The sequence below is a fragment of the Carassius auratus genome, chromosome 4 (assembly GCF_003368295.1).
Source record: "Carassius auratus strain Wakin chromosome 4, ASM336829v1, whole genome shotgun sequence".
NCBI lineage: Eukaryota > Metazoa > Chordata > Actinopteri > Cypriniformes > Cyprinidae > Carassius > Carassius auratus.
This window is the reverse complement of record NC_039246.1, coordinates 6,379,243-6,451,331: the sequence shown is the minus strand read 5'-3', so window position 1 is coordinate 6,451,331 and position 72,089 is coordinate 6,379,243. Positions and strand designations below refer to the sequence as shown.

At 37.8% G+C, this 72,089-nt stretch overlaps 3 protein-coding genes across 11 annotated transcripts in view; 2 read left to right on the top strand and 1 right to left on the bottom strand.

Moving 5' to 3' along the window:
* Window positions 1-25,302, top strand: part of LOC113057216 (rab-3A-interacting protein-like) — a 29,741-nt gene extending 4,439 nt beyond the window's left edge. The window contains exons 2-13 of one of the 6 annotated variants that reach the window (XM_026224466.1): window positions 2,148-2,251; window positions 3,726-3,996; window positions 5,678-5,849; window positions 8,620-8,715; window positions 12,426-12,503; window positions 13,773-13,958; window positions 15,418-15,546; window positions 18,609-18,721; window positions 18,962-18,979; window positions 19,220-19,319; window positions 21,985-22,054; window positions 24,801-25,302. In XM_026224466.1, coding sequence (XP_026080251.1) covers window positions 2,179-2,251; window positions 3,726-3,996; window positions 5,678-5,849; window positions 8,620-8,715; window positions 12,426-12,503; window positions 13,773-13,958; window positions 15,418-15,546; window positions 18,609-18,721; window positions 18,962-18,979; window positions 19,220-19,319; window positions 21,985-22,054; window positions 24,801-24,883 — 1,389 coding nt within the window. In that variant the 5' untranslated portion in view covers window positions 2,148-2,178 and the 3' untranslated portion in view covers window positions 24,884-25,302. Of the gene's footprint in view, window positions 1-2,147; window positions 2,252-3,725; window positions 3,997-5,677; window positions 5,850-8,619; window positions 8,716-12,425; window positions 12,504-13,772; window positions 13,977-15,417; window positions 15,547-18,608; window positions 18,722-18,961; window positions 18,980-19,219; window positions 19,320-21,984; window positions 22,055-24,800 lie in introns of all 6 variants that reach the window. The other 5 variants (XM_026224449.1, XM_026224441.1, XM_026224483.1 and 2 more) reach the window with 5 other exon arrangements.
* A 2,420-nt stretch (window positions 25,303-27,722) lies between these two features.
* myrfl (myelin regulatory factor like) lies at window positions 27,723-53,303 on the top strand. 2 transcript variants are annotated; one of them, XM_026224371.1, is made up of 26 exons: window positions 27,723-28,006; window positions 28,657-28,770; window positions 29,825-29,912; window positions 30,030-30,091; window positions 30,177-30,546; window positions 30,628-30,731; window positions 37,629-37,776; window positions 38,114-38,309; window positions 38,394-38,470; window positions 38,556-38,666; window positions 39,453-39,543; window positions 39,703-39,903; window positions 40,099-40,207; window positions 40,284-40,393; window positions 40,487-40,647; window positions 42,430-42,496; window positions 42,573-42,661; window positions 43,566-43,628; window positions 43,802-43,857; window positions 43,961-44,146; window positions 44,242-44,289; window positions 44,592-44,676; window positions 48,928-49,002; window positions 49,680-49,788; window positions 51,565-51,639; window positions 52,765-53,303. In XM_026224371.1, the coding sequence occupies exons 2-26, from the start codon at window positions 28,725-28,727 to the stop codon at window positions 52,849-52,851; spliced, it is 2,814 nt and encodes a 937-aa protein (XP_026080156.1). In that variant the 5' UTR covers window positions 27,723-28,006; window positions 28,657-28,724; the 3' UTR covers window positions 52,852-53,303. The 2 variants fall into 2 exon arrangements, with proteins under 2 accessions (XP_026080156.1, XP_026080167.1); XM_026224382.1 differs by lacking the exons at window positions 29,825-29,912; window positions 30,030-30,091 and having other exon boundaries at window positions 27,724-28,006.
* A 9,630-nt stretch (window positions 53,304-62,933) lies between these two features.
* Window positions 62,934-71,883, bottom strand: LOC113057199 (gastrula zinc finger protein XlCGF57.1-like). 3 transcript variants are annotated; one of them, XM_026224395.1, is made up of 3 exons: window positions 71,779-71,883; window positions 71,101-71,239; window positions 62,934-65,065 (listed from the first exon to the last, which is right to left on the bottom strand). In XM_026224395.1, the coding sequence occupies exons 2-3, from the start codon at window positions 71,183-71,185 to the stop codon at window positions 63,468-63,470; spliced, it is 1,683 nt and encodes a 560-aa protein (XP_026080180.1). In that variant the 5' UTR covers window positions 71,186-71,239; window positions 71,779-71,883; the 3' UTR covers window positions 62,934-63,467. The 3 variants fall into 3 exon arrangements, with proteins under 3 accessions (XP_026080180.1, XP_026080187.1, XP_026080196.1); XM_026224402.1 differs by having other exon boundaries at window positions 71,101-71,235; window positions 71,779-71,834; XM_026224411.1 differs by lacking the exons at window positions 71,101-71,239; window positions 71,779-71,883 and adding an exon at window positions 70,486-70,569.
* Between the last annotated feature and the right edge of the window lie 206 nt (window positions 71,884-72,089).

The window sequence follows — 72,089 nt, the reverse complement described above, 5'->3', positions numbered from 1 at the left end:
CTTTACTTTTGTGGCTCACATGGCAGTAAACAATATGATGATGTGATAATGCAGTCAACACCGATATTTCATAAAAACATTAAAAAAAACAAGCAGGGCTATAACATAACCCATTAATAAACTCACACTAGATGTAACTTTTGATAATTTGCGGTAAAAGTGGCTCTCTGATTGACTTCCCCAATCAATGTGGCTCCCATGAAGAAAAAAATATAGTGAAGACCTCTGACAGACTTACAAACATTTTACGATGTAACATTTAAGATAACAATGTTGTTAGATTTTATGTTATGTAATGTTTTCACTGTTTACAATGGCAGGGCCTGCCATCTTGTCTTTTTGGCTTGTTGTTTCTGATTGCACTTTAACCCCAAGGGGGAAATGCACATCAAATCCTAGAAGGTACAATCAAAACAAAATAAAGTTTTGAACAATTTCTTTGTCATCTGAATATTGATTTTAAGTAGGGGGAAAAATAGATTTAAAATTAAAAAAAAAAAAAACACTAATGGGAAGTGTGTCCAAACTTTTGACTATACTGTATTACAATATAGCCTACACTAAAGAATATAGGCTGATATATCATGTCATCTCGCTATTTTTACTCCCTAATATCGTTATCGGCCCCCAAAAACCCATATCGGTCGAGCTCTAATTTTTACGAATTTTTCCAAAATAATGGAATGGCATTTTTGATTGGTGTGAAGCGTTTTAAATTTGTAAAAAGAATCTTTTCACGTAATGAGTCAATGAATTTGATTAAGGATCAAAGGTACGCACTACGCATGTCCATCTCTGTGTCTTACAAAAGCCTGTGATGAAGGCTGTCATTGTCCGTGGAGCAACGCATGATCCATTCGAGAGGTCGTTAACACTTGTGCTACAGATAACTAGTGATTTTCCACTGGTGAAAGTAAGAGCTTGTGTAGATAAGCTGGACTACTTCCAGCAGCAGCAGGACTCAATATTTGATGAGTGAACAGATCCAACCTATCAGATATCGGTTCAGTTTATTAGTGTTCATGAGTACAACACACTCCCAGAGTTTGAACGCTAATACCTAGATATATGCTTATGCACATAGTGTTGCCTAAATACTGAGTTTATTCATTTATGTCATACATGATTAATGAAACATTTTGACACACTGAACTGAATTGATGTTTTTCAGGAACTTACAACATTATAATTTTATTGACCTTACATGGAGAAGCATCAAGAAATATCTATCCCCACATTACACAATAGTATTTAAATGCATCATCGGAAGAAGATGAATGATGAATGTCTAGAATCAGCAGAGCTGGACTCTAGATATAGAACAAGCTCATAAAAGCGTTTTCATTAGTATCACATAAGTTTGTCACTGCATTCCTATACTTCCTTCTGTGCCATAGTTGTGTAATTACTATAATCATTTACTCCTCTTCATGTCATTCCAAACCAGAAAGACTTTCACGCATCTTTGAAACACAAATGAAGGTATTTTAAATTGAAATACATGACATGAAATTTCTGTCCTTCTGTTGAAAGTCCATTCCTCCAAAAATTGGACACTTCAAAAAGGCATTGTAAAAGAAATCCATATGAATTTAGCCGTTTAATCTAAGTCTTCTGAGACATAATCCCTTTGTATGATGATTAGAATAAATTTAGTTTTCGCATACTTTATGAACATTTATTAGTACACATACGTGGAGCTCATCAAATGTGGTAAATGGAATCTCTGCTTCTAAATGAGTGTTAAAATTTCTTCTGACACAGCTTAAAAGGCCCTTTCACAAACTTTTGGTTAAACAAACTATCAATATAGGGACAGAGTTTATTTGGGTTTTGAAGTCTTATTGGTTTAAAAACGACATGAAGATAAGTAACCTAATTGGTGACAGAATTTACATTTTTGGGTGAACCATCCATTTAAATGTGAGTGGTCGTTGCAATTTATCCTCCGATTTCTTTTATTTTGCTCATAATTCTGCCATTATTTCTTGGGCTTTACTCACTTTTTATTTATCTGTGGTGGGAGGAGTAAATGTACAGCACTCCCTCCACCCTCAATGGGAAATATGGGAATACTCGGAATTCACCATACTTGGCTGTATGTCACGTTACATCATGTCACGTTTTTATCCTTGTTTTGTCTGTAGGTGAAGACAAATCAGGAACCAGACGCGGTTTATGAGGAGAAATTTTGTTCTGCTCTTCCTGCTGACTTGTGTTCTAAAGCTTTACACATCACTTCATCACAATGGTATGGTCACATTTCTCTCCTGTTATAATAATGTTTCCACAGGTTATGATCTGAAGGAACACTCCACTATTTTGAAAATAGGTTAATTTTTCAACTCCCCTGGATTTAAACAGTTGTGTTTTACCGTGTTTTACCGTTTTTGAATCTATTCAGCCAATCTCCAGGTCTGGGAGTAGCACTTTCAGCTTAGCTTAGCATAGATCATTGAATCTGATTAGGCCGTTAGCATCTCACTCCAAAATTACCAAAGAGTTTGATATTTTTCCTATTTAAAACTTCTCTTCTGTAGTTACATCATGTACTAATGAATATCGTTGACCCTGCTCCGCCCATAATACAGCAGCAAAGTTCCTTGATTATTACACCGGAATGAGAGTATAGTTGCTAGCCATAGCAGCCAGTACATTAGTACACAATATAACTACAGAAGAGTCAAGTTTTAAATAGGAAAATACATTTTTGAGTGAGATGTTAACAGTCTAATCAGATTCAATTATCTATGCTAAGTTAAGCTAAGCTAAAAGCGCTACCGCCAGCCCGGAAATCAGCTGAATGGATTCAACAATGTTAAAACACAACTGTTTAAACTTTATTTGAGTTGGAAAATGAGCCTATTTTCAAAAATAATGGAGTGTTCCTTTAATATATAATAATATACTGGGGTCATTCTGTGCAGTGCTTTGTCCAGCGATATTAAACACAATTATGTAGATAACACTTTACTATAAGGTCACATTTGTTAAACATTAGTTAATACATTATCTAACATGACCTATCATGGAGCAATATATTTTACTGCATTTTTAACCTTTGTAAATATTAGTTAAAGGCCACATATTATGGCCCTTTTCACAAGATTAAATATTTTTCTTTTTATTAGAAGAAAGGGCATCGCATATACGTCTCTCTGCATTGCTAATCTACAGCTATAAACAGCGGCAGAAGCAACATAACTGACTGAGAGTGAGAGAACCAGTGTTCAGTCGTATATAATGGAAGTCAAATGCACTGAAAGCAGAACAAACACCACAATGTTTCAGAGCTCACGCCGCATGGATCAATGGACCGAGCTGTGTAATATTACGTCCTATGTTATATTTTTACAGTCGCGGAAATGATGATAAATTCCTTTGGTGCCATCTTATGGTATAATATAATTTAATATCATAAGGACTTTATTTTATATAAAAAATAACTATATTTTGATCTATATCGTTACTGTGACAAACTGAAAAAGATCTTGGTCACTCACCACTAATGTTAACAAATAAAACCAAGCCTTATTGTACAAATTTTTAGTATTATATTAAACTGACATAATCATTCAGGGCAAGTTAGCTATTAGCACTGACAAATCTTTTTTCAAAATATGTAATTGTGTGTGTCCTAATGAGATGGTTTTGGTCATAGTCACTGGATTTTGTTTTTATTTAATCTTGTAATTGAACTACCTATTCTCCTGATGTTTGCACAGATCACTGTCTGAAGATATTTGTGGCTATGGCCAGTGAACCACTCGAAGGTTTCCATGAGGTGAACCTGGCGTCACCCACCACCCCAGATCTTCATGGCATTGTAGACCCGAGCCCACCAAAGCACAATGCTCCCCCCAGCTCACTGTACCGCACACACTCTTTGACTTCTAGCCAGAATGCACCCAATGCTTTCAGAGCTGACCAGCTGCCCACCCAGCCCGTGTACTCGACCCCCCGTCAACTGGGCACAGAGGACTTCCTTAATGGCGGGTAAGACTCCACAAACAGCAGGTGAACACTTCAGGTTCAGGTTGCCAGGTCTGGGAAACAAAATCCATATTAAAAACAAGCCTAAATAAAACATTTTCCATGGTTTTCCACTCAGTCAGGGGTCTCTTTCATCAAAATTGTGTTCTAGGGAGATTGCGTGTGTGTGTGTATAATACACCTCATGTCACTCCAAAGCTCTTACTTTTTTCTTCCTTTATAGAACATAAAAGAAGATATTTTAAGAAATGTGTATCCAGTATCGTTAAAAATATCTGCTTTTATGCTGCAGAGTAGAAAGTTATGTCATACAGCAGGGGTCATCAACTATATTTGTCAAAGGGCCAGAATTTTTTTCTGCAGACACTGTAAGGGCCAGATACTCGTAATATAAAATACAATTCGAATTGTATCCTAATATGTTATTATTTGATATACTACTATTTCTAATTCCAAATTTATGTTATTTTTTTACATATTACCTGTACTGCAGCGAACCACCAGGGGGCGATAGCGATATTTTAGGATTCATATTTGTGAGGCTGTCAAGCTGTCCATCACTGTCACATGCAGGTCGTAGTTTGTAGAGAACACTAGAAGAAAGGCCTTCTCAATATATTTAAATGAAAAAATGGCACTCTCAAAGAGCCTTAAGCGAAAAGTTGATTCAGAGAACCGTAGTTTTAATGAAGAATGGACTGATAATAAGTACGTATTCATAGTGCCTACTGTTAGAAATGCTGTACCTGTGTGCCTCATTAGCTCTTTTTCTCGTTAGATTTAAAAATAAATATATATGGAACGGACCCGAATATTCGTTCGGTGGGTTGGTATTCAATTTGAAAATTTGACATTCGAATATTATTATTATTTTATTTTATTTTTTTGCACATCTGGGATCCCCCGCGAAACGGTTCTCATTCTCCCTTAAATAAGGCCGGTGACACACTGGCTGTGTGAGCGTCTCAGCTGCGTGGCGTGTCCGTTTTTTATTCCGGCTCCTATTTAACAGGTTGGAGTTTGCACACTGAGACACGAGTCTCAGGCGCGCTCGAGCCACGCGGAAAACGCGTGCATGCTAGAAATAGAACCGACGCGTGTTCCAGCAAAGGGGGTGTTCTCTGGCTAGAGCGCAGAACAGCGGAGTTTGTATGGACCAGTTGACGTTGCATGTTATACAGGGTTAAAAATGACAAGTGATCAAGTGAATGACTCAAAATCATTTCCAACCAGAAATTAATGTTTTTATTCAGCAGATAAGCTTTTGAGCGTTTTACTCAGCAGCTAATCCTGAAAAAACAAATCCACAAAATATTAAGCAGCTGAAACTGTTTTTTTTAACATTGATCGTAATAAAAAACATTCTTAATAACTGAGCACCAATATAAGTGAGCAGCAAATATGTTTTTTTTAATTAGTATATCTTCTGAAAGATCATGTCACACTAAAGATTGGAGTAATGCTGAAAATTCAGCTTTGTGTCACAATAATAGATTACGTTTTATAATATATTCAAATAACTTTTTATCTGTGATGGTCTGATGTAGTTTAAGTCCTCATGAATTCAAAATGGACAATTCTTACTTTCATGGAAAGTTATCCATAAAATATCCCTCACCTTAGTTTCAATAAAAACTCTTTTTAGAGAAAGTTCCTAAATCAAATTGATGTTTTTCCTCCACAGTGGAAATGATCCTGCAGTGGATGCAGTGGATGGCAATGTCCCATCAGCTGATGCAGAAGATGTTCTGGGCCTGAGCGCAGACAGTCTGTCCCGTCTCAGAAGTCCATCAGTTATGGAGGTCAGAGAGAAAGGCAACGAGAAGCTAAAGGAGGAGCTCACCAAAGCACAACGGGTGAGACACTAACCCAACAACATTCGCAGATCTAAAATCTACCATTTATTCATTTAGCAAATCCATTAAACGAATGAGAAATTACAAACATCACAAACAAATTTCCAGACTCTGAAAATACAATTTTTATCACACCCCTCTGGTTAGGACAGAATAGATATCTAGTGCTGGGTTAAAACTGGTGAATTCTCCTTTTCGACCCATAACCCATAAGAACTTCGTTCATCTTTGGAACACAAATTGAGATATTTTTGACCCTCCATAGACAGCAGGAATATTACCACAATCAGTGCACAGAAACGTAGCAATGACATCGGTAAAACAGTCCATGTGACATCAGGGGTTCAACCATAATTTTACGAAGCTACGAGAATATTTTTTGTGTGCAAAGAAAACAATAATAACTTAATTTATTCAGTAATTCTTCTCCCCGAGTTACCGTCTTCCACCTTTTTGGAGAGTACCCAAGAACATAATCAGTGGAATGAGCATTGTTTATGTTCTGCATGCGTGCTTTGTCTACTGAACGCAAACAACACTGATTACATTCAGCGAATGCACGTGCATGCTAACAGTAAACTACATAATAACTTTTTTTATTTTTTATTTCAATTTTATATTATGTTATCGTCAATAAGACAGTCCTGCCCCTAAATGGCATGTCAAACAAAGGTTTGTCTGGTTATGTCATTATTTTCTTATCCAAGTGGATGTTTCTGGGCCAAAATAAGCAGCAGAGTAGACCAGGTTTCATGCTGATAGTCAAAAGTAGACATGATCAGTATTTATGAAATATTGTGACATAATCTAAACAAAGCAGCTCAGCACATCCACAAAAGAGCCGTTTTGCGAAGAGAGAAATGTGTTCATCAAATACCGGACAACAACCATTTCTTAAATATAAACCAAAAATTGTGAATTGGTGCATTGGTGCAGTTTTTCTGTTCCACTCAGTCACAGTTCTAGATTTTCGACCAGGGTGGAAATTCAGATTTATTGTTGCGCATTGTCCAATGGATGAAGTTTATTAGTTTATAAGTGCAAAGAGTAAAGTTTATCAGTTAAAGTTTGTAAAACTGGACTGGAAAGGTTTCTGTCAGACTAATTGTTTCCTTGACATTTTAAAGTTGCAACATAACTGAGATAGCAACAGATCTTTTCTCACATGATGCGATTTACATTTAATCGAAGCTGATAATCAAACATAAAAATGGGAGACTTGATTTTGTTAATTGGTTATTGATTGGATGCAGGTACATCTAAATTAGAGCTTACAGTTGATTATAAGAAAAGTGTGGATATGTGCAAACTAAATGATAGAAGTCTGCTACACATCACCAGAGAGAAGTCTGTAATTTCATCTGAAAATACAGTGATTAAACATTTAGTTTTGTCTCCTAAATAATATATATAAAACTGAATGTAACTTTTTCAGAAACTTTCAAAAATATGCCATTACAAAAGAAGAAAAACACAATGAAAATGAAAAACATTAACTCAAATTTAACAGGCTCTTCGAATATCCTCGTAATCGTAAGTGAAATCTGTGGCAATGCATTCAGAATCCACGATTAGCGAAAACTAATCTTTGAAAACATTAACAAAGAATGAAACATAATTGAAGAGCCAGTTAAATTTGTGCGACTGAGTTTATTTAGATATATATATTTTTTCATTTTCATTTTGTTTTTCTTCTTTTGTAATGGCATATTTTTGGTAGTTTCTGAAAAAGTTACATTCGGTTTTATAAAGTTACGTTCATTTTTATTGAGCCAAATGTAATTCCATACACAATGAGTATACATGTCATGGATTTGCAATTAATTTTAAATAGCTGTCTGAGTGTAACTGAATTTTAAAGTATTTGATATTGCATTAATCATTCATTATTAGCCTAATCTAATGCTATCAGTAAAATATTTTCTATATATGTTTTCTATTTTTATGTTCCAATTCTACTTTTAAAATATAATTTATTCCTTTAATGGAAATTTAAGAATAATTAATCTAGTATTCAGTGTCAATTGACCCTTCAGAAATCATTCCAATATGTTGATTTGGTTTTTCGATTATTATTGGTTCTTAATTATTAATAATGGTTCTTATTATGGTTATCTTATTATGAATGTGTTGAACAGTTTTTGCTTTTTAAATCGTTTTTTTGTTGTTTTTACTTTTATAAGTTAAACCTACTTTAAATCTTCTGTGTTTTGCATTATTGCAGAATAAATACATTTTGCTGTTTGCATCTGCTGTTATCATTAAAATGTTGCCCAAAAGAAACCATACATTTATTGTTTTTCCAATAGTACTTTTGGTAACACTTTAGAATAATGTTTCATTAGTTAATTTAGTTAACTACTTTAGTTAACATGAACTAAGCAACTATAGCTCTTATTAATCTTAATTGATGTTAATTTCATAATTTCCTAATGCATTATTCAAATCAAAAGTTGTGCTTGTTAACATTAGTTAATGCACTGTGCATAATCATTAACTAACAATGAATACCTGTATTTTCATTAACTTACATTAACAAAGATTAATTAATACAATAATAAATGTATTGTTCATGTTAATTAATAAATTAACTAACATTAACTAATGGACCATCATTCTAAAGTGTTACGGTACTTTTTAGTTTTTTGTTAAGACAATACTGTAGTGTTATATCATCCACCCTTTTAAGTCATGCGCTAAATACATTCCCTGTTTTTCTGTTCTGTTTTTCATTTGTATGTTCTGTTCATGTCATTGCATGTGTCTGAAGGAGCTTAAGTTAAAAGACGAGGAGTGTGAGAGGCTTTCTAAAGTGAGAGACCAGCTGGGGCAGGAGCTGGAGGAACTCACTGCTAGCCTTTTTGAGGTTTGTTTGGTTTCTTCTGCCAAATGACAGAGCAGATCTGTGTGTGTCTGGAAGCACTTGATCGTCTGGAGTTATTCTAAACACTCAGCACTGTGATGGGTCAACTCAAATAGACAATACTTGGCAATTAAAAAGTATTTTTTCAACCTCTATATATACTACCATTTGAAAGTTTGAGATTTTTGAAAGTCTTCTCAGGGCTGCATTTATTTAATCAAGATTACAGTAGAACAGTAATATTGTGAAATACTATTGCGATTTAAAAAAATAAATATTTAAATATATTATAGAATGTAATCTATGTGATGGCAAAGCTGAATTTTCAGCAGTCATTACTCCATTCTTCAGTGTCACACAAGCCTTTAGAAATAGCCTTCCTGTGGCTCAGTGGTAGAGCATTGCAATAGCAGCACAAAAGGATCTGGGTTCGATTCCCAGGGTCCACACATACTGGTAAAATAAAAATGTGTAGCCTGACTGCACTGTAAGTCGCTTTGGAAAAAAGCATCATCTATATGTAATGTAAATAATTATTGGGCCAGTTTTACTAAACAAGGCAAATTAGCGCGAAAGTGCAATTCCAAAACCGTGCAGATGTGCGTGGAAATTTCTGCAGGTGATTTACTAACAATGCGCAAATTAAAGAACACAGACGCAAAATCTAATTTACATATCAACTAATGCAATATACAAAGTGCAGCGTCAATTTGCGTATTTGCAAATAAAAAATATAGAAACAAAGAAGCCACAGCATATTGAAAAGAACCGAAGGCCAAAAATGAAGGTTTGCTAGAAGTTTTGATAGACCTGGTATTGCGTGCCTCCTAGTTGAGGGTTCCATGTCAACTTTTATTTCCTGAAGCAAATTAAACATAACATGTCTTGGCAAACGATATGTTAGGATAATGTGTTAATAATAATCATCAATTAATTAATTAATTATAGTCTTCTGTTATTTTAAATAAATTCATATTTGTGGAAAAAAACCTTTCTGTTCTATCACACGCTACCTGTTCACTGAAGTGCCTCCTCTTAGCAACAACAAATGCAGCCATTTCAAGCGCAAAGTAGTTTAAGACATGCTTTTTTGGGGTGTTAAATAATGGCAAAAATAATAGTAATTTGACGAGCACAAACCTTAGTAAAACGCGTTGCGTGATTCGTTTGAATACTCTCCTCCTATAACTTTTGTGTCTGAAAGGGAAAGGAAAGTAAAAATAACCTTTCAGCCCTGATTCGCCACTGCATGTTTTTAGTAAAACCTGACCTGTACAATTTCAACGCCAAAAGACCGTTTGCGCTGACACAAGTTGTTAGTAAAACTGGCCCTTAATGTGCTAATTTTCTGCTCAAGAAGCATTTCATATTATTATTATTATCAATATTGAAAACGGCTGTATTAAAATATTTTATAGTATATACTTTTATTAAATTATAAATTTCTTTCAAACTTGCCACAAATTTTGATTGTTAGTGTATATTTATTAAAACTGTGTGTATTTATTTATATTTTTGGACAAATCTGATATTCACAATGAATTGAACATCTCAAATTTGTTTTATAAAAGTGCAAACAGACAAAGGAACATTCATAAACATATATAGTATAGCAGGTGCCCCATAAATGATAGTCCATAAAATCACACCCATTGAATATGCCCCGGTGATGTGTGTGTGCTATCAGGGTTGTAAATCAGTTCACATCAAAACCTCCCATCTATTCTGACCTTTTAACAAACTTTTGTAACATTCCCAGAAATTGATATTCAGATAGTTATCTAGCTGAAACTATTTCGCAATGATTTACTGCATGATTTGGTTTTAGGGTGCCATGAAAGCTAAGGTAAAGCATATGTTAATCCACTTCACATCGCTTTAGCTGTTTTGATAATAAAACTGAAGTTCAACTGAACAAACTGTTGATAAACGCCGTAGCAGAACAGATAAAACCTAAAAACTTTATTTAAATAAATAAAAAACCTGTGGTATTCCTGAAGTATTTTATTTTGTAGAATAAAATGTCACCCTGGACCACAAAACCAATCATAAAGGTACATTTTTGGAAATTATGTATGGTTTTTTCAGATATGAGTATATTCGGCCAAGATAGAACTATTTGAAAATCTGGATTCTGAGGGTGCAAAAAAGATTCCAGATATTGAGAAAATTGCACTTTAAAGTTGTCCAAATTAAGTTCTTAGCAATTCATATTACTCATCAAAAAGTAAGTTTTTTATATAATTACAGTAGGAAAGTTACAAAATATTTCATGAAACATGAACTTTATGCCCTAAAGATTTTTGGTATTAAAGAAAATGTGATAATTTTGACCCAAACAAAGTATTGTGGGCTATTGCTACAAATAAACCCATACTACTTATGACTGGTTTTATATTCCAGGGTCACAAATGTGAAAATAGACTGGGCTTGTGTTAACCACTGACCTTATTTCAGGCATATGAACAAACATAAAATAAAATAAAATAATAAAAATAAAGAAGAAAAAAAAACACTTGACTTAAGGACGATGGTACTGGAAGTGCTAAAATGCTACAGTGTTTCAGGATTATTCACCTTCCAAAATATGTCATCCCTGCAGCCCATTTCCAGAAAAGTTGGGACATGTTATTAAATGCCGAAAAAATCTACATGTGTCTGGCAGCATATGTCTTTGTACAATCCATGTACAATATATGCCTTGGCCTCAATAGTAACTTCACACATATGAAAGTCAGGCTTGCCTTAGCCACTGATCTACTTTCATACAGTGACAGATTTTGGGTTTTGCACCTGTCGCTAAAAAAACTCTAGATGGTCCCTGTGTCTTTGGTGTGGAGAGCTCGATGTCTGTTCCTCTCAAAAACGAGCAGAAATGTGGACTTTCCTGACCACAGCACACATTTCCAATTTCTTTCACACCAGAGAACCTGACAGCATATCTGCATAGAAACGATGGGTGGCTAAATTATTTGCAATCTTTCATTGAGAAATGTTATTTTTGAAAAGATTTACAAGCAAAGATGGGTCGTGGATTACCACTTTGTGACAAAGACTGACATTGGTAGTTTTACCCAATAACGGCACCATGAATTATTACCAACTTTTCACTTTTACATTGCCTCTGTCCCAACTTTTTTGAGTGTGTTGCATCCATCGATATCACAATGTGTTTATATTTACAGAATACAGTAAAGATGGTTAATAAAGCTAAATAAAGTTTAAAGATTCTTCACAGATTTCTATTGCATTTTACACATCTTGGAAATAAGGTGTTATGTTTATTTTACTTTATGTGCGTAACAAACTGGCAAGTGTCCACTTCCAAATACTTCAACTGAAGCTTCTATAATCATGTGGACAGGGTCAATGTACAATATGACATACATTCTGTTGATCTTCACATAATATGAAACCAGATGTGCTGAGTGTTTGGGTGACTTGCTCTGAAGTTTAATTTCTCCTTCTCTGTTATGGATTTCATACTATCCTCATATTTTATTACATTTTTTTCATGTCATTTTTTTATTACATTTTTCACTCATCTTTTATTTTTATTTCAAGTCCTTGAGTGTCCTCATCCTACTATACTACCTGGCAGCTCTGCCAGGCTCCTCTAGTCTGGTCTGGTGTGGTAGAGGTGTCTCTTGGTGTGGGTTATTCGCAGACGAGTCTGTGTTTAATGTGGATCTGATCTGTGACGTTGTCAACAGGAGGCTCATAAGATGGTGCACGAAGCAAACCTGAAGCAAGCCACTGCTGAAAAACAACTGAAGGAGGCACTGGGAAAGGTGAGTTATGCTGACATGAGAGAGTACTTTGTACATGATAACAAATAAACTAGCTAAACGAGAGAATACAGTGAAGTTCAGAGAAGAAAAATCTAATCAACCACAAACTAAACCATTAATATCTGTCAGTGTCAGCAAAACAGAAGACTGAACTTAAACTGAGGTTATTTATAACATCTTATAGGCCAGATTTACCAACAACTTGCACTAGAACAAACCATCTTTTGACACAAAAAAAGAAAAACACTAATGTCAGGATTTACTAAAGACACACAGTGAAAAGGTATGGATTTTTATGCAAAATGTCAATATTCTCACATATTAGGCCCATATTTTAATTTATATTTGAAAATTCCTTCAATAAAACAGAAAGCATTTTTGTCACGCACTACTTTGTTATTCATTACCTGTCCTTAATTTTGACATATAACTTCTTGGGAAATACATATCTGTCTGTACACTGATTAAGAAAGGTTGGTCTCTTTCATTCTGGAGAAATCCAAATGTTTCCATATTCGTGATGTTGCCCATTTGAAAATAGGCTTTGTAGTCCACTCGTGTTTTAGTATTCGACTCAAAAAAATCATAATGAACAAAAATATGCCAAAGTGGACCGCTGCTCGCACCACATGGCATGGTGAATGGCTGCACTGTTTCCAACGAATATGTGTGCGTGAGGCACCAGCGCGATCAAACAGCTGAAACAGAAAATACTAAATTTTTGGTCACACACAAGGCATAATTCGAAAATGCAAACTGTTAGCAGTTACAAAAATCAAGAATAATAACAGAGTTAATAAGAATTATTTCTAAATGTTGGACCGTTCTCATTTCACTCTGCAAATGGAGACTTTTTTTTTTTAAAACAAGAAAAATGTTTTTTTTTTAAACCAAGAATGGACCGAAATGAGCCTAAGACTATCCCACGTTTTGAAATTAACTCACTGTAAATTTTATAATGGTTTTTAAGGATGTTATATTAAAATGTTATTGTTGTTTTACTTCCTCATTTCATCTCCATTAACAGACCAACATTTTACAATTACATTCAGTTCACAATCCGTCCCTTGGCGCCACCTGGCAGTAGTTTCGCAATTGATTTTAACACGCGACTGACTTGCAGTTAAAGCGGTGGTACATGTGGCGGTATTACCCATTATTATTATTATTATTATTATTATTTGTATATATTTTTTTGAGAATGTTATGTTTTGTAAAAACCTGATTTTAAACCCCTGAAATCTCACCGGTCTTTCCTTTTGGACTCAGATTGATGTTCTTCAGGCCGAAGTAGCTGCATTGAAGACTCTGGTCCTGTCAACCTCTCCCACATCCCCCTGCAAAGAAATGCCCCCCGGACCCAAAGCCCCTTTTAAGAAAGGCCACACTCGAAACAAGAGCACGAGCAGTGCCATGTTGGGCAGCCAGCAGGAGGTTGCAGTGACGCAACCCATTGTACGTGAGTGTAAAGAGGTTTGTATCTAGTGGTGAACATATATTTGTGTAGAATCACTCTCACACCCACAGAAATTTCCCATATATCCATGGTTTTGTTTTGTGTCAGCCATTGATGTCTTATTAATCACAAGCAAATGTATTTTATCTAAAGAGTTCATATGTAGGCGATTCTCCCTAGCATACATAACTGAATATATTGTCCAAACAGCACATTTAAAAACAAATAGGACCTAGTGGTAACATATATAGGAAAACAGGATGGGACGTAGAATGGAGCCTTGAGGTACCCCACAAACACTAGAAGAAGAAGATGAGTCATTTCACAGTTCCACAGAATTTTTTTTGTCCTTTAAATAGGAAGAAAACAGTATAATGACATTGCCTCAAATCCCTACCTAATGAATTAAATGTTCTAAAATAATTATATAATCTATAGTGTCAAATCCTGGTAAGAAAATGGAGAACTACACAGTTCCCTTTATTGACAGAGAGCAAAAGGTCATTAGATATTTTGAGGTGGACAGATCTGAAATCTGATTAAAATAGACAGCTTTCTCCAGAATTTTAGATATAGTATATAATTCAGAACTTGGACAAAAAATATTTAAGAACGAAGGGTCAAAAAATCTAAAACAATGGAAAAACTGTTACATGTAGAAAGAGAAAAAAAATATCTTAAAGGGATAGTTCACCCAAAAATGTACTTACCCCCAGGGCATCTAAGATGTAGGTGATTTGTGTCACAGTGTCTTACATCGTTTGCACCTGTCTTTAAATACCCGGGTTGTTTCTGTCTTTGTTACGGAGTCCTTGTTTGATGTCTGAGCGTTACATGTCCGTCAACTCTTGCCTTGCCTTGCCCTGTGTTCGTGTCCTGTTTGTGTTTTGTTTTGGATATTCTGGTTTTGACCCTGCTTGGCTTGTTTACCCGTTTGGATTACCCTTATTAAAGAAACATACCTGCACTTGGTTCTCTCGCCTCGTTCCTGTAACGCCGAACGTGACAATTTGTTTCTTCAGTAGAACACAAACAGAGATATTTAAAACAAACCATTGCATTCTACATCATGCAGAATAACATAAGTGGACTTTGGACGATTATGTAATTGTGGCATCCATACTTGTAATCACGATTAGAAATTTGATTAATTGTGCAGCCCCAACTGTAATGACAGAACTTGCTATCATCGTTGGCTTACAATGCTTGGGGGAAACACACCCCTGTTCGACTTTTTTCTGTATAACACAAAAGAAGATTTTAAAATATTACATACTGAGCTTTGTTTTCCATATAATGAAAGTGAACTTTGACTGAAGCCACCCAGTTTATGATCATTTATAAAAGTTTCCTGACCAATTTCCTTTCATCCAGCATTGTGGACTTTAAAATATGTGTTATAATTAGGGATATTAAATTGTGTGTGTGCATTTTTGACAATATGTGTTTGTTTCTTAGGTGGATTCACTGCTCTTCAACGAGTTCAAAGTGTGGAAAGAGGAGCCAACCCTAGAGAGAAGCTGCTCCTTCCTCGAGCGCATTTACAGAGAAGACATCTACCCATGTCTGACGTTTTCTAAGAGTGAGGTATGCTTCTGCTGTCATCCCTCGGTAGAACTTAGAAGCACCTCCTTCTACTTTATTTTATAGACATTAGTTTCTGTAAATGATTTGCTTCATTGAGCATGATACAAGTGTGACAGCTCAGCTAATCGTTGAGAATCTGAGCTAATAACTCAGATCTCCAGCTGCTCTCTGCTGGTTGAATCTACTCATGAATTGCTAAAAACATGAATGTCAACTGTATGAAACTAGGTTACAAAGCTAAATGCTGTTCATAATGTTAAGTAATTAACCAAAGTAATGCTTTCTAATTACAGTATTTTCCGCACTATAAGGCACACCGGATTATTAGGCGCACCTTCAATGAATGGCCTATTTTAAAACCGTTTTCATATATAGGGCGCACCGGATTATAAGGCGCATAGAATAGACCAGTGGTTCTCAAACCCGCGGAGCGCATGTGGCCCACCATATGCTGAAAAAAAAAAAAAACTTTTAGTTTTACAATTATTTTTATTTTGTACATTTATGTAAAAAATTAGGCTACTAAAGAAATATAAGCTATAACCTAATTTTTTTCATAAATTATTTTCAGGCATGAGCAGACTTACATCACATTACGAACACATACAATCGCGCACTTTGGCAGAATTCAATTCAAATAGTCATCAACAGCTATTAGTTCGGTAAAATTGAGCATCAGAAATGACAAATTTGTTTTTAAGGGAGAAAAAAAGAAATGTGTTGAATGCCAGCGAATGAACACATACAAAAAAAAGAATAGTCGCAGTATGTAGTGAAGGAGGATTTTCGGTTTGCCCTGCAACTCACTTAAAGAAGTTCAAGCAAATAGAAACACCATATACTACGCAGCAATCATCCTTAATTGAAGTAATGTGGCAAAACATCTCTGGAGAGAACCTCATATTATTAAATTCGAAAGTGCTTTCCATATTTGGATCGACAGCAGAAATTGTGTGTTCACAAATGTAGCCTATGTCGCGCGTCAGGTCATGCTCCCGTGCGCGTCTCACAGACTGCGTCTTAAAGCCTCTGTTAAACTTTCCGCATCCGCGAGTCTGCTATGGACCGCTAGGTAGGCATGACGTAAAAATCGCCATCGGAGAGTGTGTGCCGAGGCTCTGAGCAGACGACCGCATGGACAGGTGCGCACGGTCAGTAGGCTTCAAAAGCACAATTGCCAATCAAACGGTGCAATCTCTCAATAAAGAATATAAAGACAGCGATGTGCAATAATTCTGGGAAATTGTTTGTTCACATGTTTGTTGCAGAGCGGACCATCAGCGTACTCTTTCGGAAGTATAAATAGAAGAAGTCCGCGTGCGCACTGGTCGCGTCCGCGTCTGGATTGCTCATGCGGAAAGTATAACACAAATCGCAACTTCATTGTGCTGTTACTACATTGAGCTGAATTTCCCAAATTGTTCAGCTCCCGACAGCATTAGGTGTTTTATTTATGGGGAGTAGAATTATTTATATTTTTCAATGAATCCAATCGATTCGATATCATAATATTTGGGCTATAATATTATAAATCAGGTTGGTTTGTATTGGTGACATAATATGTAAATTATATGCGTGCGGCCCGCGAGACTTGCACTTGGACCATAATGCGGCCCGGTGGAAAAAAAGGTTGAGAACCACTGGAATAGAAGATACTGCAGTCAAACGTTTGACTGGGTTTGTGTAATGCATCCACTAGATTGAGCTCTGCTAAAGGGAATGTCAACATTTTAACAGAGCGCCTTGATCCATATTTAAGGCACTCTGGATTATAAGGCGCAGTGTCGTTTTTTGGGAAAATTAAAGGCTTTTAAGTGTGCCTTATAGTGCGGAAAATACGTTAAAAAAGTAGTGCACTACACTGCATGTGACTAATGGAAAAGTTGATTAATGTAAAGTTCAGTCATGAAACTATAGATGGCACAGGCTGACAGGTTGTTAATGTAACTGTTAATGTTAATGTATATGATGATATTCAGAGAGCTAAACAACTTGGCACAAGCTGATTGGTTAATGCTGCATATGCAGCCAATGAGCTTGCTGCCTTGCATTTATATGGATGGCTAGCATTCACTTGAGGTTCCACATTCAGAGTTTCTCTGAAACCCTCCACCTTCCCCAGCTCCACCTGTATAGATCTGCTATGGTTATTTTATCGTTTACAGTGAAATTGAGGGAAAATTTCCTACTTTTACCACGTGGTTTTAATTTTTTCAGTCAGTGTTCTTGACGTCTTAAAATTAATTTATAATTGTAAGCGTTCTAAAATTTGGGGATAGAGAAGACAGGAATTGCAATATGACTTAATGTGATTATTAAACTTCACTAAAGTGTGATTTTAATAAACATCAGTGGTGCACGTTGAAAGTAAAAATATGGGACTGTTGTTGTGTCCTGGTTCATTGTTTAAGAGCATTGTGCTATCAGTGAATACGTGCATTTATGCCAAGCGATTGCTTACGATCTGCTGTTAATGAATTATAACATATACTTTATGGTTTATTTATATTGTAATATGCTGTAGATGATCATAAGAGTGCATGTTTTATCTCTCTCATCTTTTTAAATGAGCAGTGGTAAAGCATAAACATTTCAAAACAAGTCTTCTGGTGTATGTTAGGCTTGACTATAATTTTAAAACAAATTTATGCCAATGGTCTTGAATGTATGTAGATTTTACAGCACAGTCATTTTTAAAAGACATTATTATAGTATGAGAAAAAAAGTATTTTGTGTGCCTTTTTTTTTTAATAGAACGAAAAAAATCTATAGTAAAAAAAGCAAGTTTTTTTCAGTTAAATACAACAAAATGGGTATGAAATAAACTGTACACACATGTAACAGAACACTTTTTTTAAGAGATGTTTTTTGGAATACTGTTCAAAACCTTTGGGTGAGGTAAGGGTTTAACTTTTGGGTAATGATTAATTATTAAATCAGTTCATTTAAATGACTCATTCAGACAAAATTTAATCTGGCTTCCAAGTGCTACATGAAAGAGAGAGGGCATTTTAGGACACTTTTTTTGTGCATGGCTTATGTGTAGTTTGTGTGATCCACAGCTTGGGTCTGCGATCCTGGAGGCGGTGGAACAGAACACACTGAGTGTGGAGCCGGTGGGATTCCAGCCTTTGCCAGTCGTCAAAGCGTCTGCTGTTGAGTGTGGAGGACCCAAGTGAGTATCATTGACACAAAGCCTGTGTCAAGGCCCATTATTTGTAAAGAAAGTACTTTCATGAATCTCTATTTCTCTAATACCGCTGTTTATTTTTATTTCATTGTGCTTAAAAGTGTTGTGTGGATCACGTGTACTAAACAGCTTGTCAGCATGACTTTCTTTCGTCATTCTTTCCTTCTGTATTTGTGTCCTTTTGTTGATTTGGTTCTCGTTCCGATGGGCTTCCTGTGGCAGCAGGATGGCACAGACTCTCGTGTAAGTGAATCGTGATCAGACCCTTAAGTCCCCCTGATCTGACCCGTGCCACCCTGCCTCCCAATCCTTGTCTTGATTTCCCTAGTGTCTGTTTCAGGGAGTTCATATCTCTGTGCCTCATATATATTTTTGTTATTCACCCAAGTGTTAGTTTACAGTCCTAAATCTCTCCTCGGATGTCCATCAGGTTTATAGTATAATATATTTCTAAAAGCATTCAATCTCTTTCACACTGTGCAGGAAATGTGCCCTATGTGGTCAAACCAAAACCTGCAAGCACAGAATCAAGTTTGGCGACTCCAGCAACTATTATTATGTATCTCCGTTTTGCCGTTATCGGGTGAGTATTGCATTATTTCATTGTTATAGATTTCACAGCTTCTCCTCTGAAATTATTTGGAAACCATCCATTTGGTGTTTAGTAAAGAAATCGATGCTTGGGCAGATCGTCATCAGAAAATATTCATATATTTCAAATTTTGTTTTGTTGCATATTCAAAAGAAAGCATATTTATGTGTTTCGGTGGTTGTAGAATTAATGTTTTAAAAATCAAAGCGAATATATAAAGTTTACCATTACTTAGGGGTAGCCATATGAATCGTTCATATGGGACAAACAACCAAAGAAGTCTGACCAATAAGATGCAGGTATTGGACATAATCGACCAATCGTGGGGCTGCATATGAGAAGGTGAGATCTATAGGGAACGATCAAAGCAATGCAAATTTGTGTACGTTTGTTTGTTCGGTTGACTTGAAGCGGCACTGCGCACCAATCAAAAAAGATACAAAAGTAGGTGCGAGAGCGATTCATAAGCATAAGGAGCCATCTGCTCTGCTCTCTATAGCTCTCATGAATGTTACACAACGCTCAACCTGCAATGTGCAAACAGCCAAAACCTGGATATTTTACGCAATATTAAAATGACCCATATGAACGGTGCATATAGCCACCTTACCATTAATGTCAAGAAATATTTGGCAATGTGCTGATGCTTCGAACATCAGACCATCCTACCAAATCAAGCAAGTGGATAAAAAGAGCAAAATTGGGTAACACTTTATAATAACTGCACACTAATCATTAATTAAGCATTAGTAAACAGATAATACATAATTTATAAAGCATTAATAGACAGTAATAATCAGTTTATAAATACAGATATAAACGCTTTATTCTTGCTTTAAAAGCATATCTATAATGTGTAATTTCATACTTTATTCGTGATCAATTTATCATTTCTCAATGAAGTATAGCATTATTTACAAACCAGTTATTTAGGAGTTGCCGGTGATTCATAAGATCACAAGAAATGTAGTAAATTCTGGTAGTTATAAAGCATTTAGTAGTGGTCAGTTAACTCTTTATGTGAGCTCACCTAAAGTGAGTCTAGTTATGCATTGTAAAGCATTTATAAAGGATATTTAAAGGCTCAGTTATTTTCTAAACAAAAAACAGAAACAAACACAACACAGTGATACAGAACATAGAAATATTAACAGCCTTTAAATCTCATTTGTAAAAGCTTTACAAGGCATAAATAGTCCTCACTTTAGATGAGCTCACAAAAATAGTTAACTAACAACTACATATGTTTTATAACTACCTGAATTAACCCTGAATTACAGTAGAAATACATGTTAATAAACCATTTATTAACACTATAAGTAACTATTACTATTTGTCTGAATAAAAAGATGAATGCACATTTAAATAGTTTATTAATCATTTACTTACAATTTCTAAGTGATCTTATGAACCAACTTCTTAATAACTGGTGTGTAAATAATGCTATACTTAATTTGGAAATTATAAATTGATCATTAATTTTCATTAAGCATGAAAAAACTATTATTAAATACATTATAAATATGCTTTTAAAACAGGTATAAAGCATTTATATCTGTATTTATAAACTGCTTATAAATGTCTATTAATGCTTTATAAATGATGAATTAACTGTTTCCTAATGCTTAACTAATGATTAATAGCATGCAGTTATTATAAAATGTTACCCAAAATGGGTATCTTTGATAAGGTGACTAAATTAAAAACTCATGAAAGTATAGGAAAATTATCTGATTCGGATTAAAGACCAGTGGAAAAAACTGCTTAATGAGACCATAATAATGACTTGGGCCTGACCATGATGGAGGTGTGTCAAAGACTATAGAATTCCCAAGACGTGTCACTCGTATAGTTTTGAATGGAGAAAAATGCAACGCTTAATATGGCTGCTCAATCACAGGAAGCCCCGCCTTCTAATTGAGAGAGCCAATCGCTAATTGTTAAAGTCAGATGTTAGATGTCCTAGTTGCGATAGAAACAGTCAGCAATCTGAAACATGGTAATCTAGCCTGAAAAATAAGCTTTTTATAACGCTATTTGAGCAAAAGAAACGTCATTCATGACACTGTTGTTTGTCAGTTTGTCAGTTTTGGAGAATTTGATGTTTCCCCATTCAAAGAGATAGGAGTTGCACTTGCATGCCCGAGAGGCATTTCAAAGATGGCCGCAGAGTGCCTTAAATTTTATTTCACCACAAGCCTATACTGGACAAGCGGTTCATAAATGTAATGAAATTTGTGAAAAACTATTTCATTTTAGAAGTTTAATCAACAAGGGCATTTTATATACAAATACATAGCAAAATCTGCAACATTACAAAATCTACATTACTTTGTCTGCCCATAACTTCGTAACTGTGAGACAAAGCTGCCTACAAGAAATGTCAGAGAAACTAATTACCTAAATTTATAAGTTAATTGTAGGATTTATAAGTTATAAGTTAAATTTATAAGTTAATTATGTAGGATTGACACTCTGTGTCAATCCTACATACAGCACCTTTACTTTTATCTTTAGATCTTTTAAATATGTGTCTTTAGATTCACCCCATCAGCATTTTAGTATTTGGTTTTTATGCTTTGCATATTATCATCATTCTCATTAGTAGTATATGGAGGTCTGTATAAATGTAACTTTTCTTCTATGCTTAAAACAGATCACGTCTGTCTGCAACTTCTTCACCTACGTTCGTTACATTCTCCAAGGACTAGTCAAACAACAAGATGGTAAGCTAATAATTAATCTCTTATATAGTCACATCATTCAAAACATTATATAACTTTATTTAAATTTCAATTACAGTAAGTAATTTGTTGTTACAGCATGAAGTCATTGTGTATTCAACTGAATATGTTCCCTTTCAGTTGGTCACTCGACACCACATCAGTGACCAACGAATTAGGATCTTGATTTGAGAGACCTATCTACTTCGAGCGTAAAATAAACAAGCCAATTGACAAGCCGATGAACATAAAAAGGCAGCGTGTTGGCCGACAGCGATTGAGCAATGGTTGTTCCTGTGTCGAGTGGGTTGAACACTTCAGGTTGCACTACCTCCTGTCATGCTGCAAGCGGCCAATAGCCTTGTGTGTCTCAAGACGTAAAACAGCATTTCCCTGAAAGAGCCAGTTTCTCTCGAAGCTGGATGATTGGTGTCTCAGATATATATATATATATCTATATATATATATATATATATATATATATATATATAATATATATATATATATATATATATATATATATATATATATATATATATATATATATATAAAATTATAATAATAGTAGTGCTGCAAACACATAAAAGGTTACACTGGTCAGTTTAAATAGACCGTAGTATACCGGTCCACTCTGCTGTTATGCCAAGGACGTTTTTGCTCATGTGAAGAAGCGTCTAGTTTACATAAAAAATAAAAAATAAACTTTTTTTAGTTCAACAGTAAGATACATTGTGAATATGGAAACATTTGGATATGTGCAGAATGAGACGTGAGCAACAATCTCCAAATACATCTAGTCAAACCCGCGCTCGCTCGTCCTCGTATGCAAGCACTCATGCACTGTCACGATCTAATGCACTGTAAATGCCGGATTTTTAAAAACAAATAGGCCTAGCGGAACGCAAAAAAATCTAATATTTAGCAGAATAGGATCAAACAATAAAGTATTGGTAATAATACTTTCATAAAATGTTTGATGTGAAAAAAGCGGTTCACTGACTGCGCAGCACAGCCACAAGCGCCACAGTTATGTTTGGGATAATTTTATTTTTAATACTATAGTCTCATTTGAAAACATTGCAATTGCATTTTAAAATACAACAATGAGCACCACGAAACCATTTAAAGAGGCGCATTCAGCGGTCTCCTTGACGGGAAACAGTCAACAAATCAAAATGATCTCAAACGAATGGCGCGCTCTCTTCATTTTATCAAATGATCATAATCACATCTGTTCATTTTTATAGTCCTGCCACTAGCATTTTATTCAGACTAAAACCCCTTTAATTCGGGGGAGAAAACTTTTTTTCCAAGTGGCTTTTGCACAAAATAATAATACTGCTACAAACGCATTTTGCAGCATTAAGGTTATTAATTGATCGTTAATTGAAACGACGATCAATCATGGAATTTATTGAATATTGACATGCCTAAATGCAAATGAGTTGGATGGAGACGACATCTAATCCAGATGTTTTGAAAGCGCTCCAAACTGCTACTGACCTCGCGCTCCGAGCTCTCTGGGTTATGCGATGTCTACACTTGTGGTCCAGGAGCGCCATTTCTAGCTGTGTCTGGCCGAAATGAGGGATGCCGTCAAAATTCGGTTCCTCAGTGCCCCGTGTCCCAGACTGGCCTCTTCGGCAACGCGGCCGAAAGCAAACTCTCCCCAACGCAGGGGAACTCTTTTCTCAGCATGGAGTTAGATTCGGTCACAAAGACAGCAGGCCTCATAGAGGAACATGTGCGGTCGGTGCTGAACTGCTTGAATTCAGCCCCAGTTGAATTCAAACAATTTCAGAGGCTCCTGGAGTATATGGCAGCTGCATTCCCATCGAAACTTGCCCCCCACCTTTTTCTCCAGTGAGCCTTCTCACACAGATGCTGGGCAACGTCAGGGAAGAAGAGGAGTAGGTACTCCTTGTGGCACCGAATTGGCCCACTCACACATGGTTCACCGTACTAATGCTCCTCGGGACAGCCCCTCCCTGGCAGAGTCCTCTGAGAAAGGATTTACTGACCTCTGGAAACTTCATGTCTGGAGGCTCGCACAGGACACATGAAGGGGCAGCATCCATGGCGCTTTGGTAGAGATCCCAATTTGTCGGTCACCGGCGTGCGGTCGAGAATGACCAACTGAAAGGAACGTCTCGGTTAAGTATGTAACCCTCATTGCCTGAAGAAGAGAACGGAGATGTCACGTCCCGTCTCCACAGCTGCTGTATCACTGCTGAGCAACTGTGCTCCTCAGTGAAAACTTGGTATGTGTTGCACCAGCTGGCTATTTATGCTCATGCTGTGATCAACGGCAATCATTGCATGCAAAGTGACATCTCCGTTCCCTCCTTTAAGGAATAAGTGATACATACATAACTGAGTTGATTAATTATAGATTATTAATAACTTTAAGGTTTTTACCGATAAATTTGTTATTTAAAATTCTAATACTTCTTTCTGCTTCTGCTAAAAAGTGAATCATTCATTGCGATTTGTGAACTTATCCAACAGGTTCATTGAAGACCATGAATATTTAGTTGACCATAAAAATACAATATAATACTTTGGAAAATGTTGTGAAAGTAAAAGTTTCCCAAAATAAAAATACAATTCCAAAAATTACCTTAAGTTAATTAAACTAATTATAATTTAAAACATTACTGTTCACCACTGTATAAAACACAGGATTTGTTAATGTGTGTTCTAATGAAAGTTTCCCTACTCACACATCATGGCGCTGTGTTTTACCAAGCAGAGCAGATGTTCTGGGAGGTCATGCAGCTACGGAAGGAGATGTCCAACGCCAAGCTGGGGTACTACAAAGATGAACTGTGAATAGAGCCATCACTGTCATGGGAATGCCGTCATCTTAACCCAATGAAGTTTACCAGTTCTGTCAGAGTGGCTTCCCAGGGACCACCACACCTCATTATCTTTATTGAAACAGAGGGAGAAGATGACACCTAAGCATGAACTGTAGCTGGAGGTTGTGTTCTCTCTGAAGAATCTGTACAATGAAGGATGAATCACACTCAAATAAATGCGTCTCAACCTCTCTTGGTTGGTAGATGGATATGTTCAGTGCTGTAGCTAGCTGTGTGCTGTTGTGCTGTTGTGTTTCTATATCTGGAATGTTCTCTGTATCCTCTTGGACCACTGTGTGTATTTGCTTATGAGCCTCATCTAGCCTTCCTCGTTTTGATTTTAGTGCCTTTTTGGAAGCCTGAATAAAGTTGTGCACCTCCAGAAGAGAATTATTGTTAGTGTTTGTCCTCATGAAGCGGTGACCTCTCAGAGCCACAGCATGTGAAGATACATGAAGACTTTCTCTGCTGTAAAGGACCATTCTCACCAAGGATGATTAATATAATAATAACTGTAACTATAAAAATGTGATAATCAATCTGTTAGTGTTTTTATTGTTCATTTGCTGGAAAAAAGGACCGTTTAAAGGGTTAGTTAACCCAAAACTGAAAATAATTTCTATATAATACTTTTCACCCTCATGTCATTCCAAACCCATATTACTTTAGTAAAACTTTGAAACACAAATGAAGATAGTTTTAATGAAACCTTGACTTGACCAGCTTTGAAAGTATAAGTAACCAAAACGTATATCCAAAAAAGGATTTAAAAGCTTTGTAAAACAAATCCATATGGATCTGTTTCATTTAAATGTATTTATTTATTTAATTTCAGCTGATGAATGATAAAAATACTGAAAGGCAATCTCAATTTACCCAACTTCTCAAGCATTTAAAGATGCAGGTGACAAAAAGTGCTTATAATACATAGAACATGGCTGTTTGTTGGTTTGGGTTAATAAGTGAATAACTGAATTTTACAGTGATCAGTCTTGGTGTGAACGGGCCTTAAATGTTGCTGGCAGGAACATCATCATTTAAATTTAAATACATTTTATAAAACCTCATTCTGTATTCTGAAAAAACTACACACTGTTCTTGTTAGTAGCATGGAAATCATTTTTTTTTTAAATTGTGGTTATATTATATACATAAAGCGAGCAAAGAGTGCATTGTTCAGCACTGCAACTTTTTATACAATGGGATTAGATCAAGATATCATGCTATAATCAACACTTTTCATGATTAGTTAATCTTGGCAGCTGTAGTAAAAACATAAAATTTCAATAGAATTCCACATTCTAAACTTAATTAATGTGCAAAGATGTCAATCAATCTTAGAAAATCAAAATGCCAGGCCCGTAGTTTTGCGGTTTATAGCATTATTAGTATCAATGTTATCGGCATGATCAAAGGAATCTATCAAGTCTCTATTCAGATCTATCAAGTCATTTTTTTTTTTTTTTTTTATCAGAATTTTTGTCAAGGTGGCGCTGCCCCAAAACTTTTTGAACACCTTTAGAACATATTGAGTTTTACAATTATGTGATGAGTTCATTAAATATAGGATTTTTTTTGTCAACATGTAAAATAGCTCATGCACAAAATGGCTGACATGGAAAATTTTTAATTCGTATGATGCACTCAGTCTTGTAATTTTTGTCCAAACCAATGAGAAGGTATAAGCAAAATTAGCCATTTTTCATAATTTCTGTGCAGGTAATGCATTAGACTCAAGAGAAGATGAATAACGATTAAAATATTTACATACACACCTTTCGTGCTGGCCCTCTAATAATGATTAAGATGTATTGTAATATATATTAAAAGGTGTAAGAAAAAGCTCTTGTGTGACATTGCTTAATTGACACACGTTACATGTACTTACTATTATAATAACAATTAATTATGCAAAATTATGTACAAGTAACCCTAAAACAAACCATAATCCTAACCCTAACCATATAGTAAGTACATGTAGTTAATTAATATTACGCAGTACTTAAATGTTTAATTACACTGTAACAACAAGGACACCTTAAAATAAAGTGTGGCCGAAAGCCTAATTTAGTTCACTCAGCAGCCATACTTTTAATGTGCCCAAGTGGATATTACAAGTAAGTACAGATCTCAAATGTCTGTAAATGTCAAAAACAACAACAAAACATACAAAAAAAAAAAAAAGGAAAGAAAAAAGTATTAAATTAAATCATCAATTTCGTTTCATTTTTCGGTTGCACTTTATTTTACAGTACGTGTACTAACATGTACTTATAGTGTACTAACAGTGTATTTATCTAAGAAAGTTCTGATAACACAAGGTAACTACATGGGGTAGGGTTAGGTTTAGGGGTAGGTTCAGGGTTAGTACCTAGTTATTACCTAGTTATTGTAATTACTATAATAAGTACATAGTATGTACATGAGGAACAGGACTGTAAAATAAAGTGCCACCCATTTTTCTTTTTGAATTCTAGTTAATCCTACTCCTGTTTTTTCATTTACCAAACAACTAAATGCATAATAAACTACAATGAAATGCCTTCTGGTTATGAAACATCATAACAACCACTATGAAAACTATACGGCTAAACTACATGAATATGTGGGTTCTGTCTTAATTTGGTGCAACCACTATATTTAATTTGTGATCTAATTTTAACATTAATCAATGCTGTTGAAGTAAATTTTTTGCTTCGTTATTTGTTCCCGTCAAATTGCACAGGTGTCCAGGATATCAATGATCTATTTGCACAGAAACACACCCATCAATCCCTTCAGCTCTTGTAGCATGTCTGTGTGTGATGACCTCATAAAGCAAAGCTTCCTTTATGGCCTCCTACAGGTGTTTGCTCGGCAGTGGGTGGATTTTGCCTCTAGGGTCAGTGAACAAAGTACATGCGAGACTGCACGACGACTGCCATTTTCATAGAATAACCTATTTTTTTTTCATTTCTTTATACATTACTTATTATTTTAATGTAAGAATACATCTATTTACGGTGTATGTGGAGTTAGTGATGGATTACACTTGAGCTGTTAACTTCAATGGGTCGAATCGAACAGAACCGAAGTCTACATTTGGGGACGAAAGGTAGAACCTTTTTTTGCTTGTTTCTGTATAAACAAAATCTAGATTTGTTGCTATTGTGATCAATTCAAGGGGATGGGCAGTTTAACTATATTGATATAACTATAAGCATTGTACAACTTTAGTTTATTATAACAGCATGTTGTAGTAAGGATTTTAGTAGACTGATTTGAACGTAGTCTAATCTACATTATATTAAGATGATAATATAACATTTGATGTGTATGTGAAGTTTGCGGACAGTCAGATCAGCTAAAATGGCTGCCGCCATTCTACGCCATGATCAATTTGGCCTTGTGTTAGGAGGGCATACATTTTCAGTTTTGTTCTTCGTTGACTTGAAATGTTCAGGTTTAGAAGCATTACAAATTTGTTAAAGGAAGTGCAACCAAATTAGTATAACAATAGCATTGGATATATTAATATTATAATATTGTTAGGTGAATCAGTTTAACCTGAATAAACTGTGTTTGAGATCATGAAATTGTGTTCGATATATTACATTAGGAGCGCATTAAAAGGAAGGTTGTGTGCTTGACACCAACAAACTGCCAATCTTTCTAAGTGGGGAAAGGTAAATTGATTAGAATTTGGGTCACTTCATACTATCTCTCCATGTCAAAGACGGAGCCTGTCCCATTTTGTTCACACAGTGCTTTTACTGTAGAGGGTTTGACATAACTGCCATTAAACGAAATTCAGAAAATCTGCAGCTGATCCAATGGATGTTCTTGGAGAAAATGAGGCACTGCAGCAGTTTTTTAATGGTAAGAAACCTAAACAACACTCACTCAACTAACCTTACAGTGTTCTTAGTTAAACAACTGCTTTTACTGGCCAGGAGCATTGTCATCATGGGATCAGATGTATTTTCAAACTTCTTTTCATGCTTCATATATGTCACTATCAGCTATTATTTATTTGGAAATAACATCACATTGAAATCTGGTTACTACCCAGGAACTTGTTATTATGAAATTATTATGCTATACGTACAACATAGATAAAAGAACTGCAAATGTAACGACTGTATGGAGGTTGTGTTTTACATGGTCAAAGCACATCTAATGTAGGTGGCTGTAATCTATACAGTATGAAGGTACAGTTTACCATAAATAGTTCAAGGCCACAGATCTATAAAAGCAGTCAGAAGAGCAAACAGATCAAGGCCATACATTCATACTGTACATATGTTCATTGTCTCATTGTTTTTCTATCTAGTATATCACTTCAGTAATTCTAGAATTTTAGATTTGTATTTTATTATTGCACAGTGTTTTGATTTTATTATATATGCTGGTGACTGTACATTCAGCTGGTTTTGTTTTGCTGAGGCACCTCAAGTTCATTATCCTCATTCTCTAGAGTGGCTTTTGTCTGAGATATGTTTTAAGGTCCATCTGGGCTGAGGGTTGGGAGGTTAGGACGATTCTAAGGGTTAGGGTTAGGGTTAGGAGGGATGAAACATGACTTTTATCGAGGGGAATACGATCGCGATTTCTACTGAACTCGCAACTTGAAAATAAGTGAAATCTGCACGAGGAACATTTTCACCCTCAAGCGAAATCTTGCCAAGTACAGTAAATGTGACCGCATATTTATGTCACTTGATGTTGCCAATTTGGTAACTTTAAATTTGATTGAATATAAAAAATAAAAAATAAAAAAACAGAGATCAAACTCCTAGTCTGAAGCAAGAGAACCAATGAGTAAAATAAAGTGGCTTAAAGCCTCGTTTCATCAAAACTCCTTCACAAGATTCATCACATGAGGAGAAATTTAAACAAGAGACAGTAATTAACATACTTTTTATTCCATCAGGACAGGATGTGAGTGGTGTGTTAGAGAGTGCAGTGGTAGACACCAGTATCCTGGAGCAGTATTTGAGCAATGAGACAGATCCCACTTTGTGAGTTCTTTCAAATATTCCAAGTAAAATAACTTCAAGGAAAGTCCACTTAACCTCCTCTAAATGAGAGGTTGCCACAGAAAAAGCATGTTTTAGCATGTTTTTCTGATTTCTTAGCATGTTACCCGAGTCACCACCAGATTCAGGATCAGAGCGTAGTTCTCCACCACAAATACCAGGTGAAGTCTTCTCAGGTCCGAAATCCCAACCTCAAAGTTCTTTTATTGTTGCTTGTAGTCATTATACAATCTGTCCTTTCACCAGGTTCAAGATGGTCAACGGGACAAAGCAACAAGGATGTGTATAGCCTATCAGAAGACTCCTTCCCTCTATCTTGTCCCTTTAAAGACAGGAAACATGATGTTGGCAGACCCATTGGAAACCAAATTAAACCCATTTCACCTGCTTCGCTCCCTCAGTGCAGTCTCAACACAGTCGAGAGTTACACACAGGCAACCATGTCCCATAATGCACCCATCCATGGTGTCCCACTATATACTCAGGGCCCACCGATGGGTCTTCTGGCAGGACAAATCCCAGCTAATGCAGCTGCGGCCTCTTCATGTTTGCCCCATGCAATGTGCTCAGAGACAATGTACCCTTACATGCCCCCAAAACATGATCAACATGTAGGGTAAGCATGTGTGTTACATGTGCTGTTCTGCTTCTTTTTGCAGTTCATTCAGTATCTTTACAGTCTGTATTTCTTTAACAGAAATATCTTACACGAAAATAAGAAAAGAAGAAGGTCAAACTCTTTTGAGGGACACACAGAACAGAACAGGTGTGCTGACCCAGTTTGGACTAAACCATCATTCTGTAAGTCTTTTATCATCCAGAATGTTTTCATCCTATTTGAGGTGACCATGTTCTTCCCATCTAGAAATGTTGCTTTGTTGCATTATATCTTGGATTTTGGTCAGATCTAAATGCTCTAAAATGCACCTGACTGTACTTTCATTTAGTACTTTTGGTGCACACCTGGGCTCCTCACAACTTTTAAGCTCAGGTGCCCATACCCAAATCTGCTTAAAAAGTTTTCCTGGTTCATGTGTTTCAATTGTTAAATTCACTATTCTTTTTTTTTCACTATTCTTTTTCACCTATTCTTTTTATTTTATCAGTCCATTTTGTAAACAGAATAGAAATAAAATGTAAGTTTTGTGCTGAGCAAAATGTCTCCAAATGTACCGTACAGCACACACATCTGCCAGAACTTCTAACAGGCATGTAAAACTATTAAAACTATGTGCTTACAAGTATGTTTGAAGCACATAATATAAAGTATTGTCGTGTTTTGGCAGTTTTATCAATACGTTGTTGCAGCCCTACTCCCTGCCACCACTAGAAACATAATGTCACAGGTTGCTTGGCAAGAGACAAAATGCAAGAAGAAGATGAAGGGACACAGGCTTTAATATTCAAAAGTATAAATCCAAAAGTAAATCAAATGCAACGTACAGTGGGGAAAATATATCAACTGATTTTATAACTTTGTCCATTTACAAAGAAATTAAGGTCTGTAATTTTTATGGTAGATTTATTTTAACGTATAGAGACAGAATACCAACCAAAAAAATCCAGAAAAAAACATTATATGAAGGTTAAACATTTATATGCATTTCAGTGAGTGAAATAAGTATTTGATCCCCAAGCAAAACATGACTTAGTACTTGGTGCAGAAACCCTTGTTGGCAAGCACAGAGGTAAGAAGTTTTTTGCAGTTGGTCACCAGGTTTTCACACATCTCAGGAGGGATTTTGATCCATTCCTCTTTAAAAATCCTGTCTAAATCCTTAAGGTTCCTTGGCTGTCGTTTGGCAACTTAAAGTTTCAGCTACATCCAGAGATGTTCTAAAGGATTGAGGTCTGGAGACTGGCTAGGTCACTCCATGACCTTAATGTGCTTCTTCTTGAGCCACTCCTTTGATACCTTGGCGGGATGTTTTGGGTCATTGTCATGCTGGATGACCCATCATGACCCATCCTCAGTGTTCTGGCTGAGGGAAGGAGGTTCTCATCCAAGATTTTACAATACATGGCCCCATCCATTTGCCCCTGAATGTAGTGAAGTCATCCTGTACCCTTAGGAGAAAAACAGCCCCAAATCATAATGTTTCCACCGCCTTCCTTGACTGTAGGGGTAGTGTTCTTGGGGTAATAGTCAGCATTTCTCTCCCTCCAAACACGGTGAGTCGAGTTAATGCCAAAAAGCTCAATTTTGGTCTCATCTGACCAAATCACCGTCTCCCAAGGCTTCTCTGAATCATTTAGATGTTCTCTTGCAAACTTTAAACAGGCATGTACATGTGCCTTCTTGAGCGGTGGGACATTGCGGGCAATTGCACTGCAGGATTATAGTCCATTGCAGCGTAGTATAGTTGATTGATATTCTGTCTCTATAAGTAAAAAAAAAAAACTACCATTAAATTACAGACCTTCAGTTCTTTGTAAGTGGGCAAACTTACAAAATCATCAGGGGATCAAATAAACATTTTCCCCACTGTAAACAGACAAGAACCAACAAACAGTTAAGGAAACTGAGAACTTATGTATGATTCCAAACAAAGGAAATAATGGGATAATTAATAGAACACAGATGGAAACAAATTAACTAATCAACAATGAGGCATGGATCCGGAAGACTGCTGCAGAGCCACAGCGACAGAGGACCAAGGTGGAGCCAGAGGGAAGGAGGAGCCTGACAGAGCCAGAGTTATGGAGGGACAAGGCAAAGCTGGAGGAGTGGAATCCCATAGCAATGGAGGGTGAAAAACTGCCAAAGGTATAGCTGGAGAGACGAGGGAGCTAGGAGCCAAGGCAGAGCCGATGAGTCGAAGGACTGAGGTGTAGTCCAGGCCTCGGAGGCTGGAGGCAGAGATGGGATCCTCTTGCCTAGGCAGAGCTGGAGATGGGTGGGGTCCCAATTCATTCCCTTGATTGTCTTGAGGCTCTGACTCCAGAATGATGATCCGCTCTGTCAATCTAGTTTGCGATGGTTCATCGCTCTTGGTGAGCTCTGGCTATCCGTCTATGGTGGGCTCTGACGAATGCTCTATGCTCTGTGAAAACAAATAAACTTGTCAGAGAGAAAACTAGGTCACAGAGGGCAGAACTAACAACACAATGAAAACACATGAAAGATCAGACATGTGGCAAAATAAAAGGATGATGATGGCATATCAAAAGGGACCAAAATGTCTATTTTACAAAATGCCTGGTGGTTGCAATGTCTCTTGGCAACTTTTTTTAATGTTGTTTCTTATACTCAAATAATGTAAAAAGTTTATATGTCAGCTTGGATCAGCCAATGCGCATGTGCAGTCCCAAGTTTGTTTATGAGGATAAGGACTATTTCTTTGGCAACCATAGCTTTTAACGTAGACTGCACAATGATGCAATGACTTTAATAATTGGCCTCTGGCTCTTTTATCTAGAAGGTGGCACATATTCTAGCATAGTGCGTGTATATTATATTCCGATCAAGATGGCGGCGCGACCACATCGCGAGGCTCAGCGTCTTACCAGATTTCGGAAATTAGTGTTAATCTACCTGGTTATTTCATTCGTGTTCGCGCGATTCAGTTATGCGAACTACATCTATACTAAACAGTCACTTTTGGACATCAACAAACAGTGTTCCAACATAGTTTTAGATCATCCTTTCGACTTCAGCGAACTCCCGCCGGAGCTACTGAGATCACCGCGGACAAGCGGATCACTCGTACCGACCGGAAGTTCTCGGCGTCGAGACCGTAAACAAAGACGGGGAAAGCGTGGTGGGCTGCGTGCTAAGCTAAGGCTAAACCCACATCGACCAGCTCTGCCCAGCATCTTCCTTGCCAATGTACGGTCTCTGATGAACAAGATGGACGAACTAAAGATCTGGACCCTCACACAAAAATGGCTTATGGACTGTAATGTTATGTTTTTCACTGAAACATGGCTCTGCAACAATGTCCCAAGCAGCGTGGTGCATTTGGATGGACGCTCTTTCTTCAGGGCTGACAGAGTAGCAGCAACCTCTGGTAAAAACAAAGGTGGTGGAGTTTGCATTTATGTTAACAAATCATGGTGTAAAGACTCTGTCATTGTTGATACGCACTGCTCTGCTGATCTGGAGTTCCTGATTATCAAGTGCAGGCCATTCTATCTACCACGTGAGTTTACTTGCATTGTTGCAGCTGCAGTTTATGTACCTCCGGACGCTAATGCTAACGTGGCTATGAAAGAACTCTGTGCTGCTATTAGCAAACTACAAACCCTGCACCCGGATGGTGCCTTTATTGTTGCTGGGGACTTCAATCACTGCACTTTAAGATCTGTTCTCCCCAAATTTCACCAAAATGTCTCCTGCACTACAAGGGGACATAAAACACTGGACCATGTTTATACTAATGTGACTGATGCCTACAAAGTCACACCCCTCCCCCATCTGGGTCAGTCTGACCACCTCTCTTTGTTCCTGCTCCCCAAGTATACCCCGGTTATCAAATGTGTGAAACCTACAATAAGGACTGTTAAAATCTGGCTGGAAGGTGCAGACTCCACTCTTCAACATCAGTTCCAGCACATAGACTGGAGTGAGTTTGCTGCCCAGGCCACCACAAACTCTCGGATCAACATTGACAATTACACCAACTCTGTCCTGGAGCACATCAACACATGTGTGAGTAGAGTGACCACACACAAAAAAATAAAAATTTTCCCTAATCAGAAGCCCTGGATGAACAGAGAGGTTCGCCTCCTGCTCAGAGCAAGAGATGCAGCCTCCAAGTCTGGTGACCAGGAGGCTTACAGCTCAGCCAGAGCCAACCTGAGGAAGGGTATCTGCCAGGCCAAACTCAAACATAAACAGAGGATTGAAGAACACTTCAATTCTTCAGACCCCCGGCGTATGTGGCAAGGCATACAATCTATCACAGATTACAAACTACCTAACTCTGTGCCCCCCTCCAGCTCTGCCTCCCTCCCAGATGAGCTCAATCACTTTTATGCTCGTTTTGATAAAAATAATAAGGAGATCTCACTCAAAACTGAGCACCAACCCAGTGAACTGCCTCTCACACTCTCCACATCAGATGTTTACTCCACTTTGCATAAAGTGAATGGACGGAAAGCAGCTGGCCCTGACGGAATACCTGGTCGTGTGCTTAAAGCCTGTGCAGAGCAGCTGGCTGAGGTCTTCACGGACATTTTCAATCTATCCCTGGCCCAAGCAACTGTCCCCACTTGCTTCAAAACCTCCACCATCGTGCCGGTACCGAAGCACTCCACTGCATCGGTCCCTAACGACTTCCGTCCTGTTGCACTCACCCCCATCATTGCCAAGTGCTTTGAGAAACTGGTCGCATCCAACTTAAAATCCTGTCTCCCTGCTACATTAGACCCATTCCAATTTGCCTATCGCAACAATAGGTCAACTGAGGACGCCATCTCAACGGCACTTCACTCTGCCCTCACCCACCTGGACAGTCAGAACACACATGTGAGAATGCTGTTCATAGACTTCAGTTCTGCATTTAATACGGTAATCCCCTCCAAGCTGATCTCCAAGCTCAGCCATCTTGGAATCAGCACACCCATCTGCAACTGGATTCTAGATTTTCTGACTAACAGACCTCAGTCTGTTAAGTTAGATAACCTCTCCTCCTCCATCATCACCCTGAACACTGGAGTGCCACAAGGCTGCGTACTGAGCCCTCTCCTGTACTCCCTATTCACCCATGACTGCGTTCCTGTTTATGGCTCCAACACCATAATCAAATTTGCAGATGACACCACGGTGGTAGGTCTGATCAAGGATGACGACGAGTCAGCCTACAGGGATGAGGTGCAGCACTTGGCTGTGTGGTGTGCCACCAACAACCTGGAACTAAACACCCAGAAGACAAAGGAGATCATTGTGGACTTCAGGCGGACTAGGAATCATACACACACACCCATCTACATCAACGGAGCTGTAGTGGAGCGTGTGTCAAGTTTCAAGTTCCTTGGCATCAACATCTCAGATGACCTCACCTGGTCCCTAAACACCTCCACCCTGGTCAAAAAGGCTCAGCAGCGCGTTTATTTCTTACGGAGCCTTAAAAAAGTTCACCTCAGTCCCAGGATTCTTGCTGAATTCTACCGCTGTACCATTGAGAGCATACTTACAAACTGCATCTCAGTGTGGTACAGCAATTGCTCCGCATCTGACCGCAAATCACTCCAGCGGGTGGTGAAAACTGCTCAACGGATCACCGGCACCCAGTTAACATCCATCGAGAACATTTATCAGAAGCGCTGTCTGGGCAGGGCAAGAAACATCATCAAGGATGCCTCTCACCCTAACCATGGACTTTTCACCCTCCTTCCATCCGGCAGGCGTCACAGAAGCCTACGCTCTCGAACTAGAAGGCTCAGGAAGAGCTTCTTTCCTGAGGCTGTGACACTTCTGAATGCCGCACCACCTATCTAACCTGCACCTGCTCTTTTACTGCACTGGCCACAGTACTTTACATACATGTATTGCACTACTCATATTTTGCACAGACTGCACATGGTTAAATCCATTACACTATAAACTGTCTAAGTGGTTACTGTACAAGCACAGTAGACTATTTCTACAAAAAATCATTGCACTACTGTTATTTTGCATATAATAAGATTGTTCAACAATACTTTGCACACTCATTCAACTGTATTTATTACCACTGTTCTCACGTTCCTGCTATTCATAATGTATATATAATCCTTCATTGCTCTGTTCATAATGTACATACAATATCTACATTGCATTCATATTTATACTCTGTATATACTCTGCTCAATACTGTATATAGCAACTCCACTGTACATTCTGTATATCATAGCTTTACTTACTCTGCACTTTTATGTATATAAAACACTATATTCTTGCACTTCTGGTTAGATGCTAACTGCATTTCATTAGCTCTGTACTTGTACTCTGCATAATGACAATAAAGTTGAATCTAATCTAATCTAATCTATTAGGGTGGCAGTGGCTGAGTGGTTCATGTAGGTTGTCTACAAACCGGAAGGTTGGTGGTTCAATCCCTGGCTCCACCTGACCAAGTGTCGAGGTGTCCTTGAGCAAGACATCTAACCACAAAATTCTGGCAACCACAGCTGCCAGTTTTTCACTGTAAATTTTACAGCCTTTTTTTTTTTACAGTGTACATAGATTAAATTCCATTTATCAATAAAAAAAAATGACACTATACAGATCAGTGTTATAGAAAGCAGGAAAATTAGTGTTTGTGATAATAGAAAAAAAAGATAAAGACAAACCAGCAATAACAGTGTGAGGAGACATTCCAAAGATAACGTTCTTCATTCACGATAACATTTTTAAAATACTAGGCATCATGAACTTGCTTTACGACTTTGTTAACAGAGAAAAACTACTACACTGCACAGCTGAGGATCATAAACTACCATGCATACAAGTCATTATAAGCACTACAACAATCTCACAAAAAAACCATGTACCTCTTCACTAGGAGACACATGAAAAAATTGTAAAATTGTCTCAAAACATCAGTTGTTTGATCTCCTTGGACTGGATGGACTCATACTATATAAAGCGAAAGAATCGGATTCTGTGCTCATCATACACAACCCATTTAAATCTGTAACCTCGGACTGTGCAGTATATTCCAGACTCTATATTTTATTTTGCGCCTCTTTCCGTACTGCTTTTGTTGTCTACAGGTCCAGAAAGTGGATCATATGAAGCACAGTGTTATGACAGTGACGCAGCTGGTGGAAGTTCAGTGGGCAGTGTGCACCAACTCCTCACATGGGACCGATATCAGCCCAATCAGTGGTGCTCACTCCACAACAGCAGATCTGAAAGCCTGTGAGTAACTACCAAGAATTTCTAATCTGAGATGATGGTCTAGAACCATGCTATTATAATGATATTAGTTGACAAACTCTGGTACTTGTAGACCAAAGAACACCATAGAATTACCATGATACACGTCCAAACACATGGAAATGCTATTGTATTTTTCTTTTCTTTTTTTGAAAGTATATACAACTTGACTTTTATATCTCATGTGTACATTGTATCACTGTTACTCTAAGTTAAGAAGGAATTCAAGGGCCCATAATTAATGTAGAAGACATCTTCTACTTCCATTTACCAAGATGTCATACCCATGAAGCTTGTGTGTCTTTTTTCTTTTGAGTAGACCATCTCCAGGCTACCATGTGGACACTGATAAGGGTTTCAGTTACTCCACAGCTGATGAAGCCTTTGTGTGTCAGAAAAAGAACCACTTCCAGGTGACAGTTCACATAGGGATGGTTGGAGATCCTAGATTTGTCAGAACGTCAGGAGGTCTCATGCCCATAGACAGCTTCCACGTGAATGTGTTTGGGGTCAAGGTAGTGATAATGGCTGAAAACCTTACAGAAACATTTACGTTCTGAATGTAGATGGTTTGTTTGACACTTGAATCCATTTTGTAGCTTGAAGCACAGAACCATTTCATCACTATAGAGCAGTCTCAGTCAGACCGCAGCAAGAAGCCTTTCTTACCAGTCAGGTAAGTGTCAGGATACTTAAGCATGTGGAAAAACATTTTTATAATGTGTCATTTATGCTAATTTTTGGTTTAACATCTCTTTCAGAGTAAATCTGCCAGGAGACAAAATCACAAAGGTGACATTAGGACGGTTACACTTCAGTGAAACGACAGCAAATAACATGAGAAAAAAGGGCAAACCCAATCCTGATCAGAGGTTAGTTACAAACAATCTCTGAAAGCAGGTCCAACAGATAGACATACTATATCCTAATTTGCCTTCTTCCATTCTGTATAGTAAACAAAAAACAGTATGCTAGTATGTCTGAATTCATAGTATTCACAAAATGTATGAACCCAACCCTAACACGTATGTAGAAGTACCTGGATGATACATTACTCTCCCATGAAGCTTCGAGAGGGTACGTCATGTGACAATGAAAACATGGCAGATGTAGTACCTCCAAATTTAATTCTTACTACCAATATTCATAACAAATATGCTGGAACAATATACTTTTCCTCTCAAATTCATAAATCCAGGCAAATCTGGACTAAATAAAGTAGAACTATAGTGTAAAATCTTATTCAATTTGACACATTTGTTTTTATATGCAGGCCATTGCTTGATATTTAATTATCTTTGGCCAGGTGTTTGGTTCAGTTAGACGGTTATCTGTATAAGGAGAAAAATGCTCTTAACAGACCTCTCAAAAAGATTTCTTGAACCTGAACTTTAGGGACGCAAATTTTTCTCCTTTTGGTGAAAATTGCTTTTTTTGGATCCAAAATAGGTCATGATCCAGTGTTTTCAGCATCTCAGAACAGTGTGATTGGTTCTAATTTGATATTTTTAATGATATCAGAGAAAAACATTAATGCTTGAAAAGTTAATAAAGACATAATAAAATAATCTACTTGAATCACATTGATCAGTGCATATACAAATATGGTGAACAGCAATTATAGTAACTAGCTGTATGTTGTTGCTCATGTTTCATAGGTACTTTAAGATGGTGGTTGGTCTGTATGCTACTGTAAAAGAGGAGCGTTTTCTGCTGGTTGCTAATGTTTCTGAAAGAATCATCGTCAGGGTACGCTTTTGGACTATAACCAATATATTCTACCATGAACTCGTCTATTTTCCTCAAGGACTGCTGCTTCACTAATGGAAACTTTCCTGTGACCTTAACAATATGTTTTGTTATTGTGTGAAAGTGGTTCTCAAAGTTTTATCATCTCTCCATCTAAAGGCCTCCAATCCTGGTCAGTTTGAGAATGACAGTGACATGCTCTGGCAAAGAGGACAGAACCCAGACTCTGTGGTGTGTCACGGGAGGATTGGCATTAACACTGAGAGCCCTGACGAGGCTTTGGTGGTTTGTGGGAATGCCAAGATAATGGGCAACGTCATGCATCCCTCAGACAGAAGGGCCAAACAAAACATCCAGGAAGTGAGTGTCTGTCTGCTAGGTCAATATAAAGTCAAACTAAACAAAATGGCATTTAAAAAAGGTTAGGTAGCATTGTTAATGGCTATCTCAAACGGATGGCCTCGTGAAAGTGATTCTGTTTACATCTGGTATTAACATCAGCCTTAATAGAGATCCAATGAGGAAAACCACTGAAATGTGTCTGTGATGTGGTAGGTGGACTCAACAGAGCAGCTCAAGAGGATCGCTCAGATGAGAATTGTGGAATATGATTACAAACCAGAGTTTGCCTCAAAGATGGGAATTGATCAGCATCATGAAACAGGTACAGGCTAAATTAGGATATTCACTGCTAACAATCTGAAAACAGGTTCTTACAGATCAGGTGTCTCTTTGATTAGGAATCATAGCACAGGAAGTCAAAGAACTCCTGCCTTCGGCTGTAAGGGAGATGGGCGATATAACTTGCGTAAATGGGGAGAAGATCGATAATTTTCTCATGGTGGATAAAGTAAGCCTGTCATATTTATTAGTAATTGCAGTGACATTTTCTAGACATTTGAGGATGGTGTGTGAAAGTAATTTTGGTCATTATTTCCTAAAGGAGCAGATTTTTATGGAGAATGTAGGTGCTGTGAAGCAGCTGTGTAAACTCACAGATAACCTTGAGACTCGTATTCAGGAGCTTGAGGTCTGGAACACTCGCTTGGCCAAGCTGAAGAGGCTGGGTAGCATGCGGTCCAACAGCAGCCCTTCTGCTAAAGGGTCTGGATCGATTTTCTTAACTTTCCTCACTGCATTCCTCTCTCAATCCATGCATCGTTACCTAGAATACAGCACTGAACATTAACTAAGTTACCTAAAATAGACATTGGTTTATATACAACAGTAGAAAAGGAAATTTCTCATTTTAATTTGATGAACTAAAATAACTAGTGGCCCTATTTTAACGATCTAAATGCAAAGTATAAAGCGCAAGGCACGGGTGCACTCAGGGCATGTCCAAATCCACTTTTGCTATTTAAACGACGGAAAAATGATTGGCCCGCCCAGGCGCATAGTCTAAACGGGTTATCCCTATTCTCTTAACGAGTAATGGGTATTTTTGGGACGTAACGTGCAAAATAAACCAATCAGAGTCTCATATTCCATTCCCTTTAATAGCCAATTGCGCTTCTGCCATGATGGATTTGCTAATTACATTGCGGAATTGGCAAGCACAAAGACAGAACGCATCTCCAAGATGAAACCGAGCTGTTCATGTGCGAGCAAATATAGCCTAATTCTGATACATGCAATCACTATCCATTATGACATGTAGGCATTTTAATATTTAATTAGCCTACACATTTTTTGCTGTGCATTCCTGTGTTTAATAAGCAGCGTGTACGCGCGTTTATACCCGCTTATACTAACACGCTTTTTAAATAACAAAAAAAAAAAAACATTGTGCCAGACATTAGACCAGGTTTGAGTTGGTCTATGGCACAGTCTATTTTCAGCTACTCAAAATAGCAATCACCAGCAATGCGCCTGAACACACCTCTTTTTTAGACCAGTACGCCCATGGGCACACAAATGGGTGTAAATGCATTTGCTAATTAAATGACATGGTGCTGGATGGGAAAATGCGAATGGCACTGTACTGAAACTAGCAAACGCACTTGCACTGTGCCTTGCATCGCATTGTGGCAGGTGTATGATAGGGCCCTAGAACTGTAATGAAAATGAATAAAAACTATATAGTCATATAAATAAACAAAAGGAATAAAATTGGCAAAATTACACAACAATTTTTATTTACAATATTTTTTTTTTCACTCTTATCCAATCATAGTTCAGTTAAGTTAAATTTTTTGGAGTTTGTAGATTCAAAGTTAGAATTATTGTTTATTGATTCTTTATTGAGTTTTTTCAGTAAATTTTCTGCACAGTCTAGTGTTGTTGTCTGGTGCCATTTTCATATTTAATGCAGGCAGGCTTTACATGTTATAATATAACGTATCAAAAACCTAAATTAAAATCTATTTTTATTTCATTAAAAAAAAATTATTGTACTTTTGTAGCATCTATTTTACTGTCCGTTTTTCCTAGTGGCAATTTTTTTATTCTTATTTGATTTAATGAAAATGTTATCATTTAGTATAATTTTTCGTTAACGATTATAAAACTTCAGAGTTGGAAAAACAACTGTAATGTTTATCATACCCAAAGTAAGTAAATATCTTAACTATCAGTAATAAACGTCTGGTAGTTATAACCCTTACAGGATATTTAAAGTCATAAGAAAGCTTGTAAAAAACTGTCTGAGTTCCTGCTAGTCTTGATGGCAGTGATGAAATGAATACACAGGGAATTCAGAACTTGGTTCCCTAATTCAATACATTTAAAACTCCCTAGAAAAATGTTTTATACATTTATATTCATTTATTTTGAATTCCATAATTGCTGAATGGAAATACAAACTCTCTTTTCTGTGAGTGTGATGTATGTGCTTGCATGCAATCACCTGAAATCATTTGTTTTACTGAAATCTTTGTTTCACAGGAAAATCAACAAAAACAACACGCTCCATTCAAAACTTCCACCGCCAACACCACCGCAGTCAAGCACAGTATGTGGAAGTCCCTTTATTTATAAATTTGTACAATAAATGTGACAAATATGGCTAATTCATATTTCTCTTTCAGAACAACTTCTGTGGAGGATTTCACAACTGTCTTCAACACAGAGTATTCCAAGCTAGTATTATCATGCTAGTAACAACCATGGCTCTTTGGTGAGAAGTTCTTCTTAAGTACACTTTATCTTAAATATTCTATATATATACAGTATCAGATTGAAGCAAACCAAAAAATGTGGAACCTTCTAAATGGGTTAGTAATGAATAGAGAACACACAGTAAAAAATCAAATTAATGTATTTTTATACAGTTACAATGAAAGAAAATATAATTTAATAAGCTGAAAAAACTGTTAATTTATAGGTATTTCTTAAATTATTATGATCAAACCTTCATGTAAAATAATAATAATAATAAAAAAGAAAACCACATGATTAGTATCAACAGAACATAACACTAACATGTGACATATATTATTATTATTATTATTATTTTACAGTGTAGGAGAGTGCTACTGAAGTATCTTTAATACGGAGTCCACATGACATGATTGATAAAGTTCTATCTAAATTTTAAGCAGTTTTGAAATATTGAGCTTTCTTCTTTCTTCTTTTTTTATATAGTCTCAAAATGTAAACAACTTTAAAAAATAAATAATATCATAAATAAGTTGTGAAAGTATGTGAAAAACTTTACACATTTTTACATTTTCAATGTGAAGGTGATAATTTGCCTATTTTATGTAATATTTTATTCCTAAAAATATGGTGATATTTTGACAGTATTTTCTGGAGTGATAAAAAGAGATATCCAAAACACCCCAAAAAAATTACTGAACAAAAAAGTGTAAATCTAGAAATGCAATGATTTTAAATGGTTGATTTACAGACAAAACTTTTACAGATAATATAACAAAGACAACTGTATTTAACATGGAATATTTCTTAGATTGAAGCTACTGAGGGAAGTTTAAGACCACTTGTAATTCTACTGGATCTTGATATTTCAATAAACATGACAGAAATGATATTTGTGACATATTTCCTCTGTTGTTTTGCAGTGTCATTTCTATCACTGCACTTTATATGTTGACATTACAAGAAGACATGGACTTCAATAACAGGTACAATGTCATCTTTAGTGATCAGTATCAATACAGACCAATGTACTGGGTGTACACTGACTCAGATTCAGATTAAATCACATCACTTGCCATGCTTGTTACATAACTGTTACTGCTACTTAATGGACTGTTATTTGGAGTGAGATTTAACTTTGGTTTCTTGGCATGTACAGTTTCAACAACTCCAACGTTATGCCAACTTATTCCACAACAGCAGCACTGACTACAGGTACTGTATGTAGACATTTAGAGGAACTGCATGTTAGTTGGTTAGTCTGTATAATCTATTCATTGTTATTTTATATGGTGAATTGCATTTTTACTATTTGCAGTGTTCTCCACCACCTCTCCTCGTCCCTGGCCTCCAGACATTGATGTCTCCAATGTGTTTTATTCAGATGAGGTCTACTGTTGTCCTTCAAGTTTAATTTATAATGATAACACCCAGCTGACAGACACAGCTGTCCCCTTTGATGCTCTGTCACATGCAATCACCAATCTGAGAAAAACACAGAAAGGTCAGAGACATGGTTGCAGTCTTCTGCCTTCAAATATACTTTTTTAAAATATATTTGTTGCTGTCTTCATTTCATTTTCATTTATTCCCTAACAGAGAAATGGTTAGAAAATCTACCGGACAAATTTAAAAATTCTACTGACTGTAAGTTGACAGATCTTAAATAGTTAATGCCAAGTCAGGTTAGAAAACTAGAAGCTAGTTTTCATTTACTTACCACTTTCATTTACCTCAAAAAAAAAAAAAAAAAAAAATCCCAAATAATGGTCTCAGTGTGGGTAGTTTTGGTGCACATATATTAGTTTGTGAATATTTGTGACCGTCTCCTTACGATAAATTCATTATGTTGAAACATTCCTTATTCCTAATAACAGAACAAACGTACAGTAGCTGTGACCAAAATAGTGATTCACACTCTAAAGTCTTTGTTCTTGTTTTCTTTACAGGGAAAAACACAACAATACAGTCCGTCCTTGTAACGCAGAATCAACAAGTTATAGATAAGCAGTACTGTCAGCGGGAGAATTGTGGGTAGGTATCATATTAACATCTTCAGTGTACACAAACATTCAAAAGGAAGCTCCTTTTTTACTCTCAGTATGTCAGTCAGTATCTGTCAGTCACTTTAAGTTATATTGATGATGACATTAGGGGTCTAACTTGGGAGCCCGTATCCTCTCTGATTAAGAGAAAACACCAATATAAATTTCGCTAGTGAATTTTGCATGCTGAGCTACTCCCTGTGCATACGGGTATAATTAGACGACAGGTGAATCCACTCATCAGATTTTTGCTTCAGAGCTGAGTGAATGAACACAGTTCGAGATTCCATTGAGTTCTCTCTGCTGCTGGATTGAGCGATTCCCCTGGGTGCGCTATCTAAAAGAGCATTTTTTGATTATGGATGGCTCGCTGTTCCATCCGTGTCCTCTTGATTGCGGTCATCTCCTATCCTCTGTCGATAGCAACAATCGTTGTCTCGGTGCCTGGGCTTCCAGCTTGCAGAGCCACAAGCAGTGAACTATCGGCTAGTGTTCTGTGCGATCTGAAGGCTACAGTGAGAGCCTCTTCACTGGGCCATTCCCCAATGACCTCTCATTCCTCTCGAATCAGCTGTTCTGTGCAGCTCTCCGGTGATTGTGCTGTGCTGTCTGAAGGAGTGCCCAGCATTTCATTTAGCAAGTCGAGAGAGGATCAGATGTCAATAGCAGCATCGGCCTCCGAGGATGAAGATTTACCGGGGCTGCCCGACTCAGTTGTTGTCACCACCGACAAATCAGACCCAGAGTTGACACCCATGCCTTCCTGGACCGCCATGAACATCAGGATAGATGTGTGCACACCTCCCACTCCTGAGCCATCGCGGCGGCATGATTGGATCCTCGGCATGAGCTGTGGCTCACGATCATGCCCTTCCCTGGTTCCTTTTTTCCCAGAGGTGCATGAGGACCTGATGAAGTCATTGATGGCCCCTTTTCAGTAGGAAGCCACTTGTCTGCCTCCTCCATCCTCACTACCCTCGATGGTGGGGTGGCTAAGGGGTAGATTGACATTTGCCAGGTGGAGAGTGCGGTTGTGGGGATCCTGTGCTTGTAAAATTCTACCACTTGGAGGAATCATCATCTATACAAACCCTGTAAGCTGACAAGAGATTGTGGTTCGGGGATGCATGCCTTCCGACGCATCTCTGGCCGGTCCCTCCAGGGACACAAGGAGTCCTGCCATAATGGGCCAGAATTCAGTGCTTTCTGGACCATCTAGCATGACTTCCCAACACTTCATTACTATGGGTATATCGATTCTCCCTTTGGTGCCACTCACATGGAGTTTGGGATCGTGGCCCGTGCTTCCCAACCTCTCCCACTGGCTCATTTGGACAGTCTGACTTGCCTAAGCCCCAGGTTCAAGACTTTGGTGGCAGTCCGAGACACCCCTGTCCTGTGCGAGGAGATTGCTGTCCTATTGGCAAAGGACACAGCCCTTAATTCATCACACCCAACAAAGACGGTGGCCTTTGGCCAGTCCTGGATCTGCATGTCTTGAATTGGGCTCTTCAGAAGGTTCCGTTCAAGATGTTAATGCAGAAGCACATCCTCAGAAGCCTCCATCCCCAACACTGGTTTGCAGTGTTCAACCTGAAGAATGTTAACTTTTATGTCTCATCGTTCTGCGAAACAGGCCGTTCCTATGGTTTGTGTTTGAGGGTCAAGCATGGCTGTCAGGGTCTTTCCCTTCGGGATTTCCCTGTCCCCCCTCATGTTTTTGTGAAAGTTACAGAGGGTGCCCTTTCCCCATTATGGGAAGTGGGCATCACTATCCACAACTATCTCGAGCCTGGCCTGCTTGCAAGTACAGTTGTGTGATCACAGGGACTTGGTGCTCTGGCACCTCAACCAGTGGCGGTTTTGGGTAAACTGGGAAAAGGGCAAGCTCTCCACCAGGCCGAGAATCTCTTTTCTCAGTATGGAGTTAGAGTTGGTGAGTATGGCTACATGCAATGGGCAGGCAGCCTCAGGTTCTGGACAGGGCCTTGACTGCTTTGGCACATCAAATGCCTCAAGATGCTGACAGTGCTACTTGCCTTGCGACAGTTCCAGACGCTGCTGGTTAGCAAGCATGTATTGGTCCACATGGACAACACTGCAAACGTTTGATTCATCAACTGGCAAGGTTGTCTATGAACATGTCACAACTTGCCCACTATTTCCTCCTCTGGAGTCACATGTGGAGCAAGTCATGACAGATCAAGTGCCCTGGAGAATTGCGACTCCATCCCGAGATGATCTGGAGTCAATTCAGGGAGCTCAAGTAGACCTGTATGCCTCCCATGAGTCCTCCACTGCCAGCTATATTACTTCCTGACCGAGGTCCTCCTCTGCATGGATGCACTGGCATACAGCTGGACTTGGGCTTTATGCAAGTATGCGTTTTCCGCAGGGAACCTTCTTACACAGACACTGTTCAAGAGCAGTAAGAAAGAGGAACAGATCTTGCTCGTTGTGCCGTATTGGCCCACCTGGACTGGGTTTTTGGTACTCATGCTCCTCATGACAGCCCCTTCCTGGTGTATTCCTCTGAGGAAGAACCTTTCTCAGAATCTCAGCACCTTTAGCACCCGTGTTCTGATCATGGGATGTGGCAGACCTAAGTGATCTCCCAACATTGGTAAAAGACACTATCACTCAGGTCAGAGCTCTCTCTAAGATGACAGCTTTTGCCTTGAAGTGGAGTCTGTTTACCGAGAAGACCCCCCGAAGATGCACAATTGGAGTAGTGCTTTCTTTCCTGCAGGAACAGTTGAAGAATAGGCTGTTGCCCTCCTCCTTGAGTGTGTATGTGGCTGCTATCACAGCACATTACGATGCAGTGGACGGCCGGTCCCTGGGAAAGCATGGTCTCATCGTCAGGTTCCAGAAGGTAAAATCCTCCTAGGCCACCCCTGGTGGGATCCCTTTGAGCTGCTAGACTCAGTTGAGCTTAATTTCTGTCTGTTAAGACAGTGCTCCTGACCCTTGCTTATTTCCATCAAGAGAGTCAAGGTCCCAAGCATTGTGAAGAGTGCCTTGTGTTCAGGTCAGCCTCCACCTACCCTGGCCTGGATTTGTGCCCAAGGTTCCCACCATGCATTTTGGCGATCAGGTGGTAAACTTGCAAGCACTGCCCTTGATGAGGCAGATCCAGCCTTGGTATTGCTGTGTTTCATAAGAGCGCTGCACATATACATGGACCATACCCAGAGCTTCAGAAACTCTGAGCAGCTCGGTGTCTGCTAATGGAGGTCAGCAGAAAGGCATGGCTGTCTCCAAGCAGAGGTTTACCCATGGGATCGTGCATGCCTTTGCCTTGGCAAACCAATCCCGAGGCACTGGCTGAGTGACACCGAACACATTTGCGAGAGTTTACAATCTCCACATTGAGCCATTTTTTTCTCATGTGTTGGGTAACAGGTATGTGGCGGGTAGAGCTAGCCGTTGTATCTGCTTGCTACGTCATTCCACCAATTTTCTCCTCCAGTACATTTCCCTGGGTGGCGAACCCTGGTGGAGTATCCTCCAGTAGCCTGGGCAGTCAGACTGGGTTAGGTCTCCAGTCAGCCCCTATACTGGGCTAGGTGTTCATAGGGCTTGGTTCCCTTTGGGCTATCCCATATGTGTATTCTTTCATGGTAAGGAATCCCTCTCTGTGAACCTGTCTTTCCTTTGACAAACCATTCTGTCAGGCTCTGCTGGCAGTCGTTCCATCCCTACTCTCTGGTAGGACCTGCCTCAGAGTCACATTCCTCAGGCCTGCGTTAGTCTAGATTGGTGTCTCCACATGAAACCTCCCTATGGGTAGGATGTGGCCTCTGTGGTGCCCTTCTCGGGAAGGCTTGCTTCCCCATTTTTACTGCCAAGCTGTAACAAATAGGAAAGACCTGAGGTAATCTTTCATTGAAGGTTGAAATCCCTTCTTTTAACAAAGTTCTGTATTGAAAGAAACAGTGGCTTGGCTATCACCAGCAGCGATATATACTCACTTTTGGTCCCTACCATTACCAAGGTCAGCGAATTTGTGCTGGGGCGGTGGAAGGTTACGACCTTTGCGTAGCAAATTTCAACTAACCAAATTTCATTGGCATTTTCTATTAATCAGAGAGGACTCGGGTTCCCAAATAAGACCCCTTATGTTGTCATCGACATAATGTCTCCATCTCCATTTATAGCACTTGGGGATTTCATTCATCAAAAATGTTCTATTATAATACATTTGCATTTTTCTTATTGCTCTATATGTGTTTTATAGGAAAGGAAACTACTCCTACCTCATTCCCCTCAGTAAACACATCCCACCCAACATGCCTATAACCCTCCAAATGATGTGAGTTTAAGATCATTGATACTGCACACAGTCTTAATTATACTGCACTCCAAGTTTCATAAGAGTTTAATTTTATGCTTATTGAGTTTAAGTAATGGAACAAAGCCACAGCACAGAATATTTTAGAGTTTTAAACAATCACTTTAATAGGAAGAGTTCAACCTAAAGAAAATTCTGTCATATTTCACCCGGTTATGCCTCACACATTGTGAAAAATCAAGCTGCAGGCTCTTTGATCACCACCTGGTGGCTGGCTACAGTACAGCTCATAAACCCTGCCTTCTCCATGTAAACGAATAAGACATGAGTCAAAATAAAAAAATGTATTACACTTCCAATAACATTTTCCCAATTAAAATCAAGGTAGTTACGCTGATATAGTAAATATCTGTTCCTTTGGTTGAGTGGTAGAGCATTGTGTTAGCAGCGCAAAAGATTGTTGGTTCAAATTCCCAGGGAAAACATACTGGTAAAAGATAATTTTTGGATAAAAGCGTCTGCTAAATGCATAAATGTAAATTTTCAATTTTTCCTTTTTGTGATAAGTCTAATATTAGCTAGAAATTTAGACAGAAAGTACTGTATTTTATTTTTATAAAATTAAGGAAAAATAATGTCTGCATATGTGGTTCACATCATCATTGATACAAATGAGTGTTTTTCTTACACCTGGGCAGAACAACAGAGTTGTTGGTGATTCACCTTTGCTCACATGATGAGAGTGAGCAGTGCTCTTCAGTGCTTGACTACAATGGCCCAGAGTCAAACACAGCTCTCAACACACAGGTACTTAAGCACTTACACACTCAAAGCAACATGCATTTATTGCATAATATTTATTCATTGTAAACTATTCAAACTTAAATTTTATATGATATTCATTTTAGGATTATTAATTACATTTATGGATAATTCAAAGAATGTGATTAACAAGTTAGGCTAAAAAGGTAATGTATTAAGGCCATATACTGTATTTTCCACACTATAAGGCACACTTAAAAGTCTTTAATTTTCTCAAAAAACGACAGTGCGCCTTATAATCCGGAGGGCCTTATATATGGATCAAGGCGCTCTGTCAAAATGTTGACATTCCCTTTAGCACAGCTCCATCTAGTGGATGCATAACGCAAACCCAGTCAAACATTTTACTGCAGTATCTTCTATTCTATGCGCTTTATAATCCTGTGCACCCTATATAAGAAAACAGTTCTAAAATAGGCCATTCATTGAAGGTGCACCTTATAATCTGGTGCGCCTTATAGTGCAGAAAATACGGTACACACTGTAAAGTTTCAGGAGTGACAACCAGGAAACCAATACATCATTATCAACTATCTGTTCAGTTACAGACACACTGAATAGAATTCATGTACATTATTTTTGAGAGTTAATTTGGTTGTAGAATGCAGTTGTCACTCCTATAAAATTACTTATCTGTATGTGTATAACACAGGATTAAGCATTAAAAGGTGATCTGACAGACAAATTTATCTGCAGTGTGTAGATGGTCTAGGTAAAATTTCATTTTTAGTAAAATGTTTTTTGGGAAACATTAGAATACTGTTCCATCATTACTGAACAACTACACAAGAACACATGAATAGCACTATATTGGCACTCTAGTAACTACTAGTATCTAACAAGAAATTCTAAATAATGAATTAGCAAAGCCCCTTTCACACTGCCATTCCGGCAAATACACGGGTAAAGTGTTCCGGCAATTGTTCCTGGGTCGCTAGATTTTGCACTTTCACACTGCCAGTGATGACCCGGGATATGTGCGTGCTTTCACACACAACCCGTGAAGATCCCGTCACGACATTTGACATCAGGGCGTGATGTGTAATGTACGAGTCGAAAACGCTAGGCACGTTATACTTTCACTGAAGCAAGCGAGCGATCTTGCCGTCAGCACTGAAAGTGATGAACTAACTGATCTCTGCTTCATTACAGTTTGCACATATTTTTGTAAGATTCTGGTTAGTAATTTATTTTGCTACATTTGGTAATACTTGAATAGTTACGAACAGGTTACTGTGATCTTCACTTCAGAATACTGATCCAAGTAATAAGTAGTTTCTTCAGAAGGATGTAGTTACACTTGAGTCATTACTATCCAAAACCTTAAATATGTATCAAAAGCTTACAATGACATCAGTCAATATTAGGGAGTTGTGATGATTTCCACTTTAGAATACTGATCCAATTAATTAGTAGTTCCTTTAGAAAGATTTGGTAATATTTGAGTCATTACTTGTGGGTTACCATGATCTTCATTTTAGAATTAATTATCGACCTGTATGCAGTAGTTTGTCCTAGTTCTCCAGGATATATGAAAAAAATATTGATTAGCTAATGGCGAAGTACCAGTTTCAGTTTGGCGCTTTTACTTACTAAATCATTAATCAGAGTTTCTTGTTAGGTAATAGTAATTACTACAATGTAAATAGTGCATTTGTGATTTGTTCCTGTGTAGTTCTTCATTAACGATGAAAGAGTATTCTAAAGTGTTACCGGTTTTTGATATCATGCATTTGTTCTAAGTCTTTTCCTTTTCAACAGGGCTACATACATAAATGGAGACTGGCAGTGGCAAATCACTATCGCGCCTCTTACCATTTCCGCTCTTCTGTTGCTGTGAGTATCTTTATGTGTTTGTGTGTTAATCTGTGAATGTAAACTGTCTTTAAATTAAGACTTTACTAATAAAGGAAAACATACCACATGAATGAAAATGAGGTTGTGAGGAGACATAAGTACAGTTCGTTCAGTGTGCCTCATTCATTAAATTTTTATATTAGTTAATTCAGAGTAATTTAAGCGTAAAATTTAGATTTTATTAAAACTCTTCCCCTGGATTCACAAATAAATCATAAAAAAAACTCTTTGTGTGTGCCCAGGCATTTACTTTTAGCATAGTCCTTCTCCATGAATTACATGTACATTAATATTGTGGGATCTTTGGACTCCCTTCTCTAGATGCTGTATATTGTATGAATACAGAAGAGATTAATTTGACATAGGAACAAAGATTATTTAATTTAAAGTGTATAGATAGTAGACCCTACTGCTGTTCCCAACTGCCTGCTAATAGAATGCATAATCAAATGGAATTATTCATACATTTTTATCAGTGCAATTTATTTTCACATTACAAATTGTTAACTGATTAATTTAGGCATGATACAAAATTAATTAACTCAATTTATGACGAGTGAAACCATCAAATCTTTCAGTTAGTTGCTGGAAAACACAAACATTATTCGCTCACACCATCATCATACTTTCATCTCCGTTAATTTATGTATCTTGCTATTTATAGTTATCGTCCAAACACTAATAGACACTTTGGGTTTATCAGAGCTCGAGTTGAAGCCGCTTACCTGAGCCCCTCCACTTTGTACAGCAAGCCAAATAAGTTTACCCTCAATATATTAAAGATTACCTAGCTATATGGGCAAACAAACTTGTGACAGAACAGCTTACTAAATGATTTAATTAATTAAAAAATTAATGAAGCCCAGTGTGTTGTAGTGTTCTTGAGTGCAAGACATTTAGCCAATGAAACAAAAAAGAATGTATCTTTAGTGGAACAAATCAAAGATATATATTACTTTAACAATATGAAATATTGGGCAGACTGTACTTCTGTCAATGGTACTCCCAAATTAAATGTGTCTATGGCAATGATGGTGTTACTAGCAGCATGACTTATATCTTTTGGCCATATACTGACAGTATATATGTGTTCTTTTCACACAGGGTTTGGCAGATTGTAAGACAGATCTGAACTTTGCAGGAGTTTTATTTACTGACTACCACTTCCATTTCTTCCGTCGCTGTGACTGATCAACACTCTTCAAAACTTGACTGCATTAGTCAAATGCAGGCTGTAAATTATATCCTATAAAGAGTCTTTTCAAGTCTTTCACGGGCAGATCTTGTGTTGTTGCTGAATAAACATTTGAAATATGTTTGATTTTAATTTATTCATATTTTCATGGAGTTTTGAAATCAGGAGAAAGCATCTGAACTGCGGGTCTTCAAATATGATTTGACGTATATTTTTCAACAATAAAGAAATTGTTGTTTTGTACTTTACGACACAATCAGGTAATCTTTTACTGTGATACTCATACCCACCTGAGTTCCTGTACTAAACTGAGCACATTATGTAAACCTGTGTGCAATGATGTTGACCAAATGATTTTGAGTCAAATTGTTTTTACTGCTAAAGACTTTTATTAAATTAAGGTTTTCTCTAAATATCAAACACTACAAATAAAGGAAGATTTATTCTATGAAAGTGCTCCTTGAGTCTTGGGTCATCGGATGCAACATGCACTTTTACATGCTGTTTAAACATAAATGTGTGTTGACAGTGTGTGTGTCACCCTATAATGATAAAAATCCACCCAGTGTTTTTTCAATTTTTTTAATCTACTAAATTCATTACCCGTTTCTCAGATCAAGTTTTTCTTAGGTTCTTGTCCGTCTGACGTCACACAGACCAATGCCCTCCTCAAACAGTTAACTGACATGGCTGTTTTAACTTAGCGTGAGCTGTATACAGTCTGCCATTGTTTCACTGCCAGAGCAGATGTAGACAAGAAGTGACAGAAAATGTTCTGTTGTGGGATGTAACAATGAACATTCTTAATAAATTAGAATGTCATTGAAAAGTTAATTAATTTCAGTAATTCAACTCAAATTGTAAAACAAAACAATTCAATGCACACGGACTGAAGTAGTTTAAATCTTTAGTTATTTTAATTGTGATGATTTTGGCTCACATTTAACAAAAAAACACAAATTCACTATCTCAACAAATTATAATATGATGACATGCCAATCAGCTAATCGACTCAAAACACCTGCAAAGGTTTCCTGAGTCTTCAAACTGGTCTCTCAGTTTGGTTCAGGAAGCTACACAATTATGGGCAAGACTGCTGATCTGACACCCCAGAAGACAGTCATTGACACCCTTCACAAGGAGGGAAAGCCACAAACATTCATTGTCAAAGAAGTTGGCTGTTCACAGAGTGCTGTATCCGAGCATGTTATCAGAAAGTTGAGTGGAAGGAAAAAGTGTGGAAGACAAAGATGCACAACCAACCAAGAGAACCGCAGCTTTACGAGGATTGTCAAGCAAAATCAATTCAAGAATTTGAGTGAACTTCACAAGGAATGGACTGAGGCTGGGGCCAAGGCCTACAGACTAGTCTAGGAATTTGGCTACAGTTGTCGTATTCCTCTTGTTAAGCCACTCCTGAAATGCAGATCACATCAGAAGTGTCTTACCTGAGCTAAGGAGAAAAAGAACTGAACTGTTGCCCAGTGGTACAAAGTCCTCTTTTCAGTTGAAAGTAGTTTTGTATTTCATTTTGAAACCAAGGTCCTAGAGTCTGGAGGAAGGGTGGAGAAGCTCATAGCCCAAGTTACTTTAAGTCCAGAGTAAAGTTTCCACAGTCTGTGATGAATTGGGGTGCAATGTCATCTGTTGGTGTTGGTCCATTGTGTTTTTTGAAAACCAAAGTCACTGCACCCGTTTACCTTCTGCTGACCAGCTTTTTGAAGATGCTGATTTCATTTTCCAACAGGATTTTGCACCTGCCCACACTGCCAAAAGCACCAAAAGTTGGTTAAATGACCATGTGTTTTGTTGGTGTGCTTGACTTGCCAGCAAACTCACCAGACCTGAACCCCATTGAGAATCTATGAGAATGAGAAACGAGACCGAAAAAATGCAGATGAGCTGAAGGCCACTGTCAAAGAAACCTGGGCTTCCAGACCACCTCAGCAGTGCCACAAACAGATAACCTCAATGCCACGCCGAATTGAGGAAGTAATTAAAGCAAAAGGAGCCCCTACCAAGTATTCAGTACATGTACATTAAATTAACATACTTTCCAGAAGGCCAATAATTCACTAAAAATGTTTTTTTTTTATTGGTCTTACATTAAGTATTCTAATTCGTTTAGATATTGGTGGGTTTTTGTAATATGTGAGCCAAAATCATCACAAATTAAAAGAAACGAAGACTTAAACTACTTCTGTCTGTGTGCATTGAATTTATTTAATACACGAGTTTCACAGTTTGAATTGAATTACTGAAATAAATGAACTTTTCCACGACATTCTAATTTGAGATGTCTCCAAGTACATGCATCTTTGGACTATAATCCTTTATTGACAACGTTCAATAAATCTATGTGAACACAAATAAACCGCTGCTGACGTTACTGAACATGAATGCGTGGTGAATAAATATCAAATATCGAAGCTAGAGTCTTTAATTCTTTATACTGATTCCACAGTTTGTCCAGAGTGGATATTTAACGTGCTGTGAAAGTAAAACAACAATATGGGGCCAACGCAATCTTTGACCAGAAAGGGGTTAACGTTAAAAAAAAACATTATTTTCCATATAAGGCACATTATTGTTTCTCATCTATTCCCCACCTTCTGAAACGCGTAGATTTTTACAAGGCTCATCAGTCTGAAAAAGAGAGGTGTGTAAGGCACGTTTATAAACTGAATAACTTAAGTTTGAACTGCCAAGCTTTAAAGAAACAGCCACAGATGCATTGCAAGAGGAAACAGTCTTCATCCTACATAAAATGCGCAGCACACATCTGAATAATTGGGTTGGACTGTTCTCTTAACAATGTTGAAATACAACTTAACCACTGATTCCTAGTCGTGTCCTCTTTTGTAAGGCCAAACTAGTAGTTTAACAATAAAACACACAGCAACTCCACAACATGGCAGCGGGGGCAACAGAGAGAATAAAATTGTCTTTTTAACAGCATTGTCTTCTCTTCAGTGTCTGTTGTGAGAGAGAGTTCAAAACAAAGCAGTTTGTGATATCTGGTTCGCGAACAAATCATTCGATGTAACCGGATCTTTTTGAACCATTTCCGGAATCCTCATACCTCCAAAATCATTATTTTTCAGGAAATGAAAAAAACTGCATATTTTTGAGTTATTCAACATTGTTTTGTTAAAGTTGATATTATACCTTATATTGCTATCATATACTGTTGTGTACCAACATTTCCCCAAAATCATGTTTTATTGGAGATACGAGTTTTATGACTTGGGAGAATGGAGATACGAGTTTATGCTCTCATTGATAAGTATGAAACGGACACAGACGTCGCTGCTGCCAGCAGTTCATCAAAGTCTGTGGTCACTTTGAGCCTTTTGACAAGAGACAAGGCTTATGAGCTAATCAAAGCAACTGATTGTGGTTACATACATCTCCCTAAACTCGATAAACTGACTAGGCTAATAGGCGGAAATTAATCTGGACGCAAAATTGGCGATCGCATTGAACCCTTTGACTAGAGAAAAGACTTCAATAATTAACCAAATCTAACGGCTGTGGTTACATACATCTTCCTAAACTCTATTTTAAAGGGTTGAGAGATATAAGTGATGATATACAAAAAAACGATGAGCTGATTAAGATGTCTAACTTGCTTGCAAACTTACCTTCGAGGCTCACAGGCTTCCTTCTGCACCAAAGCATGTATCTAACCGAACTATTTTCACTCGTTATTGAATCCAAAGATGCATACTTGGCGCCCCGTAGACAGCCTTTTTTCTCCCATAAATAAAAACCTTGCTACTTGGGATGTTTTACATGCCAAGAGAAGAATAGTCTATAAGTAGGCCTAACAGTTTAACTAAAAGTCAGTAAAATAATAATAAAAACAATAATTTAATGGTGGTATCAAAAACATCCAATTTAATTCAAATATTATATTAGATACATTTTAAAACTTAATTGCGCATGCATAATAAGCCTAGTATTAAGTAGATATTTGAAATACATCAATAACTGATATCACAGTGTAACACAGACAACATTGCCATTATATTGACTGTGTTTATACTGCATTGTTTATTAAGCTAGTGAAGTGAATTGTCATAAAAGCTGTGAAAGTCCATTGGCAATCTTACTAAATATGACGACAAAAACCAATGCATAGTGGCTAACTATGGCATGCTGTTTTGTGCATTAAATTAGTTATCCTCGTCAGAAACAAAACCATGGAAGATTTTAGTCAACAAGATAGCTACCGTCCAATGCTAGACCAAGCAGAAAGAAAAATGTAGCATCCTCAGAAACAATACATGGCACCTCAGCACTACCATTACTTCTAGATAAAACTGTTATACATACTATAAACTTTAATTATATCATTCATATAACTGAATCATGAATAACCATTGTTTTGAGGATATTTACCTCAGAGGACGTGCTCTATTCACTATAGTAAAGGTGTAACAATTCATAGACTTCTGGCAAACAAAATATAAATAAATCCTCCTTTTTTTCTTTTTTGCCATGCATTGTTCCTAGAGCTCATTAATTGTAGCGTAGCCTCAGGTGTTGAAATAGATTTGTTACACATTATACAGGTTCACACGTAGGCCTACCCCCGTTTGCAGTGCGTATATAGTATGTATACGCTGTGCAGAAGCAGCAGCGAGAGCACATTAATGTAACTTGAAAGCACATCAAAATAATGCGCGAGCGTGAATCTCTCCGCTCCCATGCATATTTCCTTTGCTCTGTCACAAAACCAGACGTGTTTGCTCAGATACATGCTGCTCTCATCCGGAGAGAGTGTGTGCACTTAAAACGTGGCTCCTCTCACTTAAACTGTGCACTCACAACTCTCTCTATGATCATATGCTAGATATTATTTTCGCACATTTTTATCTCTAGCCTTTTACCGCGTGCAGTGTGAACGCTCTGGATTAGGGCTGGGAAAATGCATCGAGGTCATCGAAGACACCGACGCAAAAAATACATTGACGCAAAATATGCGCTTCGATTCGGTGACCAGTTTTTATTTCTCTAAAAAACGTTTGCAAAACGTTTACCTTATGTGCGCTGAATATACGCGATGGCCGGATCATCATTCTGTCTAACGTTATATAACCAATCCAGGGGTTTTTCTGCATTGATCTTTTTTTTTTTTGCGGCTGTCAAAGCCTTATTTGATCGGTGAGTGATGTAAAATAGAATGACTGCTGCGTCAGAGCGCGTACGAGAGAGAGCCCTGGCTGCACGCGCACACTCACAGTCTTCAAACAACATGAGCGCTTCTTGCTCTCTCTCTCCCTTGTGCATATTAATCAAAATCATAAAACACGATAGAAAAAGGGCGAAACACCAAAGTTTCACGCATGCTCGCGCACTCACAGTCTTCAAACTACACGAGCGCTGTCTTGCTCGCTCTGTCGCTCTCTCTCTCTCTCTCCCTCATGCATATTAACCAAAATCATTAGACACGATTGAAAAAGGGTGAAATACCAAAGTTTCACGCGCACTCACAGTCTTCAAACTACACGAGCGCTGTCTTGCTCTCTCTCTCTCTCTCTCTCTCTCTCCCTCCCTCGTGCATATTAACCAAAATCATTAGACACGATAGAAAAAGGGTGGAACGCCAAAGTTTCACGTGGAGCATTCTGAGATTTTTTTTTCTCTCCATGACAGGCTGCTGTTCATTTTTTTTTTTTTTTTTTGGAAATGTACTCTCTGTATTAGCTTAAAGCCCTCAAGTTTACATTGGTTACTGTATTCTTTCAATTGCTCTAAACAAGTATTTTGGGTGACCTTTTATATTGAATGCTAGACATCAAGTTGTTGTTATTTTCATCTGAAAGAAGAACTTTTTTTCATTAAGCTAGGCCCTATGTGTTCAGTAAGCTTGTTTCAGTGAGCTATGTCTTTTCAAGGCTTCAAGGTTTTATTGAATGCTATCTCTATACAAGTGCAAAGTAATGCATTCTTAGTCAGTCTTTTATTTTTTAATTTTAAGAGCAATAAACATATATTGCAATGTTAAGGAATATAAGGAGATATGTAAATCAAAAAGAACTCATAACAAAGAAATATTTTTCTCTTGATACTCTGAACAAAAGTATCTAGTCCTTTCCTCACAAGGACTCAGACAGAGTAAACAGGCCCCAAGTAATTTCCCAGTCTTTTTTCTCAAAGAAAAACACAGGTGGGAATGGGCATGAAAATTGGGCATTGCTATGCTTATTACCATTATTGATTGGTAATCTTGTACTCAATTGTGAGCCCACTTGGGAAATTTTGATGGACTTGAGACAGATAGTGGAGTTGGTTATGTCAGTCAAGTTCTCAGAAGCAATGTTATGCTTTTTAGAATTAAAAATTGTAGAACACAGACAACTACTCCAAGACACATTCCCAAACCTGAAATTGTGCCCGAAACACCACTATGTGGAGCATTATCCACACCTGATTCGCTGTTTTGGGACATTAGTCAAACTTTGGATAATTCAGATTCGAGGCAAAGCACAGCTATTTCAAAGGTGTTGTCCACATGTTCAAAAACATTCCACTCACCTTGGCAACTAAGCATCAGCTTATGATGGCCCATTCTCTCAATGGTCCAAGTCTCTTTTCACCACCTTTGTCTGTGCAGAAGGTAAAAACTTTAAGAACATGTACATTGGAAGAACTGCAGAAGACTGCATCAAAATATTCCATGTCACATCAGTGGTTCAACCGTAATTTTATGAAGCTATGAAAACACTTTTTGTTGGTACTCTCCATAATGTCACCATGGTGACGTGGGTGAGATGAATTTTTGAATAAAGTGGTTTTTTTGCAAACACAAATAATCCTTGTAGCTTCATAAAATTACAGTTGAGCCGCTGATGTCACGTGGACTATTTTGTCAGTGTTCTTGGTACCTTTCTGGACCTTGAATATATGGTAGGACCCTTGCTGTCTATGCAGAGTTAGAGAGCTCTCGGATTTATATATTAAAAGAAATCTTAATTTTTGTTCCGAAGGCGAACAAAGGTCTTAGGGGCTTTGAAACATCATGAGGGTGAGTAATTAATGATATAATTTTCATTTTTGGTGAACTATCCCTTCATGTGACTTGCCTAGGTTTAGCAAATTATAAAAGTTTTTATTTTTAAGAACTACCCCGTTTTAAGTATTTTTACATGTTACCACATATTACGCTTTGTCATATACTTAATGTACTTTAGTTATTTTTAATCAGAATTTTGTTTTACAGAATATGCGGCTCCGTTTCGTATTGGCCACTGATAATATTGGGAGGCTGAATATTTTGGAAAATCTCACTTCAGTTGAACAATTGAAAACAATTCTTCAAGAAAAGCTTGAAATCAAGGATGATTTTCTGATTCAGTTTGAGGATCCTGAGTTCGGAAATTAACTCTGTAACTTGACCAGTATAACAGACCTTCCACCAGAAAGAGCAGTGCTCAAGATACTCCAGAAAGTACTTGAAGACTCAGAACCAGAGACCTCGATTTCCTCTTTAGACACTGCCAGTATGTCCTCTCCATCTGATAGCTCAAACCAGAGTTTTCCCTTTGTGTCTGTAGACAGAGTGAAAATTCTCAGTGGCCATCTCCTTTCCCGATTCCCATTTTTTCATTCAAAGCTTACCCAAACAATCAAGAGTTGGAGTCTGTGTCTGCTGCACTGATTGAAAAGTATCCATGTCTAAAGGACCCAGGCTCAGGAATAGGTTATCACAGCTGGACTATGAGCATCAAATATAAGGTTGGAAACTACCGTCAGAAACTACGAAACGCAGGTTGCTCTGAAGTCACTGTGAACCAAAAAAAGGGTGAACAATGACTCTAGACGTTTATATCAAAAAGATGTTAAATAAACTTCCTCCCAGACAACCAAGTAGGGCAGACATATTATTCCTTACAAAAGGAAAAAGATGCACTACAGGAGGAAATGAAGAAGAAACATTTCAACATGGCAGTTGTTGACTCCAAAATGGATCTGACGTTCTCTCTGAGAAGGAAGGAGATAGTTGATGATGAACCTCTTGTGGCTGATGTCCTAAAACAATGGCCAGCATTGTTTTTGGAAGATCAGGTGAGTTTATGTATTTGAGATTATTTGTTTATTTAAAGATTAATTAACTTGTGTAGTCTTAATTCTTATGGTTCACCGTGTGTGTGTGTGTTAAGGTCTGTGCTGATTTTTACAGAATTACACAAACCAACCTGAAGAGTACCTTTTTGTCAAAGATGATTATGTTGTACCGATCACATGGTGGAGCCTATGGAGATGAAATGAAGATCCTCCTAGACCAACTTGATAAAGTAATAATTTAGCAAATAAAGTAATCATTTTGTGTCAAATCATGTAAACATTGTAAAATTAGTAACCAGTGAATGAGCATACTAGTTGCCCTTGAACACTCATTCTCCAACTCTTCCAGAGATAAAAAGTTGAGTTTTACTGTTTTTTCTTAATTCATTCAGCTGATCTCCGGGTCTGGCGATAGCACTTTTAGCACTGCTTAGCACAGATCATTGAATCTGATTAGACCAGTAGCATTGCGTTCAAAAATAACCAAAGTGTTTTTATATTTTTCATAGTTAAAACTTGACTCCTCTGTAGTTACATCGTGTGCTAAGACCGGCGGAAGATGAAAAGTTAAGACTTTATAGGCCGATATGGCAAGGAACTATACTCTCATTCCAGCGTAATAATCAAGTAACTGTGCTGCCATACCATTGGCCAGCAGGCGCAGTGATACAATGCAGCGCTTCGCTTGAAAACAGCCAGACCCTCTTGCTTGTACAGGGAGCATGTCTTCCAAGCTGGGGACCATTTCTACAGGTGCTGCGTGATATCAATTCGCCTGGTGCGGCCATATTACGGCAGCACAGTTCCTTGACTATTACACCAGAATGAGAGTATAGCTCCTAGCCATATCCTAGCCTTGAAAATTGTAACTTTTCAACTTCCGCTAGTGTTCATACACGATGTAACTACAGAAGAGTCAAGTTTTAAATAGGAAAAACATTGAAAGTCTTTGGTCATTTTTGAATGCGATGCTAATGGTCTAATCAGGTTCAATGATCTATGCTAAACTATGCTAAAAAGGATATGCCCAGCCCTGGAGATCGGCTGAATGGATTCAAAAATGGTAAAACTGAACCTATTAACTCTGGGGGAGTTGGAGAATGAGCCCATTTCCAAAAAAGTGAAGTGTTCCTTTAAAGGTAAGCCCTAAGCTTTTGGTTTAATATAACATGCATTTCTGTGTCATTCAGGCTTCTGATGTGCTTGCTCAAAGAAAAGCTACAGCTCTCAAAGGTCTACCTTTGTTCATGAGGGAAAAGTCATGAAACTTCCTGAAGCATACATGCCAACCCTCCCGATTTTTTCCGGGAGAATCCCGAATTTCACAGCCTCTGCCTTTCTCCCGATTTCCATCCAGACAACAATATTGCTACACCATCCGTCACTGGGCACTGTTTCAGACTGAACAATAATAAAGGTTACACCTCGAAGTCAAGCTCAAATTCAGAACGGAAAAAGAAGCAGAAGAAGAAGGGGAAAAGGAAGAAAGAAGAGACATGGCGAATAAAAAGAGAAAATATGCCTGCAAATTCCTAACTGAATGGAAAAAAGATTTCACATTCATCCAGGACAGCTCGAATGGGAAGGGATATGCTGCCTTCAAATTTTGTAGATCAGACTTCTCCATTGAACATGGTGTCCGAATGGATTTAATTACACACATAGGGTCAGAAAAGCACAAGGCTGCGGCATTTAATGAAGGCACTTTTGTGTGTGCCACACAGCAATGCATCATCAGAGAGGGTGTTCAGCATGGTTAGAAAGATGAAGAAAGAGAGGTGATGGAAATTAGAACAAGGATTGACATTTCAACGCTTAACTCACTACTTTCTTGCAAATTATTGCACCTTCAAATACAACCATCAGTAGATGAGTGTTGTTGTTGTACATAATATGTATGTATAAATTATGTACAAATAAATGAATGCTGTATGGTGCTGTAAAGAGAAAACAATTTTGTCTGGTGTCCGAAACTAATCTGCTGACTGTTCTATAAGACAAAGCGTGTGAAAAATGTATTTATTGAATAATCCAAGTTGAATCATTCTCAGTGACAGCACAAATTAAAAAAAAGTGTTATATCCAAGCAAACACGATGTAAAATGACCAAACAATATAAAAAACTCTTTGTTGTCAAGCATAATTAAATTAATTAAAAAATGGATTTTGATTCTGTCTTTGTTGTTTTGTTTTTTTTGCTCCAGGACACAGACCCAGAAGATACTTACACAAAAGGGATGAAGATGGGGATCTGGAGTTTTCCCTTCTCATTTCTTAAAGTTCACTTAACCCCCTTTTTAACTTTAAACAAACTCAGGATGTCTAGTCAGATGTACTTACTGAGGAAGGTATACCTAACTTAAGCTAGCAGTTTCAATCAACTTTCTACAATGATTTTGCAAAACTTTAATTACAGAAGTTAAGTAAACTCAAAATTGCTTTGCAGCAAATTACCTTATTATTTTAAGATAACTCAACTTTTTAATTTTTTACAGTGGCCTACCATAGCTGATCAACATTTGAAACGACAGGAAAGGAATCATTTTTGAGCAGAAAAAAGCCTTGATTTCATACAGACACGTATTTTCTGGTGCCATTTAAAATTTCGGAGCCATTTAAAACTCTTTCCACACAAGAAACACAAATAGGGTCTTAAATCTGCATGACTTTTCAGGTGTATCTTTAAGAGAGATGGCAAAAGAAATGTTTTATTACACTGATCACAATTAAGTCGCCTTCTTCCAGGGTGAATGGGCAGGGGATATTTTAAATGGCTCTTTTTTGTGAACTTCTTGTCAGACTGCAGTTTCTCTACAGAATGAGTTTGTAAATGGCGCTTCAGATCTCTTTGGTATGTGAAACTGTCCTCACACTCAAAACATGAGAATGGCTTTTCTCCAGTGTGAAGTCTTGTGTGAGTCTGGAGGCTTACATTATGTCTGAAACTCTTTCCACACTGTTTGCATGTGAATGGCTTTTCTCCCGTGTGAAGTCTCATGTGAGTCTTCAGGTTTCCTTTAAGTTTGAAACACTTCCCACAGTGATGGCAAATGAAAATCTTCTCTCCGATGTGAGTTATTACATGATCTTTAAGGTGTTTACTGTCTGTAAACTTTGTTCCACACTGCTGACATTTAAAACTGTTCTCTCTTGAATGAATCCTCATATGGTAAATAAGCGTTACTTTACATCTGAAATTCTTTCCACACTGACCACACAAGAACGGCTTCTCCCCAGTATGAATTCTCATGTGAGTCTGTAGATTTCCTTTTTGTGAGAAGCTCTTCCCACACAGTTTGCATGTGAAAGGGCACTCTCCAGTGTGAGTTCTCATGTGGGCATTGAGGGTTGATTTGTATGTGAAACTCTTACTGCACAAAGAGCATGTGTAAGGCTTCTCTCCCGTGTGAAGTCTTAAGTGAGTCTTAAGGCTTACATTATGACCGAAACACTTTCCACAGTAATGGCACATGAAAGGCTTCTCTCCGGTGTGAATTCTCATGTGCGTCTTAAGGTTTCTATTGAATTTGAAACCCTTTCCACACTGCTTGCATGTGAAAGGCCTCTCTCCAGAGTGAATTATTACATGCCTTTTAAGATGATCCATGTCTGGGAAACTCATTCCACACTGGTTACATTTAAAAAAAAATTTTCTTGAATGAATTCTCATGTGGCTATTAAGACCTATTTTACGTGTGAAACTCTTTTCACACTGATCACATGTGAACGGCTTCTCTCCTGTGTGATTGTTCATGTGATATCTAAGGTTTAGTTCTCGTATGAAGCTTTTTCCACACAGTCCACATGTGAAAGGCTTCTCTCTCTTTCCAGAGTGAATTCTCATATGGCTTTTGAGATTTCCTTTCTCAGTAAAACTCTTTTCACACTGTTGGCAGGTGAAAGAGCTCTCTTCATTGTGAATTCTCATGTGTACTTCAAGGTTTCCATGTTGATTGAAACTCTTACCACACTGAACGCAGGTGAAATAACTCCTAGTTGCCTTCTTTTGAGCTCTTTCTCTTGAGGAAGTATCTTTAGTATGTGGGGATTTTCCTCCAATCATAAAATCAAGATGCTTCTCATCTTTCTCTTCTGTTTCATTCAGTTCTTGACCCTCCTCTTTCAGCACTAACAGGCCTAGATCAAAAATTAAAAATACAAGTTAAGTTCAGTTTAATGGCACAGTAAAACAGCAAAACAGTTAAACCAATGGTTTTCAACCTGTGGGCCGAGGCCCCCTAGCGGGTCACGATGGTTTTGCTGGTGGGCCACCAATTACTATTAAAATATTGTTCAAATATGCAAACATGTCTAAGTCATAACATAATAACATCATTTCATATATATAATTAAATAACAATAGCTTCCACTATTTGAGCTCGCTGATTGGTTTAAGAATAAACTGCCAATTTATCTTAGATATTTTTGCTACATATGCTACAGAACAACTGCAGTTGTGTCAAGCGGTGCCAGACAGAGTTATTTTCTGTTCATTGACAGTACATTCGATAAAGACAGTTAACAATCTAGCTTCTGAGTACTAAGTTATTAACCCAACAATAGTGGGGTTAATTAATTTTTTTACAGTGGGCCACGCAAACATATGTGTTTAGTTGTGTGGGCTGCGAGTTGAAAAAGGTTGGGAACCACTGATTTAAACTATAAAAATCAGCATGTTTGCTAGCTCCTACATCGACTAAGTACATGAAAGAGGAGATACTTTTTGGATAAATTTACCATTACATCACTTACTCACCAATGGATCCTCTGCAGTAAATGAGTGCCATTAGAATTGGAGTTCAAACTGCTGATTATAACACAACAATCCACACTACAAATGAATTTCTCTTTCTTAATTGTTTTGAGTACAAGTGGAAGAAACCGCTCGTTAATTTTTGTGAGTAACGAACAAGTCTAAGTGTTACCATTTTCTGTCATCTTGGGGAGTAAAATTTACTCCTATTTTTGTCTTGCTGATTTAAAGTGTAAAGCAGTAACGGACATTAATAATGGAGTTAGATGTTGGATAATTGATTTCAAAACCCACTATACAGCAGTTTGATGAATGTAAAAAAAATCTATATCTAATATAGATTGAAAAAATATTGAAGGTTTCTGTATTAAGTTCTGCACCTAAGCAGGTGGTTAAACAGGTAGCTATTCCACCTGTCGTGATTCCAGTGCATGCAAACATGCCTTCACCTATTCAGTCTGCTGCTGTTAATTTGTTTGATCCCAGTAAGTACATTAAGCGTGTTCCTCCTTTTCGAGAAAAGCCAATGCTTATTTCATCACATAAGCGTATTGCTGCTAAACTTAATAGGCCGAAAGATATGTGGGGGTTAATGTTACAATCCAGTTTAGTTGGTAAAGCTCAAGAAGTATGTTCTGCTTTGCCCATCGAGGAGTCTCTTAATTATGATTTGGTGAACGCTGCCGTTTTGTGAGTTTATGAACTTGTGCCTGAAGTGTACAGGCAAAAGTTTTGTAACTATACTAAATCGGCTAAACAAAAGTTTTTGCAGTTTGCATGCGATAAGAGAGCTCTGTTAGAAAAGTGGTGCACTGCTTAGAAAACAACTACTTTTTGAGCAATTTCAAGAACTGATTCTGATGGAGGATTTAAAAAATTGTTTTTCAGAAAATTTAGTTATTTACCTAAATAAGCAAAAGGTAAAGTCCCTTTCAGAAGCTGCAGAGTTGGTGGATAAATATTTTTGACACATAAGACTATTTTCTTCTGCTGTTAGCCCGAATCATAGTACTTCAATGTTTTCAGGTGTGCAGAAACCTTTGACATACACTTGCTCAACGAAACCTATGGTGCGCTCTGCAGTAGAGGGTAAGGAAAATAGCAAGAGTGTTGAGAACAAGAGAGTTTGCTTTTATTGCTTAGACCCAAATCATCTTATTGTTGATTGTAAAGCCTGGAAGAATAGAAATGCAGACAGTTCTGCATTTACACCCTTTGTTTTTAAACGGAGTGTGTCAGTTTCTCTGGATGGTATTATGAATTCAATCTCTATTTTGAGGGATGCGGGGTCAGCCCAATCGTTAACACTGCATTACTATTTCAGAAGTGACGTACACTGGAACTTGCGCATTAGTTCATGGAATCAAATTGAATTGTGTTAAAATTCCTCTTCATACTGTGTTTTTTATCTCTAATCTGGTTTCAGTTCCTGTAAAAATGGGGGTACGTTCCAGATTCCCTGTAGAGGGCGTAAATTTAATCTTGGGAAATTACCTGTCTGGTGCTAAAGTTTTTCCTCACCCAATTGTAGCGAAGAGGTTTGTGATGAGGAGCTTGGCAGTCGATTCCCTTCAATATTTTCAGCATGTGCTATCACTCGTGCACAGGCACGCAAAAATGAGGATGCGATTGATTTGTATGTCACCTTTCTTGCTTCTTGAGATTCTCCCTCCTGAGTTAAGGTTATCTGTTTTTTCCAGTGTGGGTAATACAGATAATGAGATTCTGGAGAAAGAATCTTCTTTGACGATGGGGCGAAAACAACTTTGTAGAGCCCAGAAGTCTGACCCTTCTCTAACACGCTGTGTTGAGGCCATGGAGAATAAAAGGGAAGGAGGTAGTTCCGATGGGGTATGGTTTTTCTGGGACCAAGGTGTCTTAAAGCATGAGTGGCTGTCTCTTTATGCAAAAGAGGCTGGATTAAGTCCAGAGTATCAGATTGTATTACCTGCTGGTTATCGAAAGGCTGTACTTAGACTTTCTCATGACCACCCAGTCTGGACATTTAGGTAGTACTAAAACATTCATGTGAGTGACTAAATATTTTTTTTGGCCTGGTCCCCAGGGCAGAGCAGAAGACCACCACAATCGTGTGGTCAAGGCGGAAGCCCTCCAGGGCGGAGCAGAAGACCACCACAACCGTGTGGTCAGGGCGAACGCTCCCCAGGGCGGAGCAGAAGACCACCACAACCGTGTGGTCAGACCAATGGGAGGACGACAATCTGGCAATCCCATGGTGTACATACTGGACTCCAGAAGATCAGTGCTGACCCAACACTGCTCATGAAGTTTCTTGGTGACTTGCCTTTGTTCATGAAGATCACCGGTGACTTGACTTGACTTGTCAGCGGTAACTAGCCCTGACTCTGGAAGGTCATCGCTGACTAGCCCTGACTCTGAAGGATCCACAAACACCTGACTCGACTCTGGAGAGTTCACTGGAACCTGACTCGACTCTGGGGGGTCACCAAGAACCTGACTCGACTCTGGAGAATTCACTGGAACCTGACTCGACTCTGGAGGGTCAACTGGAACCTGACTCGACTCTGGAGGGTCAACTGGAACCTGACTCGACTCTGGAGGGTCAACCGGAACCTGACTCGACTCTGGAGGGTCAACCGGAACCTGACTCGACTCTGGAGGGTCAACCGGAACCTGACTCGACTCTGGAGCTTTCGGAGCGGACATCGCCGCCTCGGGGGCATCGTGAGTGGATGCAGTGTGTCATAAGTGCAACTATCGCTGAATCAACAATTCATGTGAAATGTGTCTCGCGAGTTAAAGTTGGAGCCGGAGACATTAAATACAGCGTATTGCTTCAGGTAGATTTTTGTGTTTTGTTAGTAAATGTTTCATTGTATAACTAGTGGTGCCTCCTTTGTTCACTATTACACAACTGCATATATTGCAACGGACACTGGTGTTGCTTAGTTTTGTAACTTAATTTTGTTTCGTTCTTGCCACCATTACTGATCGCATGCAAACACACACTGCACATGCACATAGATATCACAAGCAGATCAAGCAAACAGGAAAATTATAAGAAGCTTCTAATTCGTCATTAACATTGAAATATACAGAGATAATATTTACATTTATGCATTTAGCAGATGCTTTTATCCAAAGCGACTTATAGTCCATTCAGGCTAACATTTTTTACTTAACGTAATCCCTGGGAATCGAGCCTACAACCTTTAGCGCTGCTAACACAATGCTCTACCACTGAGCCACAGGGTCACAGACAACAAAACAACGATAAAGTATCGATTACAATATCGTTTGTCCTGAAGCTTATCGGTAGTCTTTTATTGGCCCAATTACCTACCAGTCCAAAAAAATACTGGTTCTTGGAACCAATCCCTAGTTAAGAGAAGTGAATGATTTTCTCTGTCTTTACAGTTTGATTATAATTAAACAAACAATTGAACAAAATCAGCTCTCCGAAAATGTAAAGTATGCATGTTTGAGTGGTTTGTGTTTGAATGAAGAAATCTCATGTGGACTGATTAACCTGACGCTGAAGGTGATCCGCATAATCAACAGAATAATAAAGCAATCTCTGCATTGTAGCTTGATGAATTTCCACACAGAGGGACGCAAAAATGTAGGGAGGAGGTTTTCTTGTGTCTTTAATATACAACTATTCGCTGTTAAATTTGAAAAACATTAATTATATCCATCTAGGAGAGTTTCGTATGTAAGTTTCCCTTATAGTAAATGCGAGCGTCGTAGGACCGGAAATAAGTATGCACACACTCGCGTTGCTGAAGCTCACCGGCGCCATCTTGTGCACCTAGCCCATTAGCTACTACTCCAGAGCAGGGTCTAAACAGCACAACTTGTACTCGTGAAGTAAGTGGACACTGATTGGCCAGTTGCATTCGAAAACGCCCTCACCTGTCATAATTTAAAATGCTGACACAACAAAAACACAGCTCCGATCACAGCGTCCTCCATCCTCCTGTTGTTAACGTTATTGTTCTTTGTTAACATTGAACGCCTTGCACCAATTACATCGGTGTCGACCAGCTTACATCACACCCTAGTACACACTGTCTGTGCGAATGCAACCCTTTAAATGGTACTGGGAAATGGTTTTTTGTGACTTCCCAGTACTTTAGTACTTTACATTTAGTTCTGGAACTAAAGCAGTGCGAAAGGCCCTTATTTATGTATATAAGTATTTTATTTCAATTATTGGTGCTTTCATAGGCTCTCTCTCTCTTTCAGGCTCATGTGGTTTAAAACACCACAATAGTTATGAAAAAGTCTATCTCTTGCACCAACCCACCCACCCGCCAACATACACACGCACACACTATAATATCGTGGATCTCATGGGCCGGCAATATGATGATTTGTAAAATTATAATTTCTCCCAAGACTAGAAGCAGTTGTTTGTGGGCGCGGTCAAATTGTTAGCTGCTGGCTAAAATAGAACATAGGCAGGAATTATGCAAATGTGTTTCCCCTCGACATGCAGCTGTCATGGAAGTGGGATTGGAATTACTAATGACTCGTTTAGGCTGTAAAGTGTTGATTCTTTATTTTGGAAGACAACTTTATTTATCATGCACTTTCGACTTCACAACTTTGCTGCTCGTTTACATTCACATACAGCTACATTGCACTGCATGAAAGGCAATATTGGAAATGGCATAATAGTAATCATGCATCCCTAGCTGAAACAGCTGATGCTGGAGCAATGTGAGCACTACTTATGTGCTCCAGCAGTCAACTGAAAGATTATGGTTTGGATGGCCATACTCCTTTAAAGTTTTGCTCCAATTCTAATTAAACACACCTGAAAGATCTAATCAAGGACTTGAAGATTACTTGTGGCCCTCCAGGAACAGAGTTTGACACCCCTGATCCATGCAATATACCACAGTCAAACCTGAGAAGGGAATCCAAGGATGCCAGAACATTCCTGTACACATAATACAGATAGTTGTAATTATGCTAATGTGAATAAGCATGTATGTGCACCCTATTTACAAACTGTTTGAATTTATTAACATGCATTTAACTCTCAAATCTGAGGTTTACCGTGCATTTGTGAATCAGGAAAACAGTATTCGGCAAGGTGAATTTTATGTGCAAATTTGCTCATACATTTATAAATGTTTCTTGAATTCTCGGTTAAGAATGTTTTTGTGTTTTCACCACGAATAACTCTGTGTTGACTGAATTTCCATCTGGTTATGGTTTTCAAAAATGAAATCTGAAAGATTAAGGTTAATTAACCAAGAGTTTGCAGTTTATATGACAGTGAGTTAATCCTACTTTCTGAAATAAATCTCCTGACCCCACCGCCCCAAGAAAAAGACACGTTTACAAGCCACCAATGTGATGCAAAGAATTTGAGCTCTTCATTTATAATAGGATCAAATGACTTTGATAATTTTTTTTAACCAACCTGTTTGTTCTTCTGTATCTTCATGTTTCACTTGGACTGCTTCCTCGATCTTCATGTCTTCTACCTCCTCTTTAATAAACGCCATCTTTATAATAGTATGTCAAGTTGATCTCAGTTGTTTCTCAGGGAGGTTACCTGTCTTTAGATCAAAATTAATAAGTTACAAAATAATAAAATAATACAACGTATGCACAGGCACTTGATGTTTACTTGTGTATATTTGGCATTTGTGATTATATTTAGTAGATTAGGCTTTTCTGAAACCATTTGCAGTTGGTTTGAAAAAGTTATAATCGTTACACACGTTTTGTTTTTCCTTTGTATTTGCAACGCTTTGACCATCTGGTGTCGCCAACGTGCAGTTTTTCGAGCGCTGCGAAACTTTGAATCATTTTACGAAACATTTTGTTCAATTAATGAGAATTTCTCCCGTCATTACTTTTAAGTGACTAAATTCGTGTTGATTCACGATATACATAACGTTAGTCACGGAGATAAATTAGACGCACAAAGACTCGTGTGTTGATTCGTCCCTAAGTGGTATATAAATGTCTCAACGTTGTATTTAATAATTATTTAAAACTACATAAATAATTAAAAACTATAACGTTAATTGAACAATTGTACCCAATTAAACGACTTAAATTCCCAAAACCACATACGTTGTAAAGCACAAACCTTTCTTATGCCAGAATCACAACAGAATCAGGAGCGGGGCGAATTTATGTGACGTCATGCGACCAAACCAAAATAAAAGTCATAATCAGGCGCTGTCGCTACAATCTTAAAATGCATAAAGATTTGCATAGATTATTTTTTTATTATTATTAATTTAGTTAAATATATGTTGTCCAAAGATGTGCTGAAAAGGTCTTTGGGCAGCCAGTGCTGTCGATATCTGCCCGTCTCTCGTCAGTCAGTCAGTCTCTCTCTCTCTCTCTCTCTCTCTCTCACACACACACACACACACACACACACACACAAACACG

What these genes read in the sequence shown, in the direction of transcription:
- myrfl (XM_026224371.1), top strand. Translation starts at nt 28,725, where the DNA reads ATGGATGTTCTTGGAGAAAATGAGGCACTGCAGCAGTTTTTTAATG. An exon ending in AATGAGACAGATCCCACTTT is followed by an intron (nt 29,913 to 30,029) that starts GTGAGTTCTTTC and finishes CTGATTTCTTAG; the next exon opens with CATGTTACCCGAGTCACCAC. An exon ending in TGTCAGCGGGAGAATTGTGG is followed by an intron (nt 44,677 to 48,927) that starts GTAGGTATCATA and finishes TGTGTTTTATAG; the next exon opens with GAAAGGAAACTACTCCTACC.
- LOC113057199 (XM_026224395.1), bottom strand. Translation starts at nt 71,185, where the DNA reads ATGGCGTTTATTAAAGAGGAGGTAGAAGACATGAAGATCGAGGAAGCA. An exon ending in AGATACAGAAGAACAAACAG is followed by an intron (nt 65,066 to 71,100) that starts GTTGGTTAAAAA and finishes TTTTTGATCTAG; the next exon opens with GCCTGTTAGTGCTGAAAGAG.